This window comes from Saccoglossus kowalevskii, chromosome 4 (assembly GCF_978046115.1).
Source record: "Saccoglossus kowalevskii chromosome 4, keSacKowa6.1, whole genome shotgun sequence".
Classification (NCBI taxonomy): Eukaryota; Metazoa; Hemichordata; class Enteropneusta; family Harrimaniidae; genus Saccoglossus; species Saccoglossus kowalevskii.
This window is the reverse complement of record NC_140644.1, coordinates 31,156,444-31,228,532: the sequence shown is the minus strand read 5'-3', so window position 1 is coordinate 31,228,532 and position 72,089 is coordinate 31,156,444. Positions and strand designations below refer to the sequence as shown.

The window sequence follows — 72,089 nt, the reverse complement described above, 5'->3', positions numbered from 1 at the left end:
AGATACATTTCTCAATATTTAGTGTCCGTTAAAATAGGCGAGCGGCTAATATTGCCAATATTATTAATCTGCCGAAGAGCCAGGGAATATTATTTAAAAACGTCTACGGTTCTAGTTCAGGTAAATATCCTAGGATCGTTTGAAGCGAAACCCTTTTCTGTATGCCATGAGTTGTGTACATTAACGTGACTAATTTGTTTGTTTTTTGTTAAAACAAATTTTGATGCCTCGGTTTTGTCCGCCATGTGTTTTATTTGATTATATCACGCGTACATGGTGTTGTCTTGGAGATCCGTAGTTATATGCGATAGCGATCGAGAAAAGAACTAACGTTCTTTGGACAAGCGAATTGTAAAAGGGGAAATTTTCACCTCCTGGAATCGTACCAAATAATCATGGAATCTCAGTGTTTATCATGTATAATTTATCTTTTACATAGTCATCAGGCATAGACAGGAGCCATTTTAAAATATCGATGTTATCCAGTAGTCATCTGATCATTAAGTTGGATTATCGATATCAGTAAATAAAACCATAGCTTCTTCAATTAAATGCAAAGGGCAATTTGACGTGATGATAATTGCAATAACTATAACGTTCGCCTCTCTCCCGATAAGTGGTCCGACTTTTGATCTAATCTCGCTCAAAGTATAATACAAAATCGCTTGATAATTTTCCCACTAATAAATGTGCGTGGTGACACATTGTATTATATGGTTTTCTTCGTGGACATTTCTTTAATGCGATCATTTAGCTGAAATTGAAGACTATCAAACGGTGAATCGTTCTGTTCAGGAAGTTGCGAAATAGAATACAATTGAGCGTGTATGACAATTAGGACTTATTACGTCATTCGCCCTTTATATAGCAATGTATTGTCTGCACCACTCTCACGGAAAACGTCGTAAAATGGCATGCATTTAAATTCAATTTAGCGTAATGGAACACGTCTTTAGGTTTCCTTCAATAAATTAATCTGAATAATAGGAATGGTGCCAGCATTTTGTTGAAAAAATGAATCCACTAGAGATTTCTTTTGCGCTTGTGGAATTATTGATCACGATTTGCGAATAACTGTGTTGTGAATCAGAGCGGACAGCTCTCTTGGGGATTTGACAAGAAGAAAGTCGTGACATTTCCGTCCTAGATTTGTATTTGAGAGGTTGTATGTTATGTATATCTCTTCAAATCATAATAACATCCCAAGTGTCAACATTTGATGGGCAGTATATATCTACTTGAAAGGAAATGGAACGAAGCAATCAAAAGCGCTTTCTTGCAGCATGTTTATAACATGTTTATGTCACTGCTGATTCCATCACTGTCCCTCTGTGATAGAGAGTATTTTATTCCTTAGAAGCGGTCAGTCAGTGTTTATATTGAATCAAGCTTTTGAATATACAGAAAATCGATATATATATAAATATATGTTAATTCTTTTAACAAACTACCTCCTGTTTGAAAATCAAAGTCAAGTTCTAATTGGTTTAATAAATGAATAAATATTGATGACACGAAAAAGTGGACAGAATAGATAAATATAATAATCAACAGATGGTGGCACCTTTCAGCTACGTAAAAGTCATTAAAACAACGATCAACGTTTCGGTACATATAGCGTGTCTTTATCAAGCCATTGTAAAGAAAGGTAATTATATGGGATGATAGAAAATAGTCTTGAATCGAAACTGGTTCTTGAGAAATGTTAATACTGACATGGGTTTATTACTGAGTATGTGACCTAGTAAATGAAGGTGTGGTACCACATATAGATATATAGATATATACTCAAAACCAGCCACACATACATATATCTATATGTGGTACCACCACATATAGATATAAGTATGTGTGGTTGGTGTTGAGTGACTGTGTGGTAGCAATCACCGCTATGCCATGGTTAGTAGAATAGAATAGACACATATACAGATATGATATTTGTTGTTGTGTTGTATTTTCAAAGCGACTATAGCATTGCACAGAAAAAGAATTATTTCTGGCTTTGATATTATTAACCGAGCCCTACAATTGAATGCATAATCTCTACAATCAAACGCGCCTAGTTTATGTTTATTTTGTGGAAGCTACCCTCATCTAACCTACTCCAGGATTATCATATCTTGCAAATTGATTTTGGTATCAATGAGATATTACGTATTTAACAACTCGACAAAACAGCGCCTTGATCTAAAACACTGCCACGGTTATTTTCAAACGTAAATAATCATTACCTGTCAGTGCTTCTGCATAATTACCGAGAATAAATTTAATCGGGGTTTTCTCGGTTTATTAATGGTGTAACGCCGGAAGGGTGAAACTAACCTGTCTCACGACGGTCTAATCCTAGCTCACTTTCCCTGTTGATGGGTGACCAATCGGTTCTTCGGTTATGCATTCACCAGTAATTTCCATACGTTACTTAGTTGAGCATTCCGGGAAATTATTCCAAACTATGGGTCTTTCGAAATGTCACGCAAGAGTGTGTAGGGACCGGAGAACGCCACAAGTTACTAATTACACAAAACATACAAAATTGGTACTTTTGTCTAAAACTGTACATAAAACTGAATTCCTTCGTAAATATGCAGTATTTTAAACACGGAATGTTGATAAGTGGGATTAACTGCACATTGTGTTTTCGTGTTTTAATATCACGTAAACACGTAATGCTTTGTAAACTCAGGTTATGGTTTCTTGAACGCTCTGCAATTGTAGTGCTATAGTTTCACCTATGCATGTTCAATGCTAAACGGTTCGCATTCTTCAATACGTTATTTGAACAAACTAATGTTTTCAGTAATCATCAAATCAAGAACACCCGAAATACCAACCAACCGTGTTTAAAGTGTGATGGCCAGACTGTTGATTGGTAATATGTTGGACGACAATTTGGCGATGGTTAGAGAGTAAGAGAGACGCACAGATAGTCAAACATCGTAACCAACAAATCATTCAATGCATTACATATATGTAGTTATTTTAACTCTGTTATCAGGAAATTATAAATGCATGGCGTGTAATTAGCCGAGATCGGAGTTGTTTATATACAAGGGCAGTTGTTTTGTTTCCATAATTCATTCGTCAGAATTCTTGTTGACACCAAGAGAGTCGTTAGACTAACCCTGTACAACCACACATTAAATATGCATCACATTGTTAGTAAGACTGCATCACTAAGGAATATATGACGCATTAACTATGATCAGTCGTGCGTTTAGTTTTGCGCAACTACAAATAATTTAAATGTCAACAAGTTAAGGTTTTCACAGCATGTGTCTCTTTAGTGTTTTAAGATGTAGCACGAATTGTACATATGAACTACTAGGGTTTATATTCGCAGTCTACGGAGAATTCACCTTACCTTGCCACCTAGCAACGAAGTAGGAACGTATTGATATATCAGTAACACCGAAAACAAGATCAAATGTTAAAGTTTGTTGTGAGGGGGTATCATATTGGGTAACTGAGTAAAGAAACCGTTTCACATTATCATTCATTATAAACACTACACCAGAGCTTGCCCCACGTTCTGTAACGTGGAAGACAATATAAATTAAATTTAGTAATGAGCAAACACACACATGTGTGCATGGTGATTGAACATCGTATCAAACTGATTAGTTGTATAGATTTATTTCACAGATTAGATAAGGTAGTTGCTATATATAAATTTTGTTCATAATAATGTAGTCATAACTTTTGGTCTGCACAAGACAAGTGGAATTGATTTTTTCACATCTTTACACATGATTACAATATCCCCCCCCCATTATAAGGTAGTCGTTCTTTCATGAGCTATTTATTATGTTTAGAAGAGAGTGGACAATGTCTCTTTAAAAACTCTGTACATGCCATGACCGAGTGGTTGAGTTATAATGTAAGAGTAAACTATACTATGTAATTGTTATGTGTTGATATCATTTCAACAGAAGCGCTGATTTCGTCCAGTAATATGTTCATTTGTATATACATATTTGCATAAACATGGTGTAAAACAACTGATTAAAAATAACTCATTTACTCATGAGATGATTTTGTTATTAATAATTCACAGAGCGAACCTTTGTTTTCATTTTTTTTGGCTTCGTCAAAAGATTTTTAATGTATACCATATACACTCAAATATATTTGAGCTATTTGATTCGCGTGTGACGTTTAAGTAGCTTCCATCATGAGAGTTCCAGTGCATCATGACTACAAGCAAGGTGTCGACCAAATCGTTGTATTTTAATGGAATATAGATTGACATATTAACTCTAAACCTAGGCAAGGCAACATATTAAACATGCTTGCAGTCCAAATCATTGCTTTTTCATTACGTGCCTCAGAATGTTCGACGTCATGTTATAGCACATGGTGGCAGCGGTGGGATAACTGCATATCTTTGAAGGCATAGCGCTGTCGTCTATCACAACGCGAATCGCATTTGGTTGGTGTATTGACTCCCAATCAATCACTGTTTGTTCGATGATTTCAACAAACATCTGTAGCCATGTTCATTATTTCAACTGCTTTGATATGTGTATTGTGGGCATTGAACATTGTATATCGACGCTTTCGTTTCATGCGCATTGTCATATCAGCTATACGAACAGCGTTTAAATACATAATCTGACTGAAGTCAGTCTGAGAAGTGACAATGACGCAAATGAGACAAGCTATTAACTTATATTTTAGGAATTGGCACTCTGAGCGCCGAAATTGGGCACCAATATTTTGGCGAGAAAAAATGAGGTTTTAATGGTTATTAGTTTGACCAATTATATTGCGGAAATCGTGATGAATAGAAAAAAATGCGAAAAAGTCCTCAAGCGAGATTTCGTTGGCGACGTACTCCAGCTGCTGACGTAATTGATGACGCTAGTTTAATATATTCAAAGTCGCTACCTTGGAGGCCTAGGGTCAATATGGCATGCTGGAATTGACATGTGTTCTAGTTTTTCACATTCACAGAGATCTCAGTGGATTGCAGCTTGTTGTTAACATTCAAGATGTGTTCCCACAATAGATTGTGATGCAACGCTGATAAGAGATAATATATGAATTTAACAGAATAAATCATTATTTCATCGGTTCTACTGATATGGACAGTCTCAGATGAACGTATTCAGTGTACACTATAGACAGTTTACCAAATATAACATGTAGTGATCATTAATTCAAGGCGCACATAGTCATTACCGCACAAGATGGCGTCACATTTTTTATAATGACCTTATATTCGTCACCTATGTTATGTCATCATAATTACCTCATTTTTTTCCGTTCCTGTTTTCTGAATTCCGAAAAAGACAATGCTGTATTCGAATAGGTAGCGTGGAATTCTCCCAAAATAGTCACGCGCGTATAACAACAGAAGTTGTACATATATATGTGCCGTAGTTTTGTTGCAATAGTCACAGTATGACTGTGATGGTGAAAGTACCAGAAAATCAACTAAACCGATTTGAATACACCGCTGTTTTTTGGGAGTATCCATTCGACTGATTCGAATACAGTGTTGTCTTTTTGGCAGTATCCACTCAACCGATTTGAATACAGAGTTGTGTTTTTGAGCGTATCCACTCAACCGATTCAAAGACAGTGTTGTCTTTTGGGGAGTGCCCATGCAACCGATTTGAATAAAACATTGTTTTTTTTTAAGTATCCACTCACCGATTAGTATACAGCGTTGTTTTTGGGAAGGTCTACTCAAATGATTTGAATACAGCGTTGTCTTGGGGAGTATCCACTCAAATGATTTGAATACAGAGTTATCATTTTGGGAGTATCCATTCAACCGATTTGAATACAGCATTCTCTTTTGGGGAGTATCCACTAACCGATTTGAATACAGTGTTGTCTTTTGGAGAATATCCACTCAACTGATTTGATTACAGTGTTGTGTCTTGGGAGTATTCACTCAACCGATTTGAATACAGCGTTGTCTTTTGGGAGTATCCACTAACCGATTTGAATACAGCATTGTCTTTTGGAGAGTATCCACTCAACCGATTTGAATACACCGCTGTTTTTTGGGAGTATTCATTCGACTGATTTGAATACAGTGTTGTCTTTTTGGCAGTATCCACTCAACCGATTTAAATACAGAGTTGTGTTTTTGAACGTATCCACTCAACCGATTCAAAGACAGTGTTGTCTTTTGGGGAGTATCCACTCAACTGATTTGATTACAGTGTTGTCTCTTGGGGAGTATTCACTCAACCGGTTTTAATACAGCGTTCTCTTTTGGGGAGTATCCACTAACCGATTTGAATACAGCGTTGTCTTTTGGAGAGTATCCACTCAACCGATTTGAATACAGCATTGTCTTTTGGAGTATACACTCAACTGATTTAAATACTGCGTTAGCTTGGGGAGTATTCACTCAACTGATTTGAATACAGCATTGTCTTTTTGGGGGTGTCCATTAACCGATTGGAATACAGCGTTGTTATTTGGAGAGTATCCATCCAACCGATTTGATTACAGTATTGTCTCTTGGGGAGTATCCACTCAACCGATTTGAATACAGCGTTGTCTTTTGGGAGTATCCATTTAACTGATTTGATTACAGCGTTGTCTCCTGGGGAGTATCCACTCAACCGATTTGAATACAGTGTTGTCTTGGGGAGTATCCACTCAACTGATTTGAATACAACGTTGTCTTTTGGGAGTATCCATCCAACCGATTTGAATACAGCGTTGTCTTTTGGGAGTATCCATCCAACTGATTTGAATACAGCGTTGTCTTGGGGAGTATCCACTCAACCGATTTGAATACAGCGTTGTCTTGGGGAGTATCCACTCAACTGATTTGAATACAGCTTTGTCTTTTGGGAGTATTCATCCAACCGATTTGAATACAGCGTTGTTTTTGGGAGGGTCTACTCAACTGATTTGAATACAGCGTTGTCTTGGGGAGTATCCACTCAATACAGCATTGTCAATACAGCATTGAATACAGCATTGTCTTTTGGGAGTATCCATCCAACCGATTTGAATACAGCGTTGTCTTTTGGGGAGTATCCACTCAACTGATTTGAATACAGCGTTGTCTCTTGGGGAGTATCCACTCAACCGATTTGAATACAGCGTTGTCTTTTGGGAGTATCCATTTAAATGATTTGAATACAGCGTTGTCTCCTGGGGAGTATCCACTCAACCGATTTGAATACAGAGTTGTCTTTTGGAGAGTATCCACTCAACTGATTTGAATACAGCATTGTCTTTTGGGGAGTATCCACTCAACCGATTTGAATACAGCGTTGTCTTGGGGAGTATCCACTCAACTGATTTGAATACAGCGTTGTCTTTTTGGAGTATACATCCAACTGATTTGAATACAGCGTTGACTCCTGGGAGTATTTACTCAACCGATTTGAATACAGCGTTGTCTTGGGGAGTATCCACTCAACTGATTTGAATACATAGTTATCTTTTGGGGAGTATTCACTCAACCGGTTTGAATACAGCGTTGTCTTTTGGGGAGTATCCATTCAACCGATTTGAATACAGTTGTTGTCTTTTAGGAAGTATCCACAAACCGATTTGAATACGGCGTTGTCTTTTGCGGAGTATCCTCTCAGGCGATTGGTATATAGCGTTTTCGTTTCCTTATAATTTCCCGAACACAGCGCAAACGATTGGTAATTATTTGTTTAATCAATTTAATTTAATTTCATTCACACGAAAAAGAGAAAAATAGCAAAGGACGAAATATCAATATACATATCCCATAATACACTGCAATACCAATACATGTCAAACCAGTGAGACAAAGACTGAATGCAGCCATGATATGATATGCAGCTAACTTTAAAAGTACTAGTCTGTTGATTTGTTGTTCCATTAGAAGATGTATCATATTCAACCATGAGTAGACACTCGTTATCTATAAATGCCATAACTAAGATGGCTGCAGGCAGTGTAAGACTATGTTATGCCATTCAATCTCCTCTTGATTTAAATAGACGCCTTCGCTAGCGACCAGCTTACGATTACCGAATACCACTTGTTCCATGGGAAATCGGTCTGGTTTCGGTGGTTAATAAGTACTATGTGAGAGCTGTTGTTTTGTTGAAAAAAAACTAAAACGAAGGCATACATATATACGCTAAAAGCAAGGTATAGTTTGCGTAAACTTTTATAAATGTGTACATCGAGAGTACACGGTTATCTTTCCATCACACCTGTTTGTATGAGTGGTTCATATCTATCGCGCTGATTGGTTTTATGCAAATTTATTTATATGCGCATGCGTGGCTTGGCGACAATCTGATGCACCATTTTGAAGATTCCTTTGATATTATCCGTTGTTTTCATTTTCATTGAAGTAATGTAAAAAATTAGTTCAAGTGGCGTGACTCCAAATAAGCACTGCTGGTCTTTTCTTTGATGTCGCCGTCCTCGTTCGTCCTCCATAGAGAGCCTTCAAAGTAAATAAAACACTCCATGGCACGAGGAAAATTAGCTCCTTGCATGGAATACTATGCATTCAACTTGTAAATACCATATCAGTTTCTTGTGTTCTATTTTTGCATCATGGGTTTGTAAGTTTAGCGAACGGAATACCGCCCTCTATGACTACGTTACACAATAACGCCCACGTGACTTGCTTCATTACTTCTAAATGCTCACAAATTGAAGATCGTCGAACATGATTGAAAAAATGCTTCCAGGGATTCGGTGGTACAGAGACTATTATATTGATCTACAAATAAGTCACGCGTAATCGGTTTCAGATGTCGCACGCTGATGCATGTTACTTTCAAAAAAGGACGGTTTATTTCGCACCAATTCACTCTCCATAGAGTGCGTGATTTATGCAGAATATTTACTTAATCTGGTTACGCGTCATATTGGCCGATTTGGCAATAATAAAATATAGCAGGCGTGATATTTAGGTCATAGCACGCAGCAACAAAATATATCGATGTATTTTACCGTGTTAACGTTCACATTCATACAGTGAAACCCGTCATCCCCGTTTTAACGCATTACGTGTTTCATTGCCACATCAACTTACACCGAGCGCCCAAGTCGATTTAATCCATTGCTCTCGCAAAACTCTAGCTGGAGGTTGACATTTTCTGGGGCGATGGCAAAATTGAAAATAAAAATGCACAGAAGAAAAATCTGCACGCCTAAATCTTTGGTCATAATGTTTCGCACAGTCCAAACAAATTCAAGCTAATTCACATGGTGTAAAACTAAGTGGAGAAAAACTATATTTTGCACAGTATTGTTTCTGTCATCGTCCCACTGAGAGTTTCAGCCGTTAATGCAGTTTCGAGTTAAGTGTGTTCCACCAATTTCCTCGACAGTCTGCAAAATAAATAATCGTTTAAAATCTTCAACAGCGACCACGAAAACTGAATTAACGAACTTGACACTTTTCCTTATTGGTTAAAACAGCCTTACGACTAGATCACGACTCGGTCGATTGTCGTCTGACTCTAACGTGTAAGTGAAACATAGCTTCCTAAATTAATATTTCATATCTCAATATGACTTTGCCCCAGTAACTCCAATTCTGTAACTGAAACATGTTTTTGTTTCATTCTCCGGTAATTTTCATTAATTACGTTTTTAGCCAACTGAATACATGGTAGTCTTTGAACCGTGACAATAAAAGGTCTAATATAAGTCATGTTGTGGCCTTGCAATGTGTGTTTTCCGTGTAACATATGGTTATAGACTACATACATATACGTACGTACGTACAACATTATATAATGCATTGTATTATGCAACATCATATGACATATTCGACATAAGAAAACATGCAACAAACACACAATAGAGAACATCGAGGATTTCTAAGATTAGAGTATGCGAATATGTAATATGCGTTGTAGATCTCAGGTGAATTTATGAGGTCATGCGAATTCTCGGTTCCCGAATTGATGGCGTTTGCGCGTTCATCGTGTGTGCGCTTGCGCATATTGCGTTACCTGATGTCAACAAACCAAAAGAGAATACAGATTTCGACCGTTCCAAAAGCACAGTAAACCGAAAATCAATGTTTCCAACTCGATATTTCAAAGCTCCCCTCAAATAAAACTGTAATCATTTTTCAACTAACTCATACCAGTTTCTGAAAATTTGCACACTATTCTGCCTAAGCAAGAATAACAAACATGTAAATTATCGTTAGCTATAGCGTAATATTTTCATATTTTTGCAGGTATTTTGAGAGTTGAAAAACTATATCACGCAACGAAACACACGTACCATCTCTATTTCAGTCTATTTTCTCTGAAAAATCATCTTTTCAACTGGAAATCCATATTTCTCAGCTGTCTTAAATAGTTCTTCTAGCTGTCCTCTTTGTACCCACCCACACTCACTCCGCTGTCTTTAAAAACTGTTTCAAATATGCCGCTGACTTTTTCGGGGGTTTGCATCTCTGCTGGTGTTCTTATGACTTTTTATATTTTTGTAAGTTACGCATGCGCAAATAGAATCACATCTTGTCTGATGGTAATACGTGAATAGGGAATTGTGATATAATCGCAAAATCGCAAGAGAAACCTACATTTCTTGAATTCCAAGTGCAATTTAGCGATTCTGTGAAAAACAAATGTTTCGTGTTCATTTCAGACCGTTTTGGTAGTGTCCTTGATTATTCGTAATGTGTGTAAAGCGTGCGTTTTTAGTTTTTTAATGTGATCTTGCTCATTTCTTTTTACGCAATGGAACATTTCCAAGCGTCCACTGTGATCTGTGACGCTATTGGTTAGAACTACGTTCGATTGACGCGCACTTGTAAACGCAAATCGCGAGAGTTCGCTCGTCATGAAATTTTCATCGCATATGTTCATAAATTCTTGATAGCGTACAATATTAGACATAAAATATGGTTTTAGCACAACGTAGCATAGACACCATACAACAAATATTATGCAAAATACAATTATAGCAATATTTTGAATAGCGTAGTACACTATTAATATTTATAAATAACCACTATCAAAATACCTTTACGTTATCACACGATAATGTAAACCTCTATTCGCAAATGAATTAATTTCAATCAAGTTTTACTATTTAAAAAAATCTGATGATGGCGATTTATAATACCAATACCCCCGTAACCATAACATCATATTGGATTTGGAAAAAGATCTAAACGAGATAATGTTTCGCCTCACACATTATATTTTTGTCATAAATCCACTCTCATAAAATAAATCCAATAGAAGATACATGCATACATGCATGATATATTCAATATGTCGTAAAAATTGCATATTGTTAATAAGCTGTCGTACAAAGTTCCATGCACCATACACTTTAGGGACTTCACAATATTAGTTCGTTCAATATTTTATTTTAAACTGAATACATACCATACCATGACGCAAAAAAAATGCGTTTAAACAAAGTTAACCACGCGATTGAACTTGACCTTATGTATTCCCGGGTGATTCAATTGAAAGCCTTGTCACTCTGCGCATAGTATTATCCTTGCCTGAACTATTCATAACTTAATTCCCATTACGGCGTCATTCACTATAATATGTTCATTTTACTTGACGCGTTATGGTGTTAGAAAGTGCATGTCAAATGGAAACATCACATCATCATATCCAGGGGTTCACTGAATGCAAGACTGATATTGATTTGGTACAACGTATCCACATTATATCGCCACTGGCGCCATGAGATGAATTTCTTACACTGTCATATTCGTTGAGCCGCGTCCTGTTCAATGTGGGTTGCTTGCGACGTATACAGCGCACGAATTGCATTGTTTACACGAAATTCGAACTCGTGATTACAGTAGTATTTTAACTTCACATTTTAAAAAGTAGTTTTGTGTATCTGTTTTTTTTAAACTGGTTTGTTTTCTTGAAAAGACGAATATTTGAACAAGTATCCTATCGAGTTGAAATTCATTATTTATCAAACGTATACCCCTCTCCAGCTACGCTGATAAAATATACATATTTAACTGACACGAAAACTGTGGCGCGTAGCAATTACAAACGTTTTATGTTTTTGGAAATATTAACTATATTACAAAGGGGTATTCCTATGAATACCAGCATACTGTTGTACACACGACGTGTTTATTCCCCTCACGTACCTTGTCATTCAGCAATACATCTAGCTCGAGTAAATATTGATATTTTCCCTTATTCATTCTCCAGTATTGTGGTATTTTTGATATCTCAGTATATCACAATGGTTTAATTCCTCCCGAGTCTTTTTAATATCTATATCTCTCGTATAAAAAACAGTGTACATCTATATAAACTAATTAGCTAAGTGTACAGTCAGTATCGCATGTAGTTTGTGTGTTGATGATACCGTGATCCGTTGTCCTGCTACATTTTGTGTTTTTTTTTCTCCGTCATGGGCGCAAGCCCAATAAATCAAATTATATCCCACCCTGTTTCTGAACCAAAGTGATATTACTACATACCAACCAATTTTTAAACATTACAACCAGTATTTTTCAGTTGTATGCAAACAATCGTAGCGTTTTGTATTCAGTTACAGAACTGAGGTGGATAATTGGGTACTTTTAAGTCTGCGCTTAAAATATTATATTGTGTGGAACACGGTCGTCGTGCCGCGTTCGATATGGGTCTCAAAACATTGTTTACACGAAAAAGTACTGAGAAATAATTTTTAAACTCATAGTTGCTGTCGACATAGGAAGTAAAGTAAGCAAATAACACCGAATAAACGGCAAGGTAAAGACTATGTCTAATTATAGTAAATACGTAGTCTTTACCTTGCCGTTTACACGAAATTCGAACACGCGCTGCTTGATAACTGTGACGCGCTGCGTGGCGACTGTAGCGCGCTGCGTGACGACTAAGACGCTTTACGTTTTGGTATGAAATAAATCATAAACTATACAGGAGGGATTTGTGTCTGCCCGTCAATATATTGACAGGGGAATACTCGTATGTGCGGGTATAATATCAGGTATGTACATTCCATGTATATTACAATTGCCATCATGCTGGCATATGTTTATAGGCACTCTTGTGTTGACATTACTATTCAGGGCAATATTGGGATCACCAGTTGTCGACCCTAAAATAAAAAGAATGGCAAAGACCAGACTTTCACTACTAAGCATCAAATAAGTATGATACTCCAATTTATTTAAAAACAATCAGACGTCGGAAACATCAAATTGAATAAATGTAGAGGATATTCCAATCCGATTTAGTAAAGCTCCATTGGTTCCATTGGTTTCATTGCGTTTGAGTTCCCATTGGAACTGGAAAACCATTGGACACAACGGTCTTTATATAATCGTCGCTGCATTTGTTGGCTTATGAGAAAACATGCTGCCAACTCCGCCAACTGAGTTACGTTAGAAACATCTATAGAAAGCGTCCTCGTTCACTGAACTATTCTTGATAACAATGCTCTTGTATGCAGAATGGATTATAATAGCTTTCAATGGAGATTCTACCGATTTGTCAATTGAGCAGATGTCACCATATAATGAAACATTTTCAGCAAACATATCTGTGAGCAAACGGTGTAATTGTCATCTCATGTTACCGAGTAAAAGTTTGAGATATAAATAAATAATTTCACCATGGAAACCAGTGTAAAAATGAAATTTTTGTCAATTTTCCATAATATATCAGACTCTTGTAGTGTCTGAAAAAATGATTCAGTGACCCCATTTTTCAATTTTCGATATTCTAATGTATCAACCTGTCTTACTGAGTTACGATTTTTTGGTCATTATAATGATACAACTTTCAATAAAAATCGCTAATATGTATTCTCGCAAAATTTCGTGGGAATGGTACTAACTAACACCGTTCGGGGGAAATCTGCTTAGCTGTAAATTTTACTGAATAGCCAGTGTGCGAATACCCCAGACCATTCGTCCCGGTGTTATCGCTATCGCCACACGAGTGTGGCGATAGCGATAACACCGGGACGAATGGTTTGGGGTAGTGTGCGAAAGTGTTTTAGAAATAATATCCATAAGTAGAATAAAACAATAAGTATACGGTTTCTCAGCCGTTGCAAAATATCTGCGTTTGTCCAGGTTAAGAGGTTCAACTGTCAAGAATTTACAATTAGAATCAAGGACCGCCTACGCTGAACGTGCCGACCATATTGAGTGTCGTAACTGTCTCAATAACCGACAACCCATACCTTGTTACATATAATTTACATATAAGATATGTTATTGTATTATTTTACGCGTCACGTAAATGTGTATGGATGTATCAGTCAATGACGTAATACGCGCTAACATTTTGTGATTATTATCACGTTTGGGGAATTTAGGTGAGGTTTTATCAAATATGTGATAACTAATAATGAAAACGTATGTTTTACAGTCATGCAATCTAACAATAATGAATAGGCCATTTGCAGATTCCTGTCACATGACATACTCAGTACGTCAACAAATTCTCCATTTTAATCATATACGAACTCCAATCGATCAATGAAACGCATTTTAAAAAAGGTTGGCTCCCGGAAGCTGATATTTCTGAGTGGTGACAATTTGACGATAGAACATGAGTAACATTAACCGGAAATAATGATACATGGCAATGCGAGATGTGTACATAACCAAATGAAATGAAATGAAATGAAATGAAATGAAATGAAATGAAAGTGTAAATTTCAATAATAATTACATTTTTTTACATTATATTTATATCAATAATATTTCTCAAAATATTTAAAGGCATAAAATAATATATACACAATTATATTGTCCAACAATATGAATGAACCACACTCGTATACTTGGAGCAAGTTGTTGCTATAAGTTTAACAATTTTACATATATATTAAATGGCACAGAAAGCTCGTAAACCCGTTAACATTTTTCTCATAAACATGATTATTCATCCTTATCCAATGGTTTACAATACTATTTCTACGCAATGGGACAATATGGATTATACAGTATCAAAAGGAAATGTAATTCTGTACATGTGTTACCGTTATAGACAGATGAGCTGACTGGAAACAAGAACTGCAATAATCGGATCTCATACTGTTCTTTCAACTATGTGTGGGTGGGTGAGAATGCCACAATTGTCATAATTGTTAACATGTGTCTATAAATACAATACTCGGCGGGAGTTGAACGAATATTAATCGTTTGATTGCAACGCCACCGGCAAGATGGCGACCTTGCAACAGGTGTGTTCAGTGTGAAGTTAATGATTGACAGACACATATAAACTGACAATTTGGTTTATTTACACTAGTGCTCAATTCGTGAAGCTGGGATGCACATTGCCCTAGTAAAAAGTGAAATATAACTCAATAATTCAATAGTGCCTTTATTTCGTTGGCATGGCAACGAAGACTCATTTCTGAAAGCTCTAAATAATAAATCATTACTATTCCGTGCGAGTGCGAAGGATATATTTGTGATAGTTTTCCATTCACAATCAATGAGTGTGCCTTAAACGCCTTACTGTAGGGGGAGAAAGTGCCACAGACGAAGCATTCAGTGTACGTGTTTCAAACCTCTCGACTGGTAGTAGTAAAAATGCAAGCTTCGATAGAGATTTCACATGTACAATGAAACTTACGTTCCTTGTGTATGATGATATGTTGAAACATCTCTAAATTTGACAGTTTTTTTTTTTTTATTACTTAGATTTTGATTTCTGTAGTAGGGCACTTTACGAGTATTCGATATTACTGTTCGTTCATCGGTTTCGTCATGTGTAAACGTATTTTGTAGCTAGTTGTGATGAAAGCACAGCATGCTTTTGGGAAGGAAAATATAGTGGTAAACAATCGCACCTTATAGCTCGTAATGACTTAGCACTAAATATTAAATAAAATATCTAGATATGAATCACGTCATCATTTTGAGGATTAAATTTCCCAATCTGAAATGTCACTTGGTCACTTAGGCCAAATTTGGGTAGGCGGGGAGTGGGTCACCGAGCGCTTTGTGGACACTCTACCAGATGAACTGCCAGGTGACGACGTCATCAAACATGTTTTTTTAGGTTTTACACCAACACTTTAAAACATGACCATCCACACGACGACGTGCAAATTCTGTTAGTAACATTTGTTTACAGACCACTTGATTATACTCAAATTTGTTTTTATTTAAGGCAAAACCAGAATAACCATATCTGAGGCATATTACAAAACAGACAGGTTTTAAAATAGCACATTAACACATCTCTATTGACTAGGCTAGGATATTTTATGTATTTCTCGTGATAACAACACTGTAACAATTTTTGCTGCTTTACTTTGAAAACGCCGTTATTGTAATTGATAGTGTGTGACAGCTCCAGGGCTGTTCTCTCTCATGACTTTTTTGTTATGCACAATGTGCAACTTGTGCAGTCATGTAATCACATTCTACACTGACATGACTGGGCTGTTTGACCACCGTGGCAATTAATGTACTATGCTGGCGTCAACCAGACCCAATACTTTCAGCTGAAAACAAGTATCTCTCGTCGTGTTTTCATCCGTTAGTGGCGTAGGTCTCTCTAACTCATGTCTGGTTTACCATATTTTTAGCCAAATTTGAGCGGATACTCGACTCAATGGGCAACTTTCAAGTAGTGTTTACATCTTCATTCTATAGAAAATTGATATGGCGTTAGAGCCGTATTGTTATACATTCAACGGACGGTAAGCTTTTCGTGATCAATTGATCACGGTGCTACAATTCTTTGTATAATGGATACTAATTAATTAACATTCAACATACAGACATACGGACACACAGACATACGGACTAGTCAGAACACCACCTTTTTATGATTGTCACCTTCATATTTTTAGTGTGTATAAACTGAACATTATTACTTTGCCGTAACTCAATCCAAATAATGGTAAAACTTTTATTGTTATTTGATTTAATCGAGGCACATTCAAACAACACCATTTTTATGTTCGTCTTATATTGTGCTTTTCTTCAGTACTTTTGTGTGGAGGCGCGTTAAAATGACGAGTCAATAAAAAAATGGGTCAAAATAGTAAAAGTCTAGTCCTATTGTTGTTTGAAAAGCCATTGTCAATCTATTATCGTGTCCGAAGGTTGACCTAATTGTACTTGGCCATGTAGTGTTCTATTCTAAGTATATATATATACTTAGAATAGAACACTATATATATATATATATATATCTATTACAAAGTTTCGATGTGAAATTTAATAGGATGAGTCTGTAAGCTGTAATTATACTATCCTGGTAATCAGTAATTAACTCGAAAACTAAATAAATAAATAAACGTAAGTTATGTCATCCTCGATCCGCTGTGTAAATCAGGTGATCACAGACTAATATATTTCTGTTTGACTTGATTCAATATGTTTGGCGTATCCCTACTTGGTTTACCAGCATTAAATAAAGCGTATAGGTAGATGGAAATTGCTGCATACCGGCTTTTTACGACAGAAATACTACGTAAATTATGATCATCCTAAAGATTTTCACACACTTTCAAAATGCGTATGTTTTTTTGAACTGGGCCGAATGAATGGATAAATAATAGTTTTTGTATAATAGTATCAAATTTGAGTAATTCAACATTCCCTGTGACCCAAAGACACGATTTCAAAATTGTGATAACATGAAAAACAAAAACTTGGTTGTGGTTTTGATCAGTGCATCCAGGTTAATATATGTTGTGATAAACTGACAGTTTTATTTGTGTGAAATTAAGAGTGGGATACCAACTGATTTCATGTCTATTCATGAATCACATCGCCATACAGAGTAGCCGGGACCTCCTGTAACGCTCATCTTTCCCCTATGAATCCATGATTACTTTACTGTGTCAACATGTACCCCGAGGAGTACGTATTGTCCCCCTTTTTATTTTAGGGAGTCAATTCAGTGCCAATATGTGAACTGGAGTCACAATTTTAAAATCATTATTGAAACTCCTTCGAAGAATAGAAAGACAGTTTGATAAAGGGAGATAGAGATGGATACTTTGTCAGGGTTGGTGAAAGCTATCAGAAGTGTAGTATGTTGTCGAATCTATAGACTTGAGTCTTCCATCAACAGACGATTAAAGTCTGTATTTAAAAACTTTGACGCACCCAATGTATTGTTGTTTGTAAGTCTTATTATTATGAGTGACTTTTTTAATGAACTTCAACGATGTAATAATTCTACTTACAAATAAATAACTTTAAGCAAATGTGATTTTTTTAACGTCATTCATGAATTCATTCATACAAACATTCTTATCAGGGGAAAAATGAATGCCTTGCATAGCTTGTATTGGATAACATGAACACCATACAAAACTAGAATTATTTAAATGTTTAAACAAGGAGTTGTCTAAAATATTAACATTAAACACAATATTTTGTCTACTATGAAAGATGTGCTCCAATATAATTGTAATGTCCTATTTTCCAGAAATGGTATTAATCAAATTTTACTTCAAATAACACAATTGTACTAATAGTTTAAGATTAAGTATTCAATATATTTACCATCTGTGTTTACGTCAGTTGAAGAGTATACTCTATCTGAAAGCTTGATTTAAGTATTCAATATATTGCCCACCTGTGTTTACGTCAGGTGAAGAGTATACTTTATCTGAAAGCTTGATTTAAGTATTCAATATATTTACCATCTGTGTTTACGTCAGGTGAAGAGTATACTCTATCTCACTTCTTGATTCAAGTATTCAATATATTGGACGCCTGTGTTTACGTCAGGTGAAGAGTATACTCTATCTGACTGCTTGATTTAAGTATTCAATATATTGCCCACCTGTCTTTACGTCAGGTATAGAGTATACTCTATCTCACTGCTTGATTTAAGTATTCAATATATTGCCCGCCTGTGTTTACATCAGATGAAGTCTATACTCTATTTGACTGCTTGATTTAAGTATTCAATATATTGCCCACCCGTGTTTACGTCAGACGAAGTGTATACTCTATGTCACTGCTTGATTTAAGTATTCAATATATTGCCCACCTGTGTTTACGTCAGATGAAGTGTATACTCTATCTCACTGCTTGATTTAAGTATTCAATATATTGCCCACCTGTGTTTACGTCAGATGAAGTGTATACTCTATCTGACTGCTTGATTTAAGTATTCAATATATTGCCCAACTGTGTTTACGTCAGGTGAAAAGTATACTTTATCTGAAAACTTGATTTAAGTATTCAATATATTGCCCACCTGTGTTTACGTCGGGTGAAGAGTATACTTTATCTAAAAACTTGATTTAAGTATTCAATATATTGCCCACCTGTGTTTACGTCGGGTGAAAAGTATACTCTATCTCACTTCTTGATTTAAGTATTCAATATATTGGACGCCTGTGTTTACGTCAGGTGAAAAGTATACTTTATCTGAAAACTTGATTTAAGTATTCAATATATTGCCCACCTGTGTTTACGTCGGGTGAAGAGTATACTCTATCTCACTTCTTGATTTAAGTATTCAATATATTGCCCACCTGTGTTTACGTCGGGTGAAGAGTATACTCTATCTCACTTCTTGATTTAAGTATTCAATATATTGGACGCCTGTGTTTACGTCAGTTGAAGAGTATACTCTATCTCACTGCTTGATTTAAGTATTCAATATATTGCCCATTTGTGTTTACGTCAGGTGAAGAGTATACTCTATCTGACTGCTTGATTTAAGTATTCAATATATTGGACGCCTGTGTTTACGTCAGGTGAAGTGTATACTCTATCTCACTGCTTGATTTAAGTATTCAATATATTGGACGCCTGTGTTTACGTCAGGTGAAGAGTATACTCTATCTGACTGCTTGATTTAAGTATTCAATATATTGCCCGCCTGTGTTTACGTCAGATGAATTGTATACTCTATCTCACTGCTTGATTTAAGTATTCAATATATTGCCCACCTGTCTTTACGTCAGGTATAGAGTATACTCTATCTCACTGCTTGATTTAAGTATTCAATATATTGCCCACCCGTGTTTACGTCAGTTGAAGTGTATACTCTATGTCACTGCTTGATTTAAGTATTCAATATATTGCCCACCTGTGTTTACGTCAGATGAAGTGTATACTCTATCTCACTGCTTGATTTAAGTATTCAATATATTGCCCACCTGTGTTTACGTCAGATGAAGTGTATACTCTATCTCACTGCTTGATTTAAGTATTCAATATATTGCCCAACTGTGTTTACGTCAGATGAAGTGTATACTCCATCTCACTGCTTGATTTAAGTATTCAATATATTGCCCACCTGTGTTTACGTCAGATGAAGTGTATACTCTATCTCACTGCTTGATTTAAGTATTTAATATATTGCCCACCTGTGTTTACGTCAGATGAAGTGTATACTCTATCTGTCTGCTTGATTTAAGTATTGAATATATTGCCCACCTGTGTTTACGTCAGATGAAGTGTATACTCTATCTGACTGCTTGATTTAAGTATTGAATATATTGTCCACCTGTGTTTACGTCAGGTGAAGTGTATACTTCTCATTTCACCTTGAATATTTAACCATTTTCAACGCAAATTAAAAAAATGAGGATTTTCATTGAGAGTTTAGGCCATGAGTCAGACCAGAAATGCGCTGATTGTACCAAACTATTTGCAACTTATTTTTGGGACGGGTACCTATAACTTCTCAAAACGGAATTATTGTTAAAAAAGAAGCAAGCCGATTGAAAGTGAAAAAACAGTTTGTTCAAACAACCCAAAATAATCAATTTCATTGAAGTATTGCAAAACATTACTCAGATATGAATTCATGCAACTTACCAGTATATATATCCGCAGGTTAGACCGTGGCATATTGTGCGTTTAAAATTATATTTCTTGCGCTAATTCACTTTTTGTGAAATAAAAACAAATGTGGTATAGCTTTATGTGAAACTGTCATGCATTATAGAGTTATAATAATTTGTTTGAATTGCGAGAAAATACTTTGTTAAACCTGAATATGTGATATATGTATGTATCCAACATTCATTTCATTAGGAATTATTTTGAAGAAGATATGCCCGTAAACATCTCGCGTCTCATTCTGGTTAAGTTTTATGCGTACGCGTGAATTTCAATGGCAAAAACAATTCATCGATGTTTAAACCCGACTGATGAAACACCTGTCAAAAATACCCTATCCAAAACAAAGTTCTTTTAATAATATAAATTTTGCGTACATAATTATATAGTACGATGGCAAATGTTATTCGGATGGTGAATAAGCAGAAGAAACAAAATATGTCATTGAATTTTCTCTTGTCACTGGTTTTCCAATAGTCCATCTATCAGACTATAGAGCTTGTTGTCTTCCAACTGCAGCCTACCCGTATAAGAATCCCCAGGTTGGAACATGGCATCTCGTGTCTTTGTTCAATGTGTTGTGTAGCAGTGCTCTGTGTGGTGTCATCTAACAAAGAACTAATAATAACGCCGAGGCACCCAAGTGTAAACAAAATCTCGTAAAATGACGTCATCGTGTATCCTACTATTGTTATATCGTCTTCGTGGGAGACGAGGGTGTAGTTTAACCTCAGCCCGTTGAATACAATTCTTTTTTTTAATATCGTGTGAGTTGTTTCGCTTTACAAAAACAAAAACATATTTTTCTTAAGAAATGTGTTTATACCAGAGTTTAATTCCTATCGGATTATAAACGTTAATAATGTCCGTTGGAAACGATAACAACAGGCAATTTGGTAAGCCGCCATGCGTGTCTCTCATCAACTTCTACTCATAGGACCTGTCCCTGTTATTATGAGTTCCTGTAATGTGTATTTATTGTATCTTGATTTAAGATAAAAAGAGGAATACATCTAGTGTGCTTTATTGTTTTAACGAAGCACTAAATACATGGTGGTACTCCCATGATGCATCCCACTTATATGTATACGACTTCCTGTTATGACGGGCAATAAAATATTGGCATACATTGTTCTGTTCTTTTATGTGAATACTGTTCTTTCTTTCAATCAATCACAACAGAAATAACCACCGCCACAACATAACACCATCCCTTCCCATCTGAAAGTAGAACAATGCACATTAAGTTAACGTTGCAGCAATAATCTGGAATGTGTTATATTTTTTGTTTTTCAGTTATACTTCCGGGTAGCAATGTTCAAAATATTTATACGTTGGCACAAAATTCACTTACTATTTAATTTAAACAAAATTGAAAATTGCGATTACACCGACCTCCGAAATAAGTGGAGAAATATTGGAATTGTAACATAAACTATGTTTCACTGAACAGGAACAAATGTAAACAAATGCAATATCTCACGTAAACATAGTGACGCATTACAATCATATACCCACCATTCATCTGCGAATCAATCTGCCGCGTGTACAGCGGATGTAAGATACATTGGCTGTTTACACGAAATTCGAACCCGCTCTTCGCGACAACTACAGATTTTATAGTTGCGTTCTTACTTTGTATGATCTAAGCATCACAAGGGATTGCGTTTTGTACAGTTTGTACAGTCTCACCCAACCGAATCCTGGAATTGAATTTAGAAAAACTTCCTAAAAATATGCATGCAAACATCAAAATGCAAACATGCAAAGATCTTGAGTGATTACAACGACGAAAACGAGGTTTTATGATTAGCATCAGTTTTTAAAAATATATTTCAGGATTTGTTGCCAAAACAACTTTTCATGGAGATCACATTCATTATTATAGAGTGTTCTATGTGTAATAAAAAGTGGGAATGTATTTGAAACGAATAACGTAAAAAATGCATACATTGCCCAATCATATTCAACATGCTCACCTTCGTGAATTACCTGGAAAGCGTTCAGTTGACCAGTACATGTGCCGTAATATGGTAGTTTTCTCTCTCAATATCCGAGTGTTTTGAAATACGGGAGTTCTTAATATACGTGCATCCATCGGTTTTATTTAGTTAGTACAAGCAAGTCAGAAAGTGTATGACCACTTACAAGTAGAGTCTGATCGCGTGAGAACACGTGCTGAGCTAATAGTTAGTCTTCCCACGTGGCGACAATAGTCTCAACTCCATCATTATGGTCTTAGAATCGCGTCAATATCAGAATAATTATAAATTCCATTATCTACAGTTTATTTTACACTCGAGTTAGTTTTTAATATTCTCTATTTCATTTACCCCCAAGTTGGTTCACCGTCTGTGTTTAATACTATGTAACAGCAAAGCTAGAAAGCTAGCGGATGACGTTGTATTATCTTCCTATATGTCACATACATTAGTAAGATGGCAATGAACAATCCTTCCAATATGTGAATATTATCTCGTTATATAGCCGGAAGGTCGATTTTCCTGACATGTGGCCATAACTCGACAGTTTGGTCAGTGATACGTACGATATACAGTCATGCTGATTGCATCGCATTGATAGAGCATCACAGGTCAACATATGAAACATCGCCATATTTTGTAATTAAACATTTCAATTCAATTTATTTATTTATTTATTTATTTATTTATTTATTTATTTATTTATTTATTTATTTATTTATTTATTTATTTATTTATTTATTTATTTATTTATTTATTTATTTATTTATTTATTTATTTATTTTATGTTTGTTTTGTTAACTGGTGGGAATATTAAAGATTTGTTGGTCCCTCGATGTGAAATCGTGAATGTTTGAATATATAAGTCTGTAAAACGTAGCCGTGGGTAAGCTAGTTATTGTAATCGCTGCATATACAGTATGCACAAAAACGAAACACGCGAACGAGGCTGTGATAATTCGCAACTGAATAGACAGCTTTTGAATGATCATTTCAATTTGCCGGCCACAGAACGTATAGATGGGAGAGAGGGAATCCGTAAAATATACGCTTAACAACGTATTGTCTCGCATTGTCCGGCCTCCGAAGATTTATGTGTAATTTTTTACGATGTTTTCCTCACCTTGGCCCGAGTGTATTGTCCGTTGGAATGTGAGTGTCTTTTTTCGAGCCGTGCTCGCGTTCTTTCTGGTACTATATAACGGTACCGCCGGGCCGTTACCTGTGCCGATCTTAGCTGAGTCCGGAAAGACGTCGCACTGTGGGCTGCTGCGCAGATGTTTGACGTGTGTACCAGGTTGCGTATCGGAACTTTAGCCAGTGTCAATAACGCCACTGTCGGGTATTTAAAGACTCGGGACGTACTGGAACGCATGTGTATCACTGTCAAGGAAAACTCGTCAAGGGCAGCGAAGTTTTCGCATCTTCCAGCTAAGTGAACATTTATTGTAGAATAGGCTGGATTCAATGTGTTTGTTGAACTGTGTGTTGTAAACTAACGATGGAACATAGACATTCTCACCTTTTTCACGTATATCGCGTAATTCTGCTTCTCCCTGTGATGTTATATGGAGTCACTGGCTCCCGATTTCCCAGCAACATCAATATAGGTAATATTTATATATATATTGTTTCTTATGTTAAGTTAAATAATCGCTGTAATTTTTTTGTGTGCGTGTGTTATTAGTTTTGTTAAGAAGTTTACGGAATGTTCCCCGTCTGTTTTCAAGTCTCAAGTCTGTCTTACTCTCGGACTTGTTTTCCGCGCTCTATACACATTGCAGTATGTGCGATGACACTGAACAACTGTGCTTAAATATGCAGGTTTCCTATCCATGTACGGCGTTTTTCTCTGTCTGCGCAGAGTTGAATAACCGACGAAACTGAGTCGCCTGTTTTCGTAAATCTGTCGTTTTATAGTTAATCTCAGCCGGCCTGTCACCTAGTTTTATTGCGTTCGCCTTTAACACTTCAAGACAGTATTCGGTCTGTCGTGTTTTGTCATAACATCGTACATCCTTATATGGATGTTATAATAGCTTAGCAATGTGACGTTGAGATATTACTATTGTTTCAATTAACAATTTCTCATTTTTTATTTGCCAAACTTCTGGATGGTGTGAGGCGTGACCCAATTAATTACTCTGACGCTGTTCATTTATTAACAATATCTGTACATACATTTTAAGATCTCTCATTTGTCGCTTCATTTGATACAAATTTACCCCCTTCTTGAGACTTTTCATTAGTTTGCTTTACCTTACAAACGTATATTTAAGGGTGGAAACTGTCGCCGTCCATGTGGCTCTAATTGTTTTATATTTCGCCAACCCCTTTGTAGATCATCGCATATTCGGTCGAGCAAATCCAATTCATTTTGATCATACTTGAGAGGGTTCACGTAATATTAATTTAAACGAAGTGGCATTACCAGACCAGTCACCACTATATATATGCATTCGGGCATTCACATACGCAACAAGTATATGGTTAAATAACACAGGCGTGTATAGACAATCCACACATACAAAACAGATTTAATTCCCACCTATTGAAATGTTTTTCTTTTTAGCGTTGGAATTGCGATGGGTGAGTTATTGTAGATAGCCCACGGTGTCGAACAGATCGGTATTATTCATAAGTTATTACGGGAGTTATTGTGGCGCAGCCAAGTTAGTTTTAATTCCCTACAAAAGAATTACTCTCGGTCACAACGGGGTTTATGAAGTGCGCAAAACATGTCCGTGCGTACTCGTATTAAAATGAAATACATGATTTTCTTTCATTTTTAGCACCGATGGTTTTATCAATTAAAAAAATAATCCAGTGCTTTTGATGAGTAGTACAATCATTTGATAGAATAGGATTATTGTTTTGCAAGCTGGTCGCTGCTATTATTATAATTAGAATAAAACCCAAGACATATACACGTGTCGATAATGCACGGGGAGCGACTCTGTACGCACAGCCTCTGCTGCCTAACACTATCCACAGCCAATGCGACATGGGTTAAACGTCACGTGAATTGTGTGAAAACAAGCAGCGGGGTGGAAATAATTGAAAATAGACGTGTAGTTACATCTAGTCATGGTAATTTCAAATCTGAAGGTCGACGTGTCTATGGGAAAATATACCAGACGATAAAACGTGATGTTTCTTGCCAAATTGGACAAGTGTATAATTTAAACAATTGAAAGAACTAGTGAGCAGTTCAATTTGACAATTTCGGTTTTATTAAATAGTAGTGTGTTTATATAAATACATTTTGGCGCCATTCTTTTATAATATTAAAGTCGAGTCGTATATGGCCAGGCACGTATATAAACCCCGTAACTGCATTCTGGTCCTGTGCCATGCGACACACGCTACATTAATGGCGTCCTATCGGCGCAACGGCATGTACACGAACGATCATTTTTTTAAGTATTGCAACGACACAAAAACTGCTGCTAATGACGGCAGACACAAAAATGGGCTACTAGTAATTTCTCTTCTCAATCGATGCGTGGCTATTACCTGTCTGATTTTGAAAATAAAAGTTCTCTCAGTACATACATCAAACCATAGCACGAAAGAAAATATAATTATAGGTTAATGCTTCTTCTAGTTCAAGGGGCAACGATGGTATTTGAATGTGATTACTTGTTATTTACGCGATTTGACTCGCCTGGTGCGCTGAGAGACCGTGTCTTGTTTTCACAGCAGTGTGCATGTTACATGAGTAAACACAATTGTAGGACTGTGGATTGCAAGGAAGATAAAACACGCCCCCAGTGGGAGAACGAGCTTGCAATTACGTGTGCAATCATTACAAGCATTGAATAATTTCTAATATTCATATTTTCGCTTTTCAAAATTCCGGGTTATTGTGAATATGAAATCATGATTTGTAGTATTAGGTGTATTTCGGAGGACACCATACCGCGTGTAATAATTTGTTGGCATGTTATTCGAGCGCGCTGCACCGTGACGACGACTACTGCGTTTTAAAACCAGCCAATTTGATCTCTGTATCGCGTGGAAACCATTCTGTTGAGGTTGTAATCACCAACACATGTTAAAACACCAGTCAAATTGTGTCACAGTCTTTGCTTACATGTTGTTGTTTTTTAAATTTGATCAAGATTTATTATATCTTTGTTCAATAATTAACAGAAAAACAATAATTAAGAAAAATATTAGTACATAAAAATATGTATAATGGTTGATAAGTGAATATAAATTGCAATCTCACCGCTGTTACCAATAAAACCATAGCGATTGGACAAGTCATGGTACTGCAGTGTTTGCATTTTTGTATTTTCTCGCAATTAAAATCAGTTTCATTTATCATTTATCTTGCTACACGAACTCGCATGCATTTTTCAGAAGGTAGGGCGATTTATTAAGCAATACAAATTCATCCTTCCATTAATCGTTTATACTTATCAAATATGTTTGTTATTTTGTCCAGTATAAATTATATTACCTATGCAGTACATGTATCGTGATTATTAATTTAGAAATATCTCCCAAAACTGAAGTACTCTTTTTGCGAGATAATACTTATGTCGCCCAAATCTTCGACTGAATTCTGGGTAATAGTAAAATTAAATCTCTGATGTCGATGCACGTTTAGACCCAAATCAGCATTCATAACGTGTATGTCTGAAACATCATATAAGCCATGGTAAACCACCGCTACCATCAACGTATGTTGGTAAGCAACATCGATAGTGCTGATGGTCACGTGCTATCGTTTATCACATGATACAATACCGATGAACGTGATATTAACCATTTGCAACTATCCTTGCATTAAGCAGTTTTAGTACAAAGTAATACTGTCTTGATTTGGTATATACACCCTCTATATAGACTGTAAACGATCTGATTTCTCAGGGGTATCTCAGAATTACCATCGCCTAATTTAACGAATGTTTTCATTAAAACAGCCTATTGTCGCTTGAGTAAAATAAACAACAGGAGTATTGATATTTCTCGCTATCGCACCAGACCCGCGGGACTATATAACGCTCGAGTTACTCCGCGTTACTGTTAGTCAGTGCTTGTGTAAACGGTCGTTGTACATCATATACGCTATCACAAAAATAGTCATTATTGTCTGAAATCTTTACACAACTTACATAACAAAACTTAAAATGATAAAAATGTGATTATCACCACCAATACGATGACAATATAGTTTGCCTCCAAGTTCGCTCGAGCAAGATATATCGACATATTTTACCCAAAAAAGAATAGTCATGATAATGACCGAAAAAAATGATGGAGTAGATATCACATGGTATTTTATTCGCCTCAGTGATGTATAGACTATATTAGCAAGCATCGAGAAAGCGAAAATGCGTTGTTGCCATTCAACATGTAAATGCAATTATCGCCACTGCCTCGGGAAATGTCAAACATGTGACGCCTGCACGCACACGTGACGTCATATCACACTCAGAAAACTGCGAACGTCTTAGTGCTGATACGTAAAGGGCAGATAATGGTTTAGGTAACAGTATAGTTTTTTTTCAAAGTCTACAAAACAGCTATAAAAGAAAGAAAGAAAAAAACATTTTGAAAGTATTGCATTATGATTTTCGCACACTAATTAGGGCTTGAGATGGTCATACTGTTCCGTTGCTGCCTGTAACTACAACCTTAGACCTAAAACCCCCATCGTGATATGTAATTATGCTATATCTGTTTGTATTAATATCATATAACAGCAACTGTATCAACAACTGCTATAATGTTAAACTGTCCAATAGAAAGCTAATGAGAGTATGATTGAGAGAGATGAAAACTTGAAATTCTCCTCGATAGTTAATGTCTCAGAAAATAGCTAGAATGTGCGGTACCATGTACAAGACTAATTGATGGTGACACGATATCAACAATTGAATTATTCATATTCGCGATTCGGATGTTACCGGGCTGTTGTTACATGTATACAACAAATATAACGATGTTTTTTGTATATGTTTGTGGGGTTGGTTAAACGAAGTATACAACCTCAGGTGATATCCGGTGAATTGTGGGTAGACTGTTTAGCAAGTGTGCCATGGCTACGTATACAATCCAAAGTTTACAAGATGTCGTTAAAATGGATCTATTCCTTCTGCCTACCATTGTTCTCGTTATCATTGTCCTAAGTTAAACGCCATTATCACTCAGCGGTCCATTAACGTTTCCCGTTCATCAAACGTATCTAATGTTTTTTTTTAATTAATATAAATCCATGTTTTCAGGATATTGAACAAATAAAAATAACGTTATATGTATACGGTGACGTAAAATGTTCTATATCCTATCAACTTAGTGACCTTGTCAATCACCCAAAATACCTTGTTTCGTTTAAATCGTTAATTAAGGTTTTTGCAAAAACATGACCTTTTCATCACGGATTATATGGAATAGTTTTTTTTCTAAATTGACGGGGAAAGGAAATTTCGATTAACAAAGATTTATTTTCGATGTCGTCATTAAAGATAAGTATAAAGCATTACGCCATAGGGTAGATATAATTAGATTTACTGCAATTTTGAATTCGCGATATAGGGTATAGATTTACCACGTGAATTTGGATCTCTAAATAGTAAGTGTTAACAACATCACTTGTTGCCATGGTTATATCAAATACCCGGTGTAGGCCGCAGTTGATTCCCGTTAATTCGCGATAATGCGGTGTATACGCTCATAGTGTACATAAACGTCTCGCCAAATATTGAATACTAGAACATCATTCCAACCGTAAGAATGAGAGTGGAGACACGGCCGAATAGACACGTGATTTATTATTGCCCACCGACTACAATAGGTTTTTAATAGGGCATGCAATGACATCGCCTCGTTACTTGTGGATGATAACCACTGACCGTTATGTTTTACGGGTTTGAAGGCCTCCTGCAAAGTGTACATTGTCCCACTGGGGAGTTGCCTGCCTTATGTCACAGTGCCGTGGTAACAACCGTTACCGGGGTCAGCAATTCGATGTAGTAGATACGGATCGGCCCATCTTACGCGATTACGTCAACATTTATAAATAAATGTCGGTCAGCGGGCAGATGATTCCCGTGATACATTATCTAGCGTGACAAAATCGGTGCGTGTCGATCACGCTCTCGGTCATCGCCACATACTGACACTTGTTAGTTTATTTACACAAAACTTCTCCGTCAATTAAAGCGTTCTGTTCCCTAGCATGTCTGTCGCCATGCCTACCGATACCGCGACATAACGGTCGACTACGTTTAATTGTAAAAAGTTTTCCTCTGTCTGTCAAATGGCTAGGTAATTCTTGGATATCTCTATTTTGAACACGAGGTCATCGTGTAAAATGTCGCGTGCACCACGTTTAAACCCCAAGCCGAGGGCCAAATACCGGCATGCACCATGGTAGAGCGAGTAGATATTTGTACAAATTACCGATGCTCCATTAAAACAGAACCCCGTTAACTTTCACGAGCGATACCTACCCCCAGTAGTGAATATATGTCCTTGTCATTGTTACCTCTGCACACCTTGTGTATTTTAGTTATTTCTACACCAGCGTGTCTTGTTTTACGAGAACCTGGCAACACACGTACACTAATATTCGTCGCCATGTCGACGTCAGAAGACTATAGAATAACAAACACGGCATTTGAATGGGTTGTTGTAACCTCATATAGTGCAAGACACTGCCTGACCTGGGACGTAGTCCACCGTTAGAAACAAAAATCGACCATTTTTGTTCCATTCTAATGAAAATAGTATGCACTTTCAGTCTAATGCAAATAGATTATAAAATTGCCATCGGTGTTTACGTGATGTGAATGAAATATCAGAACCACCAGCGTACACATTATGTGAATATAAAATATTCCATTTAAAGAATCTATTATCAAAACTGTAAACAATTTCGTCCGCTAGTTTATATTTTCAAAAATGCCATTCAATTATGATTTAGCTTTATATATATGAGAGGGAACCTGAAGGACAATATTGATATTGTAAAAAAAAATATGTGAACGTAGAACAGACAAATTACTGATCATGTTCGGCGAGGAGTACATACTTCGGATACTTATCTACTTGTTGTCTGTGGTACATATGGTCAGACATTGCTCATAGATTTTACTGGAACATTGAGCTGTGAAATCTGAACAAGTTTATTATATGCGACCAACGTGAAGTTGTGAAATCGATGCTTTAATTTTCTTGATCCCTCGATCCTTGATCCCTTTCTTGATTTCTTGATCGCGGAGAATTCAAATTCAACATCCGGGTATTTATCCTCAACCGGATGTCGTTATTAGTTTGAACCAATGATATTGTCACACACTAGAACGGATCCACGATTTCAGGCTAGAGACGCATTTTATAATTACGTCATTGCCGAATTGCACTATGAATAACAAGGTATTAGTGGGAGGTCGCTCCCCCAAATTCACCCCTGGCACGGGCGTGTTGAGACTAGATCGGGAAAACATTCAATCATATTTGAACCGTGATCAGACCCAACCTTCGATAATAAAGACGATTGCTTGGTGTTTGTACTGCATATTAATCTCTGCTCGCACATACGAGATGTAATTCGACATTAACCTCGACTGTCACCTGAGCAGGGTACTCCCACATGAGATGTATTGCACGTGTCTTCCAAGTGATTGAAAACTCCTTATCCATTTTATTGAAAAATAAACAATTTAAACATGATCCCCAGCAGCCCGAGGGTTTCTTATTTAGACCAGCATAGTTCCAATAAAATCATTTCCGAGTACCTAGGGTGATACCAGCATGTTCTCAGGTAACCATGACAACATTCATCTGTCTGTGCATTCTTTTAAAACGTCCGAGATTACCTCTTCATCAGTACTGTGAATATGTCAGCTCGTATATGTGCGTTCACGGCTTAGCTTAAAATATCTTAGACCAAAAATGATTCGTTGTCATCTGCGCATGCGTCAAGTGGCCATGGCGTATCATTGTTTATAAACAAGCGTCTACCCTTGAGCCTTTGCGTTTTTAGCGTGTGTTGTTGTCGTCGCTTGGGACTCAATTCCCGCGCGTGCGCAGGTGACGACCTTCCCACTTTAAAGGGCGGTGCGGTGATTCGATTTGTTTCTATTTTTATTCAACCATCAACAACTCGATCTGAGCATGCGTGAACAAGATATTTCACAACCATCGGCTGGAACGTTCTTTTTTTTTCTTTGTTTATAGTAACCAAACAAAAATATTGTTTGGCCTTGAATAGCCGACCATGATCGATAACGCAGAATTCTTGCATGAAAACAATGGTGATTTGTGTTCAATTTTGGAAACAAAGTCGAGCTCGTATTCTGATTGGTTAATTCATTCAGACTAACAGAAAAGGGGATGAAATGCGGCCGGGTCACTGAGTAGGTTTGGCATGCGCCCGGTTTATGTAACACATACTATGTAATCCACAACAAATGCTGTATTTAAAGTTTGATTGCCACTTGCCTTGCTGGTAGGGACATACTAGTCCCGGCAGCACCCTTGCTATTATCCAGGCATATGACGAATACGATGACAGCAATATGTCTTATAGCGTATTTTGCCCTGTAATTGTTTCTATTATCACATCTCACTGTTTTTACGCACGTTGTGATTGGTTGAAACCGAGTCACATGACATTGAATATATATGGATGTTACATGGTATATTGCCCGCCAAGTGGATATTACATGGTATATTACTGAAACTGAAACTACTGCGCAATGATACTGCGCATAACAAATTGACTTACGCTGCATTGGCGCTTTCCAGGTCGTTGTTGTTTTGGGGTTTGCTTTCAAGGTTATGAAGGTACTGCATCCGAAATTGTGTCATAATTGATATTAAGTAATATACCCCGTTTTGATGTTTAGAATATTTTTATATGAATTCGACCCTGGCATCATCAATATTATGGTCATGACCACCATTACTTGGGCAGGCAACAAATCGTGATATTGCCCTCGCGAACACATATATTTAAATATTATACTTAAATTGTTGCTATGTTCAATTGTTTTTTTAACTTCCTTGCTTAGGGGATGAAATTATCGAGGAACCGGTAGTTGACAGTGGATTGGTCACTTCAGAAAGTACCAGACAGGAATACGTAACCTTTTGGAGGTCCTGCGTAAGGATTTCTGCAAACAAATTAATGCATGCAGAATACAGAAAATGCAATGACAACCATTATGATTTTGTCGGTTATTCATTAATAAATCATTTTTTTGCCACATAACCGCATCTCTTCGCTACGATATGCGTTGGACATCCATCAAATTACAATCACTTAATTATCATCAAGCGTTCCCACAATGCATCAAATACAAATGTTCTTCAACCCATTTCATTGAATCAAATGTAAAACATATATATAACAAGAAATAAATATGCATGTTTAATAAAATTGCGAAACTTCATTAGGAGGTGTGTTGGGTAGCTCGTGTCGTATCTCTGATCACGTGACTTCTGTCTTTATTGTTATTTAACAGTCTTGTCGAATACGTCGAATGCAATTAGCAATGGAATTGATGGCTACAAGGAATGTCAGACATATTATCCAGTTGACCTGTGTCCCGCAGTAGAGGGAACTAATTAAATGTACCATTCCAATATAAATATATTGACAACTCGCTGTGTAAAATAATGTAAATATTATCAATATGGCGAGTGGGTGTCACTAATTAAAAACAAATATGTCAAACTATCATGATGTCATGTGATATCCGGGTACTTTTACTTTCGGTGCAATAATGAAACAACAACGCTGTCGACTCGCTGCCAATAATAATCAGATTATACTACGCTAGTCATATACAGAAAACAGACCGAATTTCATGTTCAGCATTTATTATCTATCAGTTTTGTTAAAATTGTAATGAGATTGGATATAAAATCCGATGTTTCCTTTCACATACTTGTTATCACATGACAGAAGATCCATTGAATATTTCAAAATCTACTAAGAAAAGAATAACAAATTATAGCGTAAACGATGACTTAGTAATTTGAGAACACAATGATAAATTTGGTGCGCTCGAAAATAATACGTAACTTGCTATGTGTTTGTCAGGTTCTGAATATGACCCATCAACCTCACCGCAAAACTATAAGTCTTGCGTTCCGTATTTTCAATATCAATATGATATCACTGATAGTGTAGACAACAGTTCGCTTCAGTGTGTGCGCGCATATTGTCACAGCAAACATCTGGTCCCAGCTTTCTACAATTTCAATTATACCAAGATATATGCGTCGCATGTGACTATTTAATCACACAGAATAGTGACAATCGAATGTGCAGTTGCAAAAAACAAAGAATAGCATTACGATGATAATTTAGGTGGTGCCGTGGTGCCGTCATGTGGTGTTTTTTGGTCCGAGTGTTGTGTATCTATGGTTTGAAGGTCAATGTCAACGAAACGTCAATCAAAGCAGAACTCAAACTCAAACATGGCCCACATAAAATACGGTACTAACACTATTATACGAATGTAATTGTTAACGTCTCAGTAACATTAGGAGAATACAGTATAGTTAAATAACTAATGATAAATTATCAAAAATCAATTACAAAAAAAATATCATTATAGAACACTCGTGAATATAGAAAAAGCGTTTACTGACACAGAATATCCATTTTTCTTTTTCTGCATAATTAGAATGGGGTGAATGTTAACTGGAAGCTGACCTCAGCACGGAGTATAATTGCTGTTTGAATCTAAAGCAGACATGATTTGACGAATTCGTATCCTATATTTTGTTAATCTCGTGGGTCTTATGTAGTTTTCCGGATGCATTTAATCTGATTAATTATTCACGATGAATTTCAATCTGCTTTTCCAAGAATTATTAAATAGATTTCCACTGGGAATTGTTTATTCCCGTGTAATTGGTTATACGATTTCAACGTATCACACTGCTCATCACACACGTTTTCGCATTTACACATTTAGCAAGAATTACAGGTTTTTTTAAAACACCAACCGGCGCCACTTCAAACTGCGTTAGTTGCCAAAAAGGTCGATAGTTCCGCGTTTCGATACGCGCCCACTCCATGCAACTAATTTTACTTGCAAATTTCAAGTTATTTTATCGTCAATTGAAATTTCCATTAAACACAACATCAATGCAACATCATTAACAAGCCACCTCGTCGACGTATTTATCGATGAAGCGTAAATTATGGAATAGCTGGAATTTGCGTTACATACGATACGTCAATCATCATACCCAGAGCTTAGAAAGAAAGATACACTACTGCTTTTGCGACATACGTGTACATTAACGAAATTGCCACAGTAACAAATCGGATGATGTCTAAAATAAATGTTTACGGTTCTTGACTCAATTCAATTGACTTTATACAACGCATTGAATAGGTACCGACCAATGGAAGTTTTCTTAATCTGAATCAATGGGTTTTTGTGTCCATGGCATGACAAGTGTCTTTCGAGAAAAGATAATTTACTATTTGCAATACATAACATCTATCAGAAAAACCTTGTAACTGATTACTTAAACAATGTATACTCGTGTGAATGAATGATTTTCTGTTAATGATTAACATTTTGTTGTCGCATATATATATGATTACGTAAATGAAATAAAAAACAAAAAGCTAACTTCGATCGGTTGTAGACAATTAAGTCAATTATTTAAAAATAACAACAAATTAAATAAGATAACAATTTAAAAGTAACTTGCATGAATATCATTTTCGTCAACATGTTGCATTTGTTAATGGTTTCTCTTGGGCGATGTTATCCTAATTCTGCGCCTTTCTACAAAATAAAATGGAATTCGTTCCATAGACATATGCTTCAAGTGCACACATTAGTGTGTATACGAATGATATTATGTCGAGGTCACATTCTGTCCCACGTCACGCTGTAGAACTACGTGCAGCACGCAATTCTACATTAGCCACTCCCACGGGACATCCTTATCGGCATGTATCCCCATTTAGCAGTTATTGATGCTTGTCATCCGTAAAGTGAAAAGTAACAAAATCAGTTGTCGTCTGCCAAAGCAAATCAGTTGCCGTCCATATTCGATCAGCAATTTACTATTCATGAACAATATTTGATGTTTTCGTTATTTTTGTGAATGTGGTCTTTGTGGACCATTCGTTGTTCTGTGAATATGCAATCTATATGCAATAATAGGAGAGTTAGAGAGATTTAGATGATTGTACCACGTGGATTGATCCGTTACTGGATAATGACGATTTAGAGAGATTTAGATGATTGTACCACGTGGATTGATCCGTTACTGGATAATGACGATTTAGAGAGATTTAGATGATTGTACAACGTGGATTGATCCGTTACTGGATAATGACGAGTTAGAGAGATTTAGATGATTGTACCACGTGGATTGATCCGTTACTGGATAATGACGATTTAGAGAGATTTAGATGATTGTACCACGTGGATTGATCCGTTACTGGATAATGACGAGTTAGAGAGATTTAGATGATTGTACCACGTGGATTGATCCGTTACTGGATAATGACGATTTAGAGAGATTTAGATGATTGTACCACGTGGATTGATCCGTTACTGGATAATGATGAGTTAGAGAGATTTAGATGATTGTACCACGTGGATTGATCCGTTACTGGATAATGACGAGTTAGAGAGATTTAGATGATTGTACCACGTGGATTGATCCGTTACTGGATAATGACGAGTTAGAGAGATTTAGATGATTGTACCACGTGGATTGATCCGTTACTGGATAATGACGAGTTAGAGAGATTTAGATGATTGTACCACGTGGATTGATCCGTTACTGGATAATGACGAGTTAGAGAGATTTAGATGATTGTACCACGTGGATTGATCCGTTACTGGATAATGACGAGTTAGAGAGATTTAGATGATTGTACCACGTGGATTGATCCGTTACTGGATAATGACGATTTAGAGAGATTTAGATGATTGTACCACGTGGATTGATCCGTTACTGGATAATGACGAGTTAGAGAGATTTAGATGATTGTACCACGTGGATTGATCCGTTACTGGATAATGACGAGTTAGAGAGATTTAGATGATTGTACCACGTGGATTGATTCGTTACTGGATAATGACGAGTTAGAGAGATTTAGATGATTGTACCACGTGGATTGATCCGTTACTGGATAATGACGATTTACCGTGAATAAATTGTCGTCAGCTTCTAAAATTATTTAAAAACAGCCGACTGTGGCATTCGTTTTCAATTATTCGCGATTTAGAATTTAAAAAACGACAACTTCACATGCATGAATTGTATAACTCTATGTTAACAGTTACTACGTTATGTCGGTTACATCATAGAGCTAAAAATATCTCTTTTTACATGTACTTCCATGGTCACATAACAGAAGTTGATGCCGTGAACCAGACTGTATGTCAACGTGTTAATTGTGCACGCACACCAGGACACACGCGTTAAGTGCTGTTGGGTTCACACTTGAATTTAATTACAACCAAAGACAAAATAGCGCGCTCATTAGTGTACGTTGCGAGTATGTAAACGTGTGTAATACAATAGCAAAATGACGTAGGAAATGTCTTTGTGTTCTGCTTTCTGTTTTGAAAATTTACAGTGTTCTAGTTTCACTGACATGCGCTTCATTATTATGACGCAGAAACAACAAAAGTGTAACACCTTTGGCGCGCGTGCATAACACTTGTTCCTACAGTCAACAAGTACAAATTTACCGTATTTCATATTTGCAATATGAAAACAAACAACAATTTAGCCATAATACATACCCAGATAAGAAAAATAAAATCAAGTGGCGCCAGGGGAAGTGAAATTGTCACAAAATGTAGCAAAACGTTTTCATAACAGATTATTTAGGAACGTCAATAAGAAAGTTTCTCCTATATTGCAATGTTCATAAGGACTTTCCTAGGAAGTTTGCTAATTTTCAAAATCTTGATTGCACCCAGCGCGTTCAAACTTTGTGTAATTAACAATGTATTTCACACACATTGTATACATTCCGCGGTGCCGATATCAGACACATGTCGCGATGATTGTCTGTGATCAAACTATTGAAACTTTACTATAAAATCTGGAACTCTTCTGATAAATTATTATTTAAATATGTTAAAACTGTTTGCTCCAACATTTCGATCGTATGAAATCTCTTTATCAATATACAACACTGCCACCACCACCACCACCACCACCACCACCAACCTTCGGATGACACTCGCCTACCTCAATTGACTTCAAAAAATACTCCCAAATGAGTTTGAACTTCTAAATAGCAGGCTTTTTAAATAAAATTATAGCTGAATTGAGAAAGTTACGGTGATTGAATGGGTGTTTTATTTAATAAACATCGGGGTCACAAATCAATTCCCGCTCATAATCACGTTTTCATTGTAGCACATTACGCCGTGTGTTACATTGGATGTCATCTCTTGGGTGTTCACTTTCCAATATATGTAATTTCATTAACAATCGTAGTAATATTGTATTGTTCATCGCAAATATAAATTAGACATTTTACTTAATCTGTATACTTTACAACCACTTGCACCTCGTTATCTTCGTTTGTTTCGAAAATGAGTGGCATGTATATGTTATCAGGTTGTCTATTTTATTCTGACGCTGTTGTTGCTGTAGACGTTGAATTGGTACATGTTTGTTATTTTAGACGCGTATGTATTTATATTCTGTTGACAGTTTCGGGACTATCAATTGCATTCTTGGTGACCATACCACACCATTTACATGTACAGAAAACATTATTGAACGTATAACTTATAACGTATAACAGAGTGAAGTTGTAATGACAATCTAAGGATGACTCCTGGACACGTTTTGTTTTGACCGCCGTGTTGGTATAACAATCAGTCAAACTACGGTATTATGGTGATTCCGTATAACGCAATATTATACACTAAAATACAACCAGCATTTTCTAGAGAATCAGACTGGTAATCCTCAACGTTTTTAAAGTCAATATTGCCTTATATTGCCTGGGAGTACAATTTATTGCCAAATGAATAAATTAAACAATGATTCCAAAAACAAAGTGAAAGTGCACAAAAGTGCATATTCTAATCACATACACAATGTATCTATCAATATGCAAATTAAGTATATAATTTTGACAGCAAACGTCTCGACTGATTAGTATCAAATTTAGAACTGTTTTTCTCGATGTATATTGGGGGAATCAAATATCAAAATTGTCATCAGAGTCATCGTGTTTAATAGGGAGAATACAAGCAGATCACATAGATATAAGGAAAGAATTATTTTAAGAGGCTTGGTTAGTTAGTTACATGTTCATGTAATTTTATTTGAGATTCCCGTGATTTTGACTTTTAGAAAAGACTTTAATTTATATATACTATATCAAATATTAGGTGAGATGGAAAAGAGCATATTTTTATAAGCAAAACATAATAATACAGACTTGTTTTCATATGCATATATTAGACTAAGTGTGGCGTGTTCCGGTTCTACGATGTTTTCTATTTTACTAACTACTCCATTGAGACCACACACTTGCCCTGTCTTGGATTTGTGACTCACTAATTCAATATGCTAATTATGCTTCATATCCAGGTTGTTATTATCATTTCATGTATATCAGTATGTAGAGTGAGACTTTTGCCTACATGCTGACATATCGTGGTTTGTATATTGCCTTAGATTCTAGTAACATCAGATCAGCATGCTTAACCTTGTTTTTATTCATTTGATGAGACAGCTTGGCAGTTTGTTGTCTGTCGTCTACCACCATCGATATACTATACTATACTATAAGTCAGATTTATATCACTGTGTTATCGATTGACATCACTGTGGTGCTGAACTTATTTATTGTTGTACTTTTGATGTGGAATATCTATCCCACTTGAATTTGTCAACATGCATGGTTGTCTGTCCAAGTCAATTATTTAATCTCTTACAAATTCCATTAATATACCATCCCGATTTCCTCTGTTCTGTGATTTCCTCTGTATGATATCCGCTATACGCTAAACAGAATATGCTATAGCAGCCAGATATCCATCCCCGTCAAACATATGCTCAGTCGATAATTGATGGAGGGCGATATAGCCATCTCCTTACATCTGCTCCATTCATTTCTGACAGAATGTACAATGGCTTCAATGTGTTTGCCGTAAACGCCAGAGCTTGTTTAGTCAATCAGACGAGCTGGTGCCAGCGTCTTCTTTTAAAACGATTGGTTGAAGTCCCGCGAGACTACATTGTAAGCAACAATTCAAAAGGGAATTACTAGGAAAATTGTCCCCATATATGGTAGGCTCCATATTTCACATACTGAGGCCTATATGTTTAATTACGTATATTTTCCACGACTATTTCGCGTTCAGTGTGTTGCAAGGTCTCATTTTAAGGCAAAGGTATAAAAGTACACATGTACATTTACATGTATGATAATTATCTATATGTAACAATATCGTCAAAAGTTACAGAATGTCATAATGTCTCTGCAGGTCTCTGCATCACATCTTATTAGAAATGACGAAATATGAAACTGTTGCGCACACATAGGGAGAACGTTGTTATCACCTTGCCTAGTTCTGTACTTCTTATAATAGTTTGATTGCCAAGACATATACTAATAAGGTTATTTCAAGGAAATATGCACAAGGACAGTTGAATAATAACAGTTGAGAGCATTGAATAATAACAGTAATGATGCAAACCGTTTTAGTCTCATTGATTATGTGTCAACATAAGATGCATTTTAACGCGATCACTTGAGACAAATACGTCCGCAAAACTTACTTGTGATTCATATTTCAAATACAATATTCAGCATTAAACTACCATGCACTAATGAACCTTCGGTCAGTGCACAACCCCTCAACATGCTCATCAACTGACTTTCCTCCAAAAACATTTTATACACGTACGGACAAGGTCACGATGTTCATGGAGCAAAATGTGAAATTCTTTGTGTCTCTGTCTGTCATCATTTTCGGAGTTTGTGCACAGTTAACTAGAGAATATCCATGATGCTCTTCTTCAATTTATATATTGTTATTTTCGGTATTACGAAGCCTACAATGGAAATGTTTATAACATATTCCCTCACTATTGAACGTGTGCAAAGCGGTGTTAGTTTTAGGGGTTGTGTGTGTAGCATGGAGCACCATGTGTGTAGCTCGCTGACTTGGCAGTGGATGACTTGTTTGTTTGTACATGGTATTATAATACTGGGCATTGTCTTCAAAGAATGGTATTTTAAGTTGGCCAATAAAACTTACAAAATCCAGGGTTCGTCTTAATAGTACACTTGTTCCGATCTATCGACGAGACAACGGGTACAAGTCGGCAACGTGCAAAGTCGGAATTAGTATGTTACACTAAGCTCTCTCGTTTCAGTGTGGGCAGTACATTACGTGACTCGAATGTTAATTCGAGCATTGTCTTCCTTTTGGGCAGTATTGGGATGTCATTTTTAATTCAAACATGCAGTAAAGTACAGTGAAAGTGCCTTATTTGTAATAACTGCAGTGTGCATATTTTAATCACGTGTTCTTTCTTAACCAATCGTCTTCCTTCTGTAACACTATACACTATTAAATACTAACATAACTTGGGTACGAATCATGATTTGAGATAGAAATCCCAGCCGCAGGATATCACCATCGTACTCATCTAGCTATGCTCACTCGCCTGTGGAAATATACTTATTCGTATGGTTACTCATAAATAAATAAATTTCCAATTGCGTACATCAGATCTGTCGAGCTGTACCGCTCAAATGCGTATCTTGGAGATACACTTAGACAAATCAAATCTTGGAACAACAGTATCAGGTTCGCTACTCGAAGAATATTTTGTAACTGATTCGAGGTTCCGCGGTTACCCACCAATGCTACATGACGCGGTATACTTCCGGTACAGAAAATATCTCGTTCTGCAATGTTCTAAACTTCGGGTACTTTTAAGGTAGACTGCTATTCACGAGTTTTTTTACATGTGCGCATATTTTAGCGCATATAGCAGTAACAAATGTTGTGTCAATTATTCACTTTAGTATTAGTCAACAGTATGTGAATTTTTGGGGTTCACTGTCAATCTGTTTTTTGAGAAAAACGGTAAAATAATACGATTACCTCGTTAAAAAACACTAAAAACCACTAAAAATATTGTCAATATTTTAATACTTGACATCAATAAGTAACTTGTAAGACATTATAAATCTTTTTTACCATATGTCACCAAGCAAAATCGAGATATCGAGATAGGTAACAAAGGTAAAATGCCCTAAAAAAAACATGCTATTTTCACTGTATTTTATTGATCGGTTTTCTCTAAACTTAGTACAATGACCCCATATTTTTATTTTATTTTCTTAATCCTTGTAACATATGTCGAACATATGAAAATGAAAAAAGACAATATTTGTACTTTTTTACTTTCTACCTCATGACCTGAAGAGTATTCAAAAATACTCATTTCAAGATGCATCTTTAAGGGCGTTGATTTATTGACGCTGCATTATATTCGATATTCGTACGGCTCATCCCTTGTAATTTCATTGTTCTCCAACATTAAAACACACACTGCGTGACTACCATGGCGCTTTAAACTCGAATAACTAAAGAAGTTTGTGGTGTAGGTACATCGGTGTATAAGTAGGTATCTATTAAATCTCGTTTATGTCAGTCACATCTTCCACGGACCGTGTTCTGTCCACGTACATGGTGAGACAAGAGTCAATCTGTCACGCTTACTTAAATGATGCGATACTAGTAATATGCTCTGACGTAAAATCGCGCTTGTTCGAAAATCCAATCAATTTATCTCTCACAACCGGCGACTTCATTTATTCTGTCAGATTAGTACAGCGCGGATTAGTGCGATGCATGAAGACTAGTTCATGACAAATATAACAGGGCGGAAATATTGATGAAAGGTCGAGAATTAAAAAATATCGATTTCATGATGCTTACCCTAGTTGTTACGTGATTTTGCAGCTTTGCATTCCGGGCAACGTTCCGTTGTAGATCTGTAGCCATTTCTAATTCCCCTGTGGCAAACCTGTAGGAATGTGTCAATTTCTAACTCTTCTGTGGTCCTGTAGAGAAATGTGGTAATTTCTGAGTTCCTTGTGACTACCCCGCGGAAATGTGTAGCCATTTCTAATTTCTCAGTGATTATCCTATAGGGATATGTGGCCACTTCACTGTGACTACTTGGTAAGAATGTATGACCATTTATAACTCTTCTGTGACTACTTTGTAGGAATGTATAGCCATTTATAACTACTTTGGGACTACGCCGTGGGAAGTGTGTAGCCATTTCTAACTCTTCTGTGACTGCCTTATAGTGATGTATAGCCATTTTTTAACCTGTAGTATATATTGTGGAGACACTCACCAAAGCTTTGGCAGCTCTCCGTGCCAATCGGTGCTACAGAAGGTCCGTGATTGACATAGGCTTGTACATGACTTAGACGAGACAATGGATTCTTGCATCACTCTTACCTTTTCACTAAGTGCCTAGTCGACGAATAGTTCGTGTTAGGGTTGACTTCCTAAGTATCTTACGTGTGTACTGTATAAATAATTGCTTGTCAATTCGTAATGGATTTCCAACTAGTATGCGTGATGAGCACATATGTATGGGCGTTTTACAGGTGATGATGAGATTTTCTGTTAATGGCAGTTCTAGTGAACCTGGTCATCTTTAATTGTCATACAATGTTTCAATTTGTTAGGGATTTTCAACATCTTTACATATTCTCCCACAATGCACCTCAATAAAAATACATGAACACCTTATGAATTGTCTTTCATTGCACAATCTATATACTAAGTTTGTACTTCTGTTGACTTCCAATAAATCGACACATTTTATTACACGTGTTTTACAGAGGAGTGTGTTGTTGGGTTGGGGAGTTCAATCTACCGAGTGTGTACGATTTTCAGGAAGTGTTCAATCTGCGGAGGCAGTGTTCAATCTACAGGAAGTGTTCAATCTGCAGAAGCAGTGTTCAATCTACAGAAAGTGTTCAATCTGCAGAGGCAGTGTTCAATCTACAGGAAGTGTTCAATCTGCAGAGGCAGTGTTCAATCTGCAGAGGCAGTTTTCAATCTACAGACAGTGTTCAGTCTACAAGCATTGTACGATTTGCACTTCAATTCACATAGAATTTGTATTTTACAGGTGTTCACACGTGACAGGGAACGTTCGATTTACAGAAAATGGCTGAATTGTGGAAAGTGTTCAATTAACATGGCGTGTTCTGTTCTTACAGAAGGTATTCTATTTACAGAAAGCGTTGTTTAACAGTTGTATAGACTGGGGAATTAGGCAGAATAACAATGAGTGCGACTGCCCTTATTATTGATATTACAAACCAAATAACCATATAATATTGACATTTGACTGACAACTTCGCCACAATAGAACCAAACGTTCACGGTTCTCTGTGCATGTAAAAACATACGTCCCTGTTTATGGTGCCTTTTTGCACTGCATTGAGTGCGAAATCGTTGATTGTCTCGCTGTCAGTCCAGTTTCCATGAGACGAGCGCCTACAATTAGGGCAATGATACAGCCAGTATGTTCGCCAGTCAATGGCAATTCTATTTATTTTATGAATAGCGATTTGTCGTGTTGTGTATTTATGGAACTTGAATGGGGAGTTAGTGCACATCACTGCTCCACTCGTGAATTTTGAATACGGTTTTTTTCTTGGTCACAGTCGAATTTCAAATTTGTATTCACGCAGCACCATCCGTTGTCGTATAAACATAGATACGAGTAACTAAAACATAAAACTTCCCAGCGTAGTTTCAAATTCTCTCTATTTTACTACTTCACCATGACGATATTACTGTTTGCAACCATTTGTCCATCAAAACGCTTGGATTGCAATGTCGACTGTGATTTTGTGGTTATTCGATTCAATGAGTCCGTTCGCCACGTTCTGCGTTATGCAATTGCTAACTACTGCATCATCGATATCTCATTTCACGGTTAACGAACAAATGCCTCGCAACCATCACTTCGAAACTTCAACGTTTTGTTCGATGGATCGGCGTTCCGATTGTTGTGATTGATTGAATGTTTTGTAACTATTCGTGTTTGAAAATTACCTTCCTTTTCTCTGGAATTGAATCACAAGGAGGTGTCTGTATCGGAGGCGCTGTTTTCAAATGGGCTATCCGCATTTTATGTCATCAGTTCATATTGCCATTAACAACACACAGTATGCCCACAGGGTGTGGCAATGTGTGACACAAGCAATAATGCGTGTCGTAGTCATAGAGTGTGTGTAATATATTCGCAATATAGCCATGCATGGATGCTCGCTATTGGAGCTAATCTTACTGAACTACGCATCCAATGTGTCTCAAATCATTTCACCGTGTTCTAAATAGCTAAACTGTTAATATATATTAAAATCACCGTTTATTGCACCTGGGGAACGAGACTTCAAAATGTTCCATAACCTGTTAGATCATACATAGTCAGTGGTGGTACATTTCATATTAGAGGTAACATTCCCATGCATGCGTACGTGTCATACAAGGTGTCATTTCCCAAGGCGACTTTTTGGTGGCAACAACGACTCCATTTCAAATGTCATGCATGTACATAACACACCTGAGAAATTCACGATGTACGTGTGAGTGTGTGTCACTCACCCAGTATAACGATTCCCCTATGTTCATAGAATGACAAGATTATTATTCAGAGCGAAAGCCGATTGAACTTTGCTGCAATTCAACATATTCGTGTGCATGTGATTGGTGAATTTCATTGACATTTTTTTTTAATAATGGAATTAAGAGATGCAGATGCAATGATTACATGGAAATACGTTTTGTTTTAATCGTTGTGTTATATCTGGTTGAAATAGCTATATAAAACGCTATATTTCCCGCGGAGGGATACTCCGCGTATTGCGTCTATCACTGTCGATGACACGCTCGTTACAAGAAATGCCATTATCTCGAACCTCCAGCGGGCGCTACATACAGGTGTAAAATCTGTTTAGGCTCGTTCACCGAAAATAAACGAATACGTGTATTAATCAACAGGTGTGGTCGACGCTTCCAAGCGTTAAAACACTGTACATTTAGCATGTATTTAGTTATGAGTGGTGTATGGCCGATTATGATTAGCTACACTTGACTGTAACAATAGGTAATGTTCCGTTCACTGCGAGATCGCACGCAATGCGTGAAAAATGCGGATTGAACGTCTGCCACAAAAATTGAACGATTTACTTTTTAACTTGAATTTCTCATTTTTATAGCTCAATGTCGAAATGCCGATCTTACAGAGAGAAACATGGCGCTGGGATACCCTTATTTTACCAAAATATCAATAACGCTGTTCAAATAACAAATATGATAAGTTATAATGAAACCTGGACAACCCATTTCAGCAATATATATGATAAAGATAAAAGAAAAATAGAAAACAAAATTCAACAAAACCAAAACATGATTATAATATATTTTCTAAATAAAAAAAATATAAAACATCAACTGCAGAAGATGATAATGAAATGTTAAAATAGTGGATAATTTCTGAAAAGCAATAACTTTTGATGAATGTACAGTTTTAGAAAACAAAGGTGTTGGAATTTTCATTTAAAAAACAACAGAAGATAAAATATTGGTAATTTGGGACGGCAGCCATCTTTGATTTCGTTCAAAACAGTACTACAGTGGTCTATTCCATTTAGTTGGTGTGCGAAAGTTCATTGCTGACCTCCCTAAAATTTGACTGGGTCACAGCTACAGGTAACCGTAAATCATTTGCGAAAGTTTTAAATCAGGGCTCAACCATTTGAAATCATGTGGGTGGCTGGAAGATTTGTCAAAACATTGCAAGCAAGACCCCAAGAAAAGAGAAATGCATGCAAAGTGTTGCAGGGAAAACATGTTGACAGACAAGCCCCCCCCCCCCATGATTTATTAGTGATATCGAAGAAAACTTTAACACCTATGAAAATGCTACACGTGATTTGGGGCCTAATCAATTTATTTACTAAAAGACAACATTTTAATTACAACAACAGATCGAATGATGAATATAATTACTTCCGGGATTTTTTCACCACGCATTGAACACGTCAAACATAGGATAAAAATGGGTTCAAAACTCATAAAATCATTTCTAAATTTATAATCACTTAACCAAAATTAGCCTTGCCCCGAATAATAATATGTTGATCTCAACTGTGTTTGTACATTCACATATTGGCTTAGAGTACAACAATGTTCATCAGCATAATATCTAATTTGTGATTTGTTGAGGGACTAAGTCACCGTAAACATGATTCAACTACGTCATATCCAGATGAATTAAATAAACCGTGTCTTAAATAGAACAGTTCTAAATGGCACGTAGACATGGCCAACTCGGCACGGTTGCCCACATACCGGTATGTGACGTGAATCTGCAAGTAATATCACGACTACCGGTACAGATACGACCGGGAGATACGACCATATTATCTGACGTGTTGCTTGTTTGAACAGAGTTGCTCATTTTAATACTATATTCTCCGATGATTTAAACATTTCCTGGTACATGTAATTGCACATCTCAGATAGCAATGAGGTTACGACTTCCGATGAATTGTTTAAGTTGTCAAATTCAGGCTATATAAATAAATATATATTATTGTGTCACCGGTTATAGCAGCGACATTGTGTTTGGTTTAAATATACATGCGCGATATGAGGATACATTTCTTTAAAAAAATCGGAATTACAGAAATTCCGCTTTGGCATCACATGTTACATTGAATATATCACTGTTCTAATATATATTGACCAGAAGGCGCAATGACATGAGGAAATGAACCGCTAACTGCTGGCCAAAAAACGAGTGTCGTGGCTCTCATGCTATCAACGCCTAGCCTAGTAACGTAAGGCGCTGAGCGCTACATTAATGTTACTCATGATATCTTCTTGTATCCTGTTTGACCTTTGACGCCTCCACCTGAGCAATAAAAACACAACAAATAATTGCGGGAGTGGTACATCGGATGTACGAGAACCTAAATTCCGTTCAGTTGCAACATTTCGTGCATAAGCGTTTAATTAATAAGACATCGTGACTGTTAACAATTGGTTTTATGTAAAAATAGCCATAAAATAAACAGATTCAGATAAAATTAGGCGGGATTGTGTACATGATGTAAATTTTGAATTTCGGAGCAGCATCTATTGCGCATGCGTTTAACGTCACGAGAACGTCAACATTACTTAAGGTACACAGGGCCGATGACCAAGCCCGTATTTTAGAAACCACGCCCATTTTTTGCAAAAACTCGCCCAAACTATAACTTGATGATCAATTAACTGTTCACTGAATCCAGTTATGGGTAACATAGACTCATTTTGTTGTTTAACGTCCACATTAATACATTTTGATTAATGGTTATAATCTTTCTTTTATACAATATTTCAGGCGTGATATATTGCAATAGGAATGCGACGCTAGTGAAACGATCTGTCAGTCAAGCATTGGAGTACATAAACAACGATACATCAATTATTCCGAATGTTCGGTTACTGGGAATACAGAAGTTTTTTGATTCATATCCACTTACAGCCCGTGCAGAAAGTGGTGAGTAAAACAAAGTAGTTACGGGGTTGACTGTGGTCACATGAGTAAACTATAATCCAGGCGGGGATAGGGAGTGCGTATTATCTGCATGGGATTAAATTGACGTATTAGCAAAGTAGTTCGCCAAGACATATTGTAACCCTGTCACCCCGGTAGAAATATTGGTTCACCCATAAAATAGCACATACATTAGATGGATATAAATAACGTCTAATTTACATAAATTAATATCATCGGTACTGAAGAATACTTTTGATGACATGTATATTAATATGCGCATTCATGATTTGATTGGATAATGTGACACGTAGATTTGAGTGCTGCTGGTGGGAAAAGCGTGGACTAATTCTACTACTTAATAATATTTTGTCTCTTTAGCTTGTGATTTAATTTCCGATGGAGTATCTGCTATTATAGTCAGCGATACTTGTAGAGCCAGTCTCGACGACATTTTTTATATTACTAATCAAATGGGCATTCCCACCATCATGGCGGATCATAATTTTATCGAAGATATCTCGACGCCGTTCACAATCAGCATGTTTCCAAGCAAACAAGTGTTCACAAAAGCACTCATGGATCTCCTGCTTTACTATAAATGGAAAGACTTTGTGATATTATATGATGATATTTTAGGTAAGTTTAATCACATGATGTCATTATGATAGTAAATGCACCTTTCCAATCCCCATCTCTATTGACGAAGCGCGTCGACGACGTAGATGGGCGAAATGCGTTCATGACGTCAATAAAAACAAATTCTGATATATTGCTATATTGGGTGTACAGGTAATTCTGAGCCGCACACGCACTGGATTTTCATTATTCTATCTAACAAATACCGACATGTTTACTGCCAAACAGTATTATTTCACAACAATGTATGCTCTCATTAATGTTTTATTGAGAAACCAAATCAAACAAAATGTATGTGCGCGCGTGTTCGCGTGCGTGTGCGCGAGCGTGTACACGTGTGCGTTCGTGTCCGTCTGACTGTGGTATACTAAGAACCGCTAGTCAGATTGTAATTAAACTTGGTACATTGGCTGTTCTGTGACATTGTGTAGATATGACTAGTTTCACGTTAACATAATGCGCATAATAATTACCTGTTTTGCATAATAATATCAGTATCTATCAGTATCTCAAGTGCTAATCATCTTATTTCAATGAATCCTGGTGCATAAATCCTCTAAGACAATGCGACGACCTAATTTGTTTTTGGTTTAAATATTTCAATAATAATTACCTAATTTGCGTATTAATTTTGTAAGAATTAATCATCACATTATAATGCAACTTAGTACAAGTGCCTTGGGATATCGCGCAGATTGGATTGCCTAATATACATAATCATCAAATTTCAATGAAATTCGGTACATAGATGTTCTGGAGTAATCTAATTTGTATTAAAAAGCCAGATTGAAATTGTACTTTGTGGTTGACATTCTGTGGAAAAACAAATCAGACCGCGAACTACAGATGTACAATCAAATTTCTTTTCTGTGAGTAATATAAAATTCAAACTGTGGATCACATTGTTTCACGTTATGCATCTCAAATAGCAGACCTATATTAATTGCCAAGCTTCTTGTATGAAAAGCGAATCTTAAATTTTAAAATGATGTTAAATATGCTTCCAGTACACACAACACACGGGAGTTCTTTCTATGTTTTTGATTTAAAATAAGCATAGAAGCTTATCCAAGCATCTGGTTATAGGGGAAATCTTGTATACTGGGGTTCGTGACTGGAGTTTTCTGCTGCAACATTTGCTGATATGTCGGCGTCTCAGTGAATAACAATGAGCACATGCTTCTTGCAGGATTTGGTGATTTGGAATATTTTTTTATGGAGTCAGGGGACGAGAACTGGAATATTAAAGTGAAGAAAGTGTCCATGTATTCTAGCCCAGACGCTATCATGAAGGTGCTTGTGGATGTGCGAACGTTGGGACTGAGAAACTTCGTAGTGCACTGTCACCACAGTATGATCACAAGAGTACTTATTCCTGTAAGTCGTCAACTGTTTCTCGGTGAATGAGTGAAAGGTCATTTGAAATGCTATGATACTGATCGGAACTCGAATATTAAACAATTATTAACTGAAACTGAGGGGTATAGAAGATATGTCTCCCCGCTGTGACAATTTGTGAATAGTAAAGAGAAAAACGTTTTTGTTTTGTCATCTCAAATCCGGACAGCAACAAAATCGTTTTTGAGGCAATTGTCGCCATGGGACAACGCCCGAGCGTCAAAGTGAAACATATATCAAAATAGGCTTGATTTGGGGTTGATTTTTGACATTTCTAGGAATCAATGGGGAGTCACGCACACAACTCACAAAGCAACTCAATACATATAACAGACATTTTATCTGTATGTTTCAGGCAATGCGATTAGCAATGGTAAATATCCGATACAGCTGGGTATTCACGGACCTGGTGAGTAATAACACTTGGCGAAACACTTTATAACTTTGTGTGTATCGCATGAGCTTTAATAATTCGTTACTAATGTATACTTGTTATTTCCAGCAAGCATCTTACGTCGATATCGAAGAGTACCAGTACAGTCAGGTAAACTTGACGATGTTTGCGCTTGGCAAATCGTCTTACAAGGGTCCGTCACCGTATAACTTACCAGAAGAGTGGTATGAAGTACTTAATAAGGAGAATCGTTTACAAGAGATGTTTACCTACGATGCCATCTATGCCTTAGGGCATGCCCTCGATTCGATGGCATTAGATGGACGTACCATACGAACAGAAACCAAGATGTGTGCCGATAAAGAGATAGAGGTGGTCGAAAACGGAGCCAGAATCGTCGAATACATGAAAGAGGTACGAATGATGTAATTTGAGGTTGGGAGTAAAATAATATATCGTTTCTATGGTAACGGCTGTCTGCTCGTAAAACCCGGTTTGTAGCAGTACATTAACTAACAGTCAGTCAAGTCAATATACCGTGTACAGAAAACTTCTCTATTTTTTTTTTCCATTTTGTTTTCGAAATGTACATTCCGAATACAGTAAGGGGCCAAACAATTAAAGTTTTGTGATGGCTGTAAGAGTGTGACCGATGCATTATTTCAAGGTGTTTTGTCTGTACATTTTGATTTTTTCCTAAAATGTGCCACTTTGCCAGCATTTTCCCCTCTCGGTGTCAGTAAATTTTGTTTTACACAAATCTTCCGGTCTATCCACCCCACCATGATATCAAATGGTCGACCCCTATTAAGGTAGCGAGAAGGGAAATTTTCACTTTTTTCTTGATTTTTCAAAAATTGATAAAACGGTTACTTTAGACCTTGATACATCACCCCAAGTTTACAAAAGATCGAAATTGCGTGAACATACAACTAGTATTAACTATTATTACATTCTGAACGACACTTCAAATCTAATAGTTGTATTACACTTGTATCGTGAAAGCAACTGACCTGGGACCTCTTGTTACGTGTTTTGGGTGCTTGTTCTAGATGTGATACTAGCATTCTTTTTTTATTTTAATGAGACAGTTACGTGAAAAAAGCCTAGGTAACTCCTTTTGACAGAGCAGAGAAACGAGGAAATGTTAGTGATTAATTCCAAAAATAACGATATCGGATCCACATCGGTCCACGTCTGGTAAAATTTGACATTCAATTTTTAAAATTAAGTCACGATCATTGAATGAGCTCGGTTTATACCGTATACGTACCGCAAAAGTGTTCCCACAAAAAATATTTTCGACTAAAAACGGCCACATGCCCTGAAAAAATCGAACAGAGCTTGACATGTATGAATAATTTATTGGGCTTAAAAGAAAAACGTGTCAAATTTAGTTATAGCCATAACTATTTGGTGGCCAGTCGATGAACAATTCAAAACTCAGGATTCACACAGAAGTCCTTCAGGGCTGAAAATAATCGACGCTACTCTGGTTTTCTTTATTTCACAACTTGCAGAGAAAACTGATTCGCGTGAGCTCTAATGTATCTTAGCCTAGTATTTTCTTTTTGAACTAAGGTCAAATTCCATCAGTTTGTCAAAATATATGTTTTTCAGCGAATAATTTTGAAGCCTGTCACAGCGCAAAAACTATGTGAATCGACGCCGGTGATTGGATTGTACGACGACCCTTCAATTAGCGTCAAATATGCTTTGTTACAACATCATTGATTGGCTGAGAGTCACCTGATCGGAGCACGAACTGGGTCACAGAACCATATTTGCCCGTATTATCAACAGGACTTTGCAAAATAACCACACCCACATTTTCAATATTTTTTAGCGCGGAAGTTGCCAACAAATGTAAAAAAAAATCGTAAATTTCATGGATTCGAATAAAATAAAGCAAGCGATTGATAAGGATGATTATTAATATTTTCCCCGATGCTCTTCGAATTTTTATTTTTTTTATTTCAAGGTAAGAAATGGCTAGTTGAAGTTGCATCGTCTTCAATGCGGTTGTTTCACCGCGAACAACTTTAGCTCTGTTTTGGGCATGGTTTAGTTTTGCGATGTAAAATAAAATATACATTAAAATAATAATACTTGATTAATTATTTGGGGTTTCAGCCCACAAATTACAGACATGATCTCCATGAATTACGGTCAATGTTTGTCTTCTCTCGGCTGATTGTCACGGTGTTGATCGACGCCCTTCCTAAACTCAGTATGGAGAAACCAACGGGGATCGACATTCCAAAAAAAAAAAAACAATCGAAATTATCAACGAAAGACGAGATTTTTCTAGATATTTACAAACATACTGTCATGACAAACATATGTAAAATTAACAAATACACAAAGAGGTGTAATATTAGGTTTTATTTTAGGCTTAGAAATATTTTCTTTCACTCAGCTCATGCATGTAACTGCCATTTAGCTTTACAGTCCTTCAGCATCGGGGGAAAAACAACAATAATTATACAAAACACATTGCGAAGACTCAACAATCAGGAAAGAAACCCCAGACAACCATGTTGTACTTGTGTTGAAATACATTTTGTATTTCACGTCAGAATATTGTTTAAAATAAAATATTCAGTCCAAGCCAAATCGAGGTCAAAGGGTCAGGTTGCGTGCATATAATTATATATAGTTAAAACAAAAAGTATTTGAACTTTTGTCAGCTGTTCAACATCTATAAAAACCAGAAAGACAATTATAAGACAATGTGAACCTCGGAAATTATTCTGTTAGTCCGAATTTTAAATGCGCGCGAGCGAGCAGGTGGGCGGTGATATTTCGGGGTTTGCGCGGTCGAAAATAAAGCGGAAATTGTTCGGTCGAATTCAACAAGCGGTCGCAAAAGCGAGAGAAAAAGGTGATTGGAAAGCGGAAGCGGGCGGGAGGTTGTGCAAAAGGAGTACTGTAACTTTCCACAACTTTCTTTTAAATCGTTTTATTTTCCAAGTCAATATTCTATTTTACTAATACATTTTTTTTCTAACGCAATGGCGTAGAAAAGAAAGAAAGCGTTGACAGACGAGGCAAAGAAAAATCTGCCACTCAGTGTCGCACTCTGACAGCAATTTTTTTTCAAACATCGGCCATTTTGTTTCACCATGAAAACCGTTTTATTAGATGTCTTATCAGAGACACTTGAAGGATTAGCTTGTTTGCAAACTGTCAGAGTGTACAGTGGGACAGTAATGTTTGTCAGAGGATTATCCCTCGTTGTTCGTTTGCATAACAATGGAAAACCCGAACGTTCCTGGAGTACGGACTCAAATGCCAGCAGTTTTCTTCATTTTTCACGCTCGAGCTTGAAATTATTCATTATCTGACACTCTTTATGAGTTCTATGATATCAGTGGTTAATATGTTTGGCCATTTTAGTGTATATTTATAATAATGCAGCAAATCTACAGTGTTTTATTAACCAAAACTGTTTTTCGCGTTTTTCTCGAGTTGAAGTTTTGATCGAGAACGACTCATTGGGACCGCCGCCAAATCAAGTGCGTTCGGACTAGGACATTCAAACTCGCAGTTATCGTTCAAAAGATAATGATGGTGCGAAATATGTCTGGGTTTTTAAAGAAAATGCTTTGTCACAGAATAATAGTCTGTTAAAGGTGCCAAGTATGAAATAATTTGGGGACAAAAAAACAAACCTGCATAGAAATCGGAATAATAAGTCTTTTGATTATCGGAGACGCATTTCAATGGACTTGATTACGGACAATGCATGACGTAAATTTCACCAGGAAATTCCGCAGTGTGCTCTCGCAATCGCGGACTTCGCCATTTTTGATGTCACGTGATAATTATGTAAACAATGTCTGTCCAGTTTGTGCGAACTTGCCCCTCTATACTTAGTCTTTTGATATATATAACCTAAATTACTGTTCTGAACGAGACAACAGACAGAGAATGTTTTATTTAAAAACGTCACAAAACCTTCTCGCTACCTTAAGATTCGCTTCAATGTTATCAGATGATTATACTCGGTTTGAGCATGCGCCGTGTACCTAATTCAAAATAACTAGGCGTCGCAAATAATATGGCTGTCAACAGTTTGTATATGTTTTTTACTAGGTTCGCTTCAATGGAATCACGGGATTGGTGGATTTTAGTGAACGTGGGACACGTGATGATATAAATATGACCATACTCGGATTGAACGATAAAGGGATGAGATCGGTGAGTAGTGAACTAAAAACTGGCGATCGGTTCCGTGATGCAGGTGGAATGGTCGAGATCGTATCGATGAAATAAGACAGGTTTGTTTGATAAGTTAGTAAATAGAACTAAAGCTCTGAGTTGTGTCAACAGCCGCTGATTTTTGTTTAACCTTTTTTTGTTCAAACAGATGGGTGTTTGGACTAAGGATACAAATCCCCTCCGTCTTACGGCAACTCGTAACAATGGTACATTTATTTTTGGCGTGCGCCCTCTTAGAGTCACTACAATTCGCGTAAGTACCCCAAATCTTTGTGTATTAATCGGCTATAAACTATCGAATATTCAGTATTTGAAAATGCTACGATAATGATTTGCGCTGTTCGCATTGCTTGTAGGGCCGGAATACTAGTATTTGTTGTCTCGATGCGCCCTGGTCTACAACGCCTATAAAATGCATTGTTTGTTTACATGAAGTTTGCACGCGTTCTGTACTGTATGACAACCATCATTCTTTACCTACCACGGCACCCATGGCACGGCTGGTAGAGTGAAGTGGATTATGCTAGACTTGTTTGGATGAATCGACAGGTCCGTCAATCAATCAATTAACTATCTATCTCGATCATAGGAGGAACCATTTGTGATGTTGAAACAGGGATATGAGGAGAAGGGTTACCGCGGCAACGACCGATTTGAAGGATATTGTATCGATATGCTCGAAGAGCTTTCAAGGTTATTGCATTTCAACTACGAGGTAGAATTGGTACCCGACGGAAAGTTCGGGTCGATGGAAGCCAACGGCGAATGGAATGGACTGGTGAGAGATTTACAGGATAATGTAAGTGTCAGAAAAACAGCATTAACGATTTGATAACGCATGCGTAGCGAACATCTGATATTAAATATGATTCCCCATTAAAAGGCATCATAACACGTGACTACCGTGTTCCGTTTACCAGAGCACACGCCGTTGTGTTTGATTATCGTACACCTCACGTGTGCGTCAGAGTTTCCATTAATCCTACGTCTCACATGTGCATTAGAGTTTCCATTAATCCTACGTCTCACATGCGCATTACAGTTTCCATTAATCCTACGTCTCACATGTGCATTAGAGTTTCCACTAATCCTACGTCTCACATGTGCATTAGAGTTTCAACTAATCCTACGTCTCACATGTGCATTACAGTTTCCATTAATCCTACGTCTCACATGTGCATTAGAGTTTCCACTAATCCTACGTCTCACATGTGCATTACAGTTTCCATTAATCCTACGTCTCACATGTGCATGAGAGTTTCCATTAATCCTACGTCTCACATGTGCATTAGAGTTTCCATTAATCCTACGTCTCACATGTGCATTAGAGTTTCCACTAATCCTACGTCTCACATGTGCATTAGAGTTTCCATTAATCCTACGTCTCACATGTGCATTAGAGTTTCCACTAATCCTACGTCTCACATGTGCATTAGAGTTTCCACTAATCCTACGTCTCACATGTGCATTAGAGTTTCCACTAATCCTACGTCTCACATGTGCATTAGAGTTTCCACTAATCCTACGTCTCACATGTGCATTAGAGTTTCCATTAATCCTACGTCTCACATGTGCATTACAGTTTCCATTAATCCTATGTCTCACATGTGCATTAGAGTTTCACTAATCCTACGTCTCATATGTGCATTAGAGTTTCCATTAATCCTACGTCTCACATGTGCATTAGAGTTTCCACTAATCCTACGTCTCACATGTGCATTAGAGTTTCCATTAATCCTACGTCTCACATGTGCGTCAGAGTTTCCACTAATCCTACGTCTCACATGTGCATTAGAGTTTCCATTAATCCTACGTCTCACATGTGCATTAGAGTTTCCGATAATCCTACGTCTCACATGTGCATTAAAGTTTCCATTAATCCTACGTCTCACATGTGCATTAAAGTTTCCATTAATCATACGTCTCACATGTGCATTAGAGTTTCCATTAATTCTACGTCTCACATGTGCATTAGAGTTTCCATTAATCCTACGTCTCACATGTGCATTAGAGTTTCCATTAATCATACGTCTCACATGTGCATTTAGAGTTTCCACTAATCCTACGTCTTACATGTGCATTAGAGTTTCCATTAATCGCACGTCTCACATGTGCATTAGAGTTTCCACTAATCCTACGTCTCACATGTGCATTAGAGTTTCCATTAATCCTACGTCTCACATGTGCGTCAGAGTTTCCACTAATCCTACGTCTCACATGTGCATTAGAGTTTCCATTAATCCTACGTCTCACATGTGCATTAGAGTTTCCGATAATCCTACGTCTCACATGTGCATTAAAGTTTCCATTAATCCTACGTCTCACATGTGCATTAGAGTTTCCATTAATCCTACGTCTCACATGTGCATTAAAGTTTCCATTAATCCTACGTCTCACATGTGCATTAAAGTTTCCATTAATCCTACGTCTCACATGTGCATTAGAGTTTCCATTAATCCTACATCTCACATGTGCATTAGAGTTTCCATTAATCCTACATCTCACATGTGCGTCAGAGTTTCCACTAATCCTACGTCTCACATGTGCATTAGAGTTTCCACTAATCCTACGTCTCACATGTGCATTAGAGTTTCCATTAATCCTACGTCTCACATGTGCATTAGAGTTTCCATTAATCCTACGTCTCACATGTGCATTAGAGTTTCCATTAATCCTACGTCTCACATGTGCATTAGAGTTTCCATTAATCGCACGTCTCACATGTGCAATAGAGTTTCCATTAATCCTATGTCTCACATGTGCATTAGAGTTTCCATTAATCGTACGTCTCACATGTGCATTAAAGTTTCCATTAATCCTACGTCTCACATGTGCCTTAGAGTTTCCACTAATCCTACGTCTCACATGTGCATTACAGTTTCCATTAATCGTACGTCTCACATGTGCATTAGTTTCCATTAATCATACGTCTCACATGTGCATTAGAGTTTCCATTAATCATACGTCTCACATGTGCATTAGAGTTTCCATTAATCGTACGTCTCACATGTGCATTAAAGTTTCCATTAATCCTACGTCTCACATGTGCCTTAGAGTTTCCACTAATCCTACGTCTCACATGTGCATTACAGTTTCCATTAATCGTACGTATCACATGTGCATTAGAGTTTCCACTAATCCTACGTCTCACATGTGCATTAGAGTTTCCATTAATCCTACGTCTCACATGTGCATTAGAGTTTCCACTAATCCTATGTCTCACATGTGCATTAGAGTTTCCACTAATCCTACATCTCACATGTGCCTTAGAGTTTCCATTAATCCTACATCTCACATGTGCATTAGAGTTTCCATTAATCGTACGTCTCACATGTGCATTAGAGTTTCAACTAATCCTATGTCTCACATGTGCATTAGAGTTTCCATTAATTCTACGTCTCACATGTGCATTAGAGTTTCCACTAATCCTACGTCTCACATGTGCATTAGAGTTTCCATTAATCCTACGTCTCACATGTGCATTAGAGTTTCCACTAATCCTACGTCTCACATGTGCATTAGAGTTTCCATTAATCCTACGTCTCACATGTGCATTAGAGTTTCCGTTAATCCTACGTCTCACATGTGCATTAGAGTTTCCACTAATCCTACGTCTCACATGTGCATTAAAGTTTCCATTAATCCTACGTCTCACATGTGCATTATAGTTTCCATTAATCCTATGTCTCACATGTGCATTAGAGTTTCCGTTAATCCTACGTCTCACATGTGCATTAGAGTTTCCATTAATCGTACGTCTCACATGTGCATTAGAGTTTCCACTAATCCTACGTCTCACATGTGCATTACAGTTTCCGAAATTCGTACGTCTCACATGTGCGTCAGAGTTTCAACTAATCCTACGTCTCACATGTGCATTAGAGTTTCCATTAATCCTACGTCTCACATGTGCATTAGAGTTTCCATTAATCCTACGTCTCACATGTGCATTAGAGTTTCAACTAATCCTACATCTCACATGTGCATTAGAGTTTCCATTAATCCTACGTCTCACATGTGCATTTAGAGTTTCCGATAATCGTACGTCTCACATGTGCATTAGAGTTTCTACTAATCCTACGTCTCACATGTGCGTCAGAGTTTCCACTAATCCTACGTCTCACATGTGCATTAAAGTTTCCATTAATCATACTTCTCACATGTGCATTAGAGTTTCCACTAATCCTACGTCTCACATGTGCGTCAGAGTTTCCACTAATCCTACGTCTCACATGTGCATTAAAGTTTCCATTAATCATACGTCTCACATGTGCATTAGAGTTTCCATTAATCCTATGTCTCACATGTGCATTTAGAGTTTCCGATAATCGTACGTCTCACATGTGCGTCAGAGTTTCAACTAATCCTACGTCTCACATGTGCATTAGAGTTTCAACTAATCCTACGTCTCACATGTGCATTAAAGTTTCCAATAATCCTACGTTTCACATGTGCATTACAGTTTCCATTAATCCTACGTCTCACATGTGCATTAGAGTTTCCATTAATCATACGTCTCACATGTGCATTAGAGTTTCCATTAATCCTACGTCTCACATGTGCATTAAAGTTTCCATTAATCCTACGTTTCACATGTGCATTACAGTTTCCATTAATCCTATGTCTCACATGTGCATTACAGTTTCCATTAATTCTACGTCTCACATGTGCATTAGAGTTTCCATTAATCCTACGTCTCACATGTGCATTAGAGTTTCCATTAATCCTACGTCTCACATGTGCATTTAGAGTTTCCGATAATCGTACGTCTCACATGTGCATTAGAGTTTCTACTAATCCTACGTCTCACATGTGCGTCAGAGTTTCCACTAATCCTACGTCTCACATGTGCATTAGAGTTTCCATTAATCCTACGTCTCACATGTGCATTAGAGTTTCCATTAATCCTACGTCTCACATGTGCATTAGAGTTTCCATTAATCCTACGTCTCACATGTGCATTAGAGTTTCCATTAATCCTACGTCTCACATGTGCATTAGAGTTTCCACTAATCCTACGTCTCACATGTGCATTAGAGTTTCCATTAATCCTACGTCTCACATGTGCATTAGAGTTTCCATTAATCCTACGTCTCACATGTGCATTAGTTTCCATTAATCCTACGTCTCACATGTGCATTAGAGTTTCCATTAATCCTACGTCTCACATGTGCATTAGAGTTTCCATTAATCCTACATCTCACATGTGCATTAGAGTTTCCACTAATCCTACGTCTCACATGTGCATTAGAGTTTCCACTAATCCTACGTCTCACATGTGCATTAGAGTTTCCATTAATCCTACGTCTCACATGTGCGTCAGAGTTTCCACTAATCCTACGTCTCACATGTGCATTAGAGTTTCCATTAATCCTACGTCTCACATGTGCATTAAAGTTTCCATTAATCCTACATCTCACATGTGCATTAGAGTTTCCATTAATCCTACGTCTCACATGTGCATTAGAGTTTCCACTAATCCTACGTCTCACATGTGCATTTAGAGTTTCCGATAATCGTACGTCTCACATGTGCATTAGAGTTTCTACTAATCCTACGTCTCACATGTGCGTCAGAGTTTCCATTAATCCTACATCTCACATGTGCATTAGAGTTTCCATTAATCCTACGTCTCACATGTGCATTAGAGTTTCCACTAATCCTACATCTCACATGTGCATTAGAGTTTCCACTAATCCTACGTCTCACATGTGCATTAGAGTTTCCACTAATCCTACGTCTCACATGTGCATTAGAGTTTCCATTAATCCTACGTCTCACATGTGCGTCAGAGTTTCCACTAATCCTACGTCTCACATGTGCATTAGAGTTTCCATTAATCCTACGTCTCACATGTGCATTAGAGTTTCCGATAATCCTACGTCTCACATGTGCATTAAAGTTTCCATTAATCCTACGTCTCACATGTGCATTAGAGTTTCCATTAATCCTACGTCTCACATGTGCATTAAAGTTTCCATTAATCCTACATCTCACATGTGCATTAGAGTTTCCATTAATCCTACGTCTCACATGTGCATTAGAGTTTCCACTAATCCTACGTCTCACATGTGCATTAGAGTTTCCATTAATCCTACGTCTCACATGTGCATTTAGAGTTTCCGATAATCGTACGTCTCACATGTGCATTAGAGTTTCTACTAATCCTACGTCTCACATGTGCATTATTTTCCATTAATCCTACGTCTCACATGTGCATTCAAGTTTACATTAATCCTACGTCTCACATGTGCATTAGAGTTTCCATTAATTCTACGTCTCACATGTGCATTACAGTTTCCGAAATTCGTACGTCTCACATGTGCATTAGAGTTTCCATTAATCCTACGTCTCACATGTGCGTCAGAGTTTCAACTAATCCTACGTCTCACATGTGCATTAGAGTTCCCACTAATCCTACGTCTCACATGTGCATTAGAGTTTCCACTAATCCTACGTCTCACATGTGCATTAGAGTTTCCATTAATCCTACGTCTCACATGTGCATTAAAGTTTCCTTTAATCCTACGTCTCACATGTGCATTAGAGTTTCCACTAATCCTACGTCTCAAATGTGCATTAAAATTTCCATTAATCCTACGTCTCACATGTGCATTAGAGTTTCCACTAATCCTACGTCTCACATGTGCATTAAAGTTTCCATTAATCCTACGTCTCACATGTGCATTAGAGTTTCCACTAATCCTACGTCTCACATGTGCATTAAAGTTTCCATTAATCCTACGTCTGACATGTGCATTATAGTTTCCATTAATCCTATGTCTCACATGTGCATTAGAGTTTCCGTTAATCCTACGTCTCACATGTGCATTAGAGTTTCCATTAATCCTACGTCTCATATGTGCATTAGAGTTTCCATTAATCCTACGTCTCACATGTGCATTAGAGTTTCCACTAATCCTACGTCTCACATGTGCATTAGAGTTTCCATTAATCCTACGTCTCACATGTGCGTCAGAGTTTCCACTAATCCTACGTCTCACATGTGCATTAGAGTTTCCATTAATCCTTCGTCTCACATGTGCATTAGAGTTTCCGATAATCCTACGTCTCACATGTGCATTAAAGTTTCCATTAATCCTACGTCTCACATGTGCATTAGAGTTTCCATTAATCCTACGTCTCACATGTGCATTAAAGTTTCCATTAATCCTACATCTCACATGTGCATTAGAGTTTCCATTAATCCTACGTCTCACATGTGCATTAGAGTTTCCACTAATCCTACGTCTCACATGTGCATTAGAGTTTCCATTAATCCTACGTCTCACATGCGCATTTAGAGTTTCCGATAATCGTACGTCTCACATGTGCATTAGAGTTTCTACTAATCCTACGTCTCACATGTGCGTCAGAGTTTCCACTAATCCTACGTCTCACATATGCATTAAAGTTTCCATTAATCGTACGTCTCACATGTGCATTAGAGTTTCTACTAATCCTACGTCTCACATGTGCATTAGTTTCCATTAATCCTACGTCTCACATGTGCATTCAAGTTTACATTAATCCTACGTCTCACATGTGCATTAGAGTTTCCATTAATTCTACGTCTCACATGTGCATTACAGTTTCCGAAATTCGTACGTCTCACATGTGCATTAGAGTTTCCATTAATCCTACGTCTCACATGTGCGTCAGAGTTTCAACTAATCCTACGTCTCACATGTGCATTAGAGTTCCCACTAATCCTACGTCTCACATGTGCATTAGAGTTTCCACTAATCCTACGTCTCACATGTGCATTAGAGTTTCCATTAATCCTACGTCTCACATGTGCATTAAAGTTTCCTTTAATCCTACGTCTCATATGTGCATTAGAGTTTCCACTAATCCTACGTCTCACATGTGCATTAAAATTTCCATTAATCCTACGTCTCACATGTGCATTAGAGCGTCCACTAATCCTACGTCTCACATGTGCATTAAAGTTTCCATTAATCCTACGTCTCACATGTGCATTAGAGTTTCCACTAATCCTACGTCTCACATGTGCATTAAAGTTTCCATTAATCCTACGTCTCACATGTGCATTATAGTTTCCATTAATCCTATGTCTCACATGTGCATTAGAGTTTCCGTTAATCCTACGTCTCACATGTGCATTAAAGTTTCCATTAATCCTACGTCTCACATGTGCATTATAGTTTCCATTAATCCTATGTCTCACATGTGCATTAGAGTTTCCATTAATCCTACGTCTCATATGTGCATTAGAGTTTCCATTAATCCTACGTCTCACATGTGCATTTAGAGTTTCCGATAATCGTACGTCTCACATGTGCATTAGAGTTTCTACTAATCCTACGTCTCACATGTGCGTCAGAGTTTCCATTAATCCTACATCTCACATGTGCATTAGAGTTTCCATTAATCCTACGTCTCACATGTGCATTAGAGTTTCCACTAATCCTACGTCTCACATGTGCATTAGAGTTTCCATTAATCCTACGTCTCACATGTGCATTAGAGTTTCCACTAATCCTACGTCTCACATGTGCATTAGAGTTTCCATTAATCCTACGTCTCACATGTGCATTAGAGTTTCCGATAATCCTACGTCTCACATGTGCATTAAAGTTTCCATTAATCCTACGTCTCACATGTGCATTAGAGTTTCCATTAATCCTACGTCTCACATGTGCATTAAAGTTTCCATTAATCCTACATCTCACATGTGCATTAGAGTTTCCATTAATCCTACGTCTCACATGTGCATTAGAGTTTCCACTAATCCTACGTCTCACATGTGCATTAGAGTTTCCATTAATCCTACGTCTCACATGTGCATTAGAGTTTCCGTTAATCCTACGTCTCACATGTGCATTAGAGTTTCCGTTAATCCTACGTCTCACATGTGCATTAGAGTTTCCGTTAATCCTACGTCTCACATGTGCATTAGAGTTTCCATTAATCCTACGTCTCACATGTGCATTTAGAGTTTCCGATAATCGTACGTCTCACATGTGCATTATTAGAGTTTCTACTAATCCTACGTCTCACATGTGCGTCAGAGTTTCCACTAATCCTACGTCTCACATGTGCATTAAAGTTTCCATTAATCGTACGTTTCACATGTGCATTAGAGTTTCTACTAATCCTACGTCTCACATGTGCATTAGTTTCCATTAATCCTACGTCTCACATGTGCATTAAAGTTTACATTAATCCTACGTCTCACATGTGCATTAGAGTTTCCATTAATTCTACGTCTCACATGTGCATTACAGTTTCCGAAATTCGTACGTCTCACATGTGCGTCAGAGTTTCCATTAATCCTACGTCTCACATGTGCGTCAGAGTTTCAACTAATCCTACGTCTCACATGTGCATTAGAGTTCCCACTAATCCTACGTCTCACATGTGCATTAGAGTTTCCATTAATCCTACGTCTCACATGTGCGTCAGAGTTTCAACTAATCCTACGTCTCACATGTGCATTAGAGTTCCCACTAATCCTACGTCTCACATGTGCATTAGAGTTTCCACTAATCCTACGTCTCACATGTGCATTAGAGTTTCCATTAATCCTACGTCTCACATGTGCATTAAAGTTTCCATTAATCCTACGTCTCACATGTGCATTAGAGTTTCCACTAATCCTACGTCTCACATGTGCATTAAAATTTCCATTAATCCTACGTCTCACATGTGCATTAGAGTTTCCACTAATCCTACGTCTCACATGTGCATTAAAGTTTCCATTAATCCTACGTCTCACATGTGTATTAGAGTTTCCAAAATTCGTACGTCTCACATGTGCGTCAGAGTTTCAACTAATCCTACGTCTCACATGTGCATTAGAGTTTCCATTAATCCTACGTCTCACATGTGCATTAAAGTTTCCATTAATCCTACGTCTCACATGTGCATTAGAGTTTCCACTAATCCTACGTCTCACATGTGCATTAAAGTTTCCATTAATCCTACGTCTCACATGTGCATTAAAGTTTCCATTAATCCTACGTCTCACATGTGCATTAGAGTTTCCATTAATCGTACGTCTCACATGTGCATTAGAGTTTCCACTAATCCTACGTCTCACATGTGCATTAAAGTTTCCATTAATCCTACGTCTCACATGTGCATTAGAGTTCCCATTAATCCTACGTCTCACATGTGCATTAGAGTTTCCATTAATCGTACGTCTCACATGTGCATTAGAGTTTCCATTAATCGTACGTCTCACATGTGCATTAGAGTTTCCGATAATTGTACGTCTCACAGGTGTGCCAGAGGTTCCACTAATCGTGTGTTAATTATATACGTGAGCATAACGTTTTGAGTTAATGGTTGAGGTTCGTTTTTATTTTCATAATGATCTCTGTTTTGCAGTGGGCCTAACGTGCTTTTTTTCATGTTTTTTGCATGTTGATAAACCTGCGTTACCAAAAGAAGGCCGACCTAGCCGTGGCATCCCTTACCATCAGCTCAGAAAGGGAAGAAGTGATTGACTTCACCAAGCCGTACATGACGCTCGGAATTAGCATACTGATTCGAAAACCAGACGAAGCTAAACCGGGATATTTCGCATTCTTACAGCCACTCCATAATGTCGTCTGGGTGTCAGTGCTCATCACTTTCTTTATAACAAGTTTTATACTGTTCTTATTAAACCGAACCAGTCCATATGAATGGAAACGTCTTGCTGATCGCGGCCATGTTTCTAAATCCGAAGCCGGAAATCTGGACTTCATGAACGGGTTGTGGTGGTGTTACGGCAGCTTCATGCAGCAAGGAGTCGATTACTCGCCGAGGTCGACAGCTGCTCGTGTCGTTGGGGGTTCATGGTGGCTTTTCTGTCTTTTTCTTGTAACATCATATACAGCTAACATGGCGGCATTTCTAACGATCACACGTCTCGACACGCCAATTCAAGGGGCGGAGGATTTAGCTGGACAAACTAAGGTTAAATATGGAACCGTCATAAACAGCCAACCGCAAACGTTCTTTCAAAATTCTAAAAACTATTTGTACCAAAGGATGTGGTCTTACATGGACAACACCCCGGGAGCCATGGCCAATAGCACAGATGACGCTGTACGTAAAGTACGAACTGAAAACCACGCGTTGCTATGGGATTCCACTGTTAATGAATATTTAGTTCAAAAAAAGCCATGTGACTTGATGACTGTCGGGACAACCTTTGATCTCAAAGGATATGGCATTGGACTGCCGATGGGGGCGCCGTATCGAGATGATTTCACAATTGCGTTACTAAAAATGAGAGAAAGGGGTAAGTATATGGTTTCTTATGCCTAAACAAACAAAATACATTGTGGGATATAAGCCCTTTCAAAACCCGTGGGTTGTTGCAGTATTGCAAATTTGCAGCGCGTGTTATGTAAATTTTCTTTAAGACTGAAAACAACCAGTATATAGCCAACTCAGTTTTAAGCGTATTCTTCTACTGCGATGCGTTTACTCATTACCATGCATGACGTATTTTGTCGGACCGATCAGCTGATTGGCTGAACTTGAATAGGCGACAGTGATGTAGGCCTATAGGTGGCGCTGTATTGTTTTGTTACAGTTGTTAAGGACTATAGCTTTGTGATGAATAAATTTAATAATGAATTGTATTCCTTCGATAATGAAAACGGACTAGATGGAAGTTGAGCGGTTACAATATTGCGAATTGTGGCGCAACAGCACAGGGCCCGCTTAGATTGAAATGAGTGTGTCCATAGATATGATTCCGTTAATAGAGTGATGAATACATTATAAAGATAATTCCTGTAACAATTTGAGAAAAATAACAAATCTAACTATGCCGTTACAGGTTTCTTAGAAGCCATACAAAGAAAATGGTGGACGGAAAGAGGGGAGTGTCCTAAAACCGAGATTTTGGGGACGAGCGATATTCCAACGCAGCTAGGTTTCGATCAGTTTGCCGGGGTCTTCTGTGTCGTGGGTGCCGGTGCGGGCATGGGATTGATAACTGCATTAATCGAGAATTTTGTGCATGTGAGACATAAACAAATACGGAAGCGGAAACGGAAGAAGTCACAGGTAATGACTAATTAAATATACACATACATCTTTAATTCACTCGATTCTACTTGTTCTAGCTCTGATATTTAACATTTGGCGTCCCTAACGTGGCGGTTTTTCGACATAACTCATGTGTCTATATCAAATTGGATTATATCTTTCCACAGTGCGATAGACATTGCAGAATGTGTCGTCGGAATGACTCTATGTCCCTTCCTTGCCGGAACTCGTCCAGTGAAAGAATCATATTATCGTACTCGCCCAAGGTCTAATCAGCTGTTTATTATATTCGTGAGTTTTCTAGGAACGGAACGCGAAATATTTTATTGATCATATCATGTTGCTTGGGTTTAGGTGTTTAGACGGTGAACGGATCTCATGATTGAATCCCTCAATTACAGCAAGGAATCGTCCTTATAGATCACATATCCAAAAATGAAAATATAGTTTCCGTAGTTAAAGCGCAGCGCGTGTTGGAATTTCATGTAAATATAAACAAAGTATTTTACACGCGTTGTATACGTCGCTATGAGTCCCATATCGAACAGGACGCGGCGCGACGACTACCGCCCTTTAATTTGCGTCTTCAATCTTGAGAGCCGTTCACTTAGTAATATAGTTCCCAGCATAAAGTAGATATTCCCACTAAAGGTCGTTAGTATTATGGCGTGATACACGGATCAACAAAACAAAATTTATCAGTGATTTTGAATGTTACATGTTGACAGACTTCCGTCAACTAGAGCACGTCCCTGTTTCAATCAACAAGTTGAAGATGTCTGTCAACATGCAACATCCCATGTTACGCGGATCATTGTTGATCCATATATCGTAAACTTTAGTTGGCTAACCGTCTTGCCATTGTCTGTAGGCCCGAATCATAATTTTGTTTTGGCCGAGCTTCTTAATTTTGCATTTCTGTGGAGCATTGCACAAATAGAAACTTCTTTGTAGAACGAGGATAACGTTTACGTAATGGCCCAGAGAAGGTCGTAATCACATAGCTTGAATAGCAGACTAGTATAGATTTCTTGATCCGATGTCATTAAGCGTCTGTATCTGTGTCAACCAACCAATCAAATTGCCACTCTCACTGCCTTAGGTATATATATTAGAACACTATTGCCTGAGTATGCGTCATGATACACGCGGTCAATGTACTTGCACGTGATTGGTCACTGTAGTGGGTCCACACCGTACATGCATGCGTCGGTCACACTGTGAGTAAGGTACACCAAGGTTGCTAATTTGCATAAACATACCTATTTATACTGACAATGCATCATTTGGTTATATGTGTTTGTTCTTGTGTGTTAGGAATTGACCATTAAAAACTCGAGGTGTTAAATTTCGAAAAACAGTCTGCATAGAAAACAAAACAAAAAGGTTGAAAAAGCACATTTGATAGATGACAGCAAAATATATTCTACAGCAACATCACCCTGAAAAGGGTCAACCACCACCCCTCCCCCCCCCCCTGCCTCGCAACGTTTATACTGGTTAGCTCCTCGTGTGAAACTCTGGGGATTAAGGTTAATCCCTAATTTGGCTTTAATCTCGGAAACCGATATTTTAGGGTGTTCAATTTCAGTGTAAGAAATGGTCTCACTTTCGATGAAGATATACATCGTCTGCTTATTCTTGTCGAGATTCACTCGTTGCACTTAAGTACAAATGTCGTTAAACAAGTTTAAAATTTTGGATTAACTTTTTCCTAGTTTTGTGCTTTAATTAATGATATAAACAATTATAATATTTTAAGTGTTGTTTTTTTGTATTACAGAGGACAGATTCAGCTGGTTTGCCGTACAATGGCGTGAGATACGGAGCCAGACTTGCCGAGTTTAGTCCCATTGATGACAAAGTGTCGACGGTATAGCGTTAAACGTTGACTTGTGAACAATCTCGCGGGATCTCTAAAAGAATGTTGCTATGGTAACATGTGAACAATCACGGTATGCGCCGACGGCACGTGAAAAAACACGTTATTATAACTTGTGAACATTTACGCGAAATACCTACGCGAATTTGCTATGATAACATGTGGCTAACCACGCGAGATATCTGCGGTATGGGAACATGTGAACAATCGCACGAGATTTCTACGTTATCCCGTTATAGGAAAATGGAAGCAATCACGTGAGATCTAGGGTATCGCGTTACGACAACATGCAACATTCTCGCGAGATTTCTGCAGAATAGCGTTTTGGTAACACGCAAACAATGACGTGAGATCTTTCATGGAATCAAGAGAAGCAATATAAACTTCAACTGAATGTTTTGCTTAAAGTGGGAGGGTCGTCACCTGCGCACGCGCGGGAATTGAGTCTCAAGCGACGATGACAACACACACTAAAAACGCAAAGGCTCATGGCTAGACGCTTGTTTATAATGAACAATGACACGCTGTGGCCATCTGACGCATGCGTAGGTGACGACTCCACCGCTTTAATATTAACCCGTGTTGAAATTTTCGATGGGAAACAGTTGTTTTCAATGCATTGTGATTTATTCCATATTAGAAATTTAAGTGGATAGTATTTTTCGAAGCTGTAACAAACAGTATAGCGCTTTCCTCTACTAAACTGCCAAATTTCAGGACTAAACCATTGTACACAGCAGACGACTTTTTCAGTGCGTCGGGCTTCCATAATTACAGGGCATAGTAGAGCACGTCAATGACCCGTACTAGATGTCGAGTTTTTCAAGATGAAGTTTGACATTTTAATATTATTGAGTGTAGTACATACTAAGCTAGATGATGGACGTACTGTGTTAGTACGTCCATGGCTAGATAGACCATGAAGGCTTCTTCTTCTTAGATGGGTATGGATACCGGTACTTTCTGTGATACAGAACATTAGGAAATGAGAAATTACAAATAGATAATAACACAGCTACTATGACGTTATTATAGGTCACGTTATGATATAATGCCGGCCCCTGAGAGTAAACAGTACATGGATGTCACGAGTGTGGTTACTAACCTCGGTTAGAGTAGAACCCATTACAAAATAACAATTTTGCTTATGTACTTCATTAAGGTCATATAATGATTTGTCTCACTGCGTCATCTTTTTACAAACATATTGAGTTTCATCATATCTCATTTTGTGATTGCAAATGATACGGTCGTCATAGAAACGGTATATTTTGCTATCATAAACTGTTTCGGGTTTTAAAATAAAGTTGTTTTATCATTAAATTGTGTAGAAACAGTCCTTAAATTATAAATTTGCCATATATATTTTCCAATGTATACTAGAACTTTCACCTCGGGTACATTTTGTACTCAATATCCACCATTCCACGTACACGTTTTCACAACTAGTGATGTAGCATACGCTTGCAGGCGAAGATTATATTACTCACAGCGCCCTCCTTGTTACAACAAACTAATCAAAAAAGAATGTACATTGTGTTACCTTTTTTTACTTTAATTTCTCGAATAACTCCAAATTTACATACTGCGATTTGTTTAGAATGATGACATCACAACCAGTCTTATTATTAGCGAAATAAGCAATATGTACATTTGATTAATAGTTGGTGGGTTTTTTTCTTACTAAAGGTTTTGTCATGTAGACGTATCCGTAGCTTTTTTATTTACATTTATTATGCTTATATGCTTACATGATGTGTGCGTTGGTGAATGAAAATTACATGTATTTCACATCATATCGCTGGTCAGATATGACGATTAAATGTAAAGATATGTAATATCCGTAGTTTAATAATTACTTTGGTCGAAATATTGTTTGTTATTAGAATCATTCGTTTTGATAACGAAACATGCACATTGACACATTTTGTGTTTAGCCAAGCTATACACACCATTCAGTGTTTTTATTGACGTAGGATGTCTACAGACACAAGGTTGAATGAAACGTGCTATATCACTTTCATAACCTGTATTACCATTTTGTCTTAGATATTTTGTTTACATTTCCGCGATTGTTCCGCTTCCAGTTTCTAACATTTTAAACACATATATTGAAAGACAGTTGAGAGGTAAGGCGATTAACAGTTTCACTTACATTGTTGTCTTACTTGCAGCGTTTTGTGTCTCTCGGCTAACTTTTTGAAAGCAAAATAAATTTATTATCACGTGACTAAAGGCATATTTATGATATATTTATTAGTCTGCCTTCAACTATGATAAATCAAAATTGGGACTCGCAGGGGCAATGCTGAAAGGGTTTGTTTAATTGAATTTATGTATTTGTTTTCTAAATAAAGCTTTTATTTGACCAAAAGAAGACATGTGTTGTATTTTGTGTGGATCTCATCGTCTCAGTGCAAATGTTATAGCAAACCTCAACAACATGGTGCGCCCTCCAGCGACAAGCGATACTGTGACGTCAAAATGACGTATATGTGTGTAAGCATTGTCGTCACGGTGTCAATGACTGTTTATGGCTGTGTTAGTATGTCTCGGCTGTTTATTGGTCATTGCTGATGATTTACACACTCAATCGGAATATAAATCCGACTTCAGATTGGAAAGAAAGTATTTCCTGCTAAATAAAATGACTTGCTGTTCTATATAATATTCAAACAGCGTTGAAGGGATATTTAAATCTAAGAATAGAAACCCAGTGTAAGGTTGGCCTCTTATCACAAAGTTTGTAACTATAACTGACTCACTTGAGTGGTACAATTTGTATGTTTGGGGTTACAATGTACAAGGAATTCGCTATGGAATTATATTCAAGGATAAGAATGTAATATATATGTATATATGAATTTCACTTACTTATAGTGTACTCTAGTCTATATTCTTTTGAGAGCAAACAACTTTTGATAATGATAGTGCCAATAATTATTGCCATTCTCTCATAATATATATATAACAAGGAAAATAAAAACGTTGATATATTGTGATATTCAATTGATATAATACACGCGAAAGTAAAAATATTTTATTACCAGTATGTTTTCATATTGATATACATGTATGTGTTTTATCATTGTGCCAGGGGACGCCATGCTTATATTTAAAACTGATCCATTGAATATGACGCTAGAATAAGCAATTCTTACATGTGTGAGTGGTGAAAAACCAAACAGGTTTTGAGATGGCGGACCATGGTCATGACTGGATCAAATTTTCCAA

At 37.2% G+C, this 72,089-nt stretch overlaps 1 protein-coding gene across 3 annotated transcripts; it reads left to right on the top strand.

Annotated features, from left to right (window-relative positions):
• The first annotated feature begins 23,749 nt into the window (after nt 1-23,749).
• Nucleotides 23,750-71,232, top strand: LOC100378462 (glutamate receptor ionotropic, kainate 3-like). Of its 3 annotated transcripts, none has more exons than XM_085498065.1 (13): nt 23,750-24,323; nt 48,148-48,306; nt 48,685-48,942; nt 50,132-50,319; nt 50,696-50,749; nt 50,843-51,148; nt 54,833-54,937; nt 55,107-55,211; nt 55,548-55,757; nt 65,378-66,215; nt 66,762-66,991; nt 67,141-67,264; nt 68,757-71,232. In XM_085498065.1, the coding sequence occupies exons 1-12, from the start codon at nt 24,215-24,217 to the stop codon at nt 67,243-67,245; spliced, it is 2,667 nt and encodes an 888-aa protein (XP_085354191.1). In that variant the 5' UTR covers nt 23,750-24,214; the 3' UTR covers nt 67,246-67,264; nt 68,757-71,232. The 3 variants fall into 3 exon arrangements, with proteins under 3 accessions (XP_085354191.1, XP_085354190.1, XP_085354192.1); XM_085498064.1 differs by having other exon boundaries at nt 65,375-66,215; XM_085498066.1 differs by lacking the exon at nt 67,141-67,264 and having other exon boundaries at nt 65,375-66,215.
• The last annotated feature ends 857 nt before the right edge of the window (nt 71,233-72,089 follow it).

Excerpts from the sequence above, each read along its gene's own strand:
- LOC100378462 (XM_085498064.1), top strand. The coding sequence starts at position 24,215 with ATGGAACATAGACATTCTCACCTTTTTCACGTATATCGCGTAATTCTG. Across the intron at positions 48,307-48,684 it reads TACAGCCCGTGCAGAAAGTG|CTTGTGATTTAATTTCCGAT; the intron begins GTGAGTAAAACA and ends TTGTCTCTTTAG. Across the intron at positions 54,938-55,106 it reads ACGATAAAGGGATGAGATCG|ATGGGTGTTTGGACTAAGGA; the intron begins GTGAGTAGTGAA and ends TTGTTCAAACAG.